This window comes from Urtica dioica, chromosome 6 (assembly GCF_054948205.1).
Source record: "Urtica dioica subsp. dioica isolate 48M chromosome 6, U.dioica_male_clone48M_v1_H2, whole genome shotgun sequence".
NCBI classification, from domain to species: domain Eukaryota; kingdom Viridiplantae; phylum Streptophyta; class Magnoliopsida; order Rosales; family Urticaceae; genus Urtica; species Urtica dioica.
Genome location: NC_142761.1, coordinates 9,531,477 through 9,603,351, shown reverse-complemented (window position 1 = coordinate 9,603,351; position 71,875 = coordinate 9,531,477). Strand labels below are relative to the sequence as shown.

At 38.8% G+C, this 71,875-nt stretch overlaps 5 protein-coding genes and 3 non-coding genes across 8 annotated transcripts in view; 5 read left to right on the top strand and 3 right to left on the bottom strand.

Annotated features, from left to right (window-relative positions):
* Positions 1–1,394: 1,394 nt before the first annotated feature.
* LOC149393320 (uncharacterized) lies at positions 1,395–2,597 on the top strand. Its single transcript, XM_089617977.1, has one exon. It carries the CDS (start codon positions 1,395–1,397, stop codon positions 2,595–2,597), a length of 1,203 nt encoding a protein of 400 aa, XP_089474103.1.
* Positions 2,598–22,267: 19,670 nt separating this feature from the next.
* Positions 22,268–24,034, bottom strand: LOC149393319 (thioredoxin H-type 2-like). The gene is made up of 4 exons (XM_089617976.1): positions 23,905–24,034; positions 23,298–23,314; positions 22,550–22,672; positions 22,268–22,414 (listed from the first exon to the last, which is right to left on the bottom strand). Exons 1-4 carry the CDS (start codon positions 24,032–24,034, stop codon positions 22,268–22,270), a joined length of 417 nt encoding a protein of 138 aa, XP_089474102.1.
* A 13,963-nt stretch (positions 24,035–37,997) lies between these two features.
* CFM3A (CRM family member 3A) lies at positions 37,998–43,016 on the bottom strand. Its single transcript, XM_089616656.1, has 9 exons — positions 41,855–43,016; positions 41,226–41,700; positions 40,987–41,117; positions 40,279–40,629; positions 39,914–40,070; positions 39,527–39,822; positions 38,624–38,683; positions 38,461–38,550; positions 37,998–38,355 (listed from the first exon to the last, which is right to left on the bottom strand). The coding sequence occupies exons 1-9, from the start codon at positions 42,773–42,775 to the stop codon at positions 38,173–38,175; spliced, it is 2,664 nt and encodes an 887-aa protein (XP_089472782.1). The 5' UTR covers positions 42,776–43,016; the 3' UTR covers positions 37,998–38,172.
* A 968-nt stretch (positions 43,017–43,984) lies between these two features.
* On the bottom strand, positions 43,985–50,989 carry LOC149393317 (protein SIEVE ELEMENT OCCLUSION B-like). The gene is made up of 5 exons (XM_089617654.1): positions 50,550–50,989; positions 49,011–49,111; positions 48,785–48,909; positions 45,873–46,343; positions 43,985–44,694 (listed from the first exon to the last, which is right to left on the bottom strand). The coding sequence occupies exons 1-5, from the start codon at positions 50,969–50,971 to the stop codon at positions 44,218–44,220; spliced, it is 1,596 nt and encodes a 531-aa protein (XP_089473780.1). The 5' UTR covers positions 50,972–50,989; the 3' UTR covers positions 43,985–44,217.
* A 10,275-nt stretch (positions 50,990–61,264) lies between these two features.
* On the top strand, positions 61,265–61,335 carry TRNAG-GCC (transfer RNA glycine (anticodon GCC)). Its single transcript has one exon. It is a non-coding gene; the product is annotated as a tRNA-Gly (tRNA).
* A 4-nt stretch (positions 61,336–61,339) lies between these two features.
* Positions 61,340–61,425, top strand: LOC149393315 (small nucleolar RNA snoR114). The gene has a single exon (XR_016299993.1). It is a non-coding gene; the product is annotated as a small nucleolar RNA snoR114 (small nucleolar RNA).
* A 9,138-nt stretch (positions 61,426–70,563) lies between these two features.
* On the top strand, positions 70,564–70,649 carry LOC149393314 (small nucleolar RNA snoR114). Its single transcript, XR_016299992.1, has one exon. It is a non-coding gene; the product is annotated as a small nucleolar RNA snoR114 (small nucleolar RNA).
* Positions 70,650–70,685: 36 nt separating this feature from the next.
* LOC149393313 (DNA-directed RNA polymerase V subunit 7-like) overlaps positions 70,686–71,875 on the top strand; it is a 1,525-nt gene continuing 335 nt past the window's right edge. Inside the window, exons 1-2 of the mRNA XM_089617519.1 lie at positions 70,686–70,834; positions 71,336–71,875. The exon at positions 71,336–71,875 is cut by the window's right edge and continues 335 nt beyond it. Coding sequence (XP_089473645.1) covers positions 71,370–71,875 — 506 coding nt within the window. The 5' untranslated portion in view covers positions 70,686–70,834; positions 71,336–71,369. The remainder of the gene's footprint in view (positions 70,835–71,335) is intronic.

Sequence of the window (71,875 nt, the reverse complement as noted above, 5' to 3'; positions counted from 1 at the left end):
CTCCTCGACTATGTGTTACCCACCACTCAAGGGTATCGCCCGACCATTGTCAATCTGGCCATCGGAGGGAACTAAAGCTTCGAGATCAAGATGGGGACGATCAACATGATCCAGCAAAATCAATTCTCCGTAGCCCCGAACGAAGATCCGAATGAGCACATCTCTAATTTCAATGAGCTGTGCGGGACGTTCCAAATCCAAAACATCAACACGGACGCCATCTGACTCCGATTGTTCCCATTTTCTCTCCATGACCGGGCAAAAGCATGGCTCAACTCGCTTCCCCCTCCCCCCCCCCCCCCCCCCGATTCCATCGCCACATGGGAGGGGCTGTGCAATACCTTTCTCGCCAACTTCTTCCCGTTCGAGAAGACGGCCCGCCTAAGAAACGCCATTCACATCTTCGCGGAAATGGACAGCGAGTCCCTCCACGAAGCATGGGCACGCTTCAAGGAGATGCTCCGAAAATATCCTAACCACGGGGTCACGTTGCCGGTCCAACTTCAAACCTTCTACTACGGACTCCTCAACTCGACGAAGACCTTAGTTAACACCGCCGCGGGAGGCACGGTGCTAACTAAGACGCCATCAGAGTTTCAAGCTCTCCTTGAAGAATTAGCGCGCTCCAACGATCAATGCCCGATAGAGAGGAGAATCATGAAGGTCGGCCCCACCACTGCTCAAGCCACGATGACCACGATTGATCAAGAGACAATGCAGCAGATGAAGATAGAGATGGCAAACCTCCGAAAGGAGATGCGGGAGATTAAAGAGATGAAAGCCGCGGTGAACTCCACGCAAACGACTTAGGAGCCGTGCTTCTAGTGTCAAGGGAGTCATTTCACCGACAACTGCCCGCACGCGAATGATGGCCATGCAGAAAATACGAATTATGTGGGGAATTACAACCGGCCCACATTCCAAAACTCCAACAACTATAACACCGGAGCAAGGAACAACCACCCCAACTTCGCATGGAGGGCACAACAACAACAAGGCTTCCTGTATAATCGACCACCTGGGGTTCCGCACCAACATCAATAACAAGTGGGAGGCCAGAATCGTCCGCAACGAGTCCAGCCCGCACCAAAGTCAAACATAGAGGAGCTCTTGGCCTCCTTCATCACCAAGTCTCGAACGAGAATGACGAATCAAGAGGCACAAATCCAGAATCTCAAGACGACGGTGGAGCAACTACCACGGGACTTCCATGCACGATCTCAGGGCGCTCTACCAAGCAACACCGAAGTCAACCCGAGAGATCAATGCAACTCCATCACACTGAGAAGTGAGCTTGAACTCAAAAGCGCCGACAAGGGGAAAGAGAAAGAAGAGGACAAACCATCTGCTCAACAGTCGCAACTCCAACGATCACGCCTCCCCCGCCTTCTGCCATGATCAAGACGGTGTCGGTGTCATTCCCACAAAGATTGAAGAATGTGAAGCTCGACAAGCAATATAGCAAGTTCATGGAGCTCTTCAAGCAACTTTGCATCAATATCGCCTTCGCCGATGTCATCGAGCAAATACCTTCCTACGCGAAATTCCTAAAGGACATCGTCACGCACAAGCGCAAGATCGAAGATTGTAGCACCATCACACTTTCGGAGGAGTGTAGTGCTATAATACAACGAAAGCTCCCACCAAAGCTCAAAGATCCGAGAAGCTTCTCCGTTCCGTGCGCAACTGGCGAGTTCTCCTTCGACAAGGCACTCTACGACTTGGGGACAAGCATCAATCTCATGCCCTACTCCATTTTCCAAAGGCTAGGAATCGGCGAAGTGAAGCCCACGCGAGTGACACTTCAAATGGCGGACATGTCGATCAAGCACCCCCGAGGCATCATCGAGGACATACTCGTGAAGGTCGATAAGTTCATCTTCCCCGCCGACTTCGTGGTGCTTGACATGGAGGAAGACCGCAACATTCCCATCATCCTTGGAAGACCGTTCCTAGCCACCGGAGGAGCCCTGATCGATGTGCAAAAAGGCGAGCTGAAATTGAGGGTCAATGACGAAGAAGTCACCTTCAACGTCTTCAAAGCAACGAAGTACCCAAAGGCGAGCGACGACATATTTCGGGTAGATGTATGCGAGACAGCCATCCACGATCACTCCTTCCGCTCGGAGGAGCCCCTTGAGGTATGCCTTTTAAACGACTCCGATTTCACTAATGCATTTGTCACATGTGCAGCCCTAGAATATGCAAATCACATGAATGGCTTTGAGGCAAACACGAGAAGATATTTTGAGGAGCTCAGGGAAAGAAAAAGACGAGCCAAACCATCGATAGAGGAGCCACCGGATATCGAACTCAAGGAATTGCTCGTACATCTCCGCTACGCGTTCCTGGGCGAAAAGAAGACACTGCCTGTCATCATCTCCGCACAACTAAACGCCGAGAAAGAAGACAAGTTGTTGCGAGTGTTGCGGAGTCATATGCCTGCAATAGGATGGACCCTTTCCGACATCAAGGGAATAAATCAATCCTATTGCGAGCATCGCATCCTCATGGAAGACAACTCTCAGCCGTCCGTGGAGCACCAAAGGCGACTGAATCCAGCCATGAAGGAGGTGGTGCGCAAGAAGATCTTGTAGTGGCTTGACGCGGGGGTGATCTACCCAATCTCCGATAGTGCTTGGGTGAGCCCGGTTCAATGTGTCCCGAAAAAAGAGGCATCACGGTGATCAAGAACGACAACAATGAGCTTATCTCAACACGTACCGTCACAGGGTATCGGATTTGCATGGACTACCGCAAGCTCAACAACGCAACCCGAAAGGATCATTTCCCCCTCTCATTCATCGACCAAATGCTCGATCAGCTCACCGGCCACGAGTATTACTGTTTCCTTGACGGCTACTTGGGGTACAATCAAATAGCCATCGCCCCGGAAGATCAAGAGAAGATCACGTTTAGTGTCCGTACCTTCGCTTTCCGATGAATGCCCTTCGGCCTGTGCAATGCCCCGGCCACTTTTCAGCGATGCATGATGGCAATCTTCTCCGACATGATCGAGAAAACCATTGAGGGATGACTTCTCTGTTTTTGGTTCCACTTACGATGTTTGTCTCGAGAATTTGTCTAAGGCATTAGGGCGGTGCGTGGAGACAAATCTGGTGCTTTATTGGGAGAAGTGCCACTTCATGGTCAAGGAAGGGATCGTTTTGGGACATCGAGTGTCACCGCAAGGGCTGGAGGTGGATCGGGCAAAGATAGCAAAGATCGAGAAATTGCCACCCCCGATCTCGGTCAAAGGCGTGAGAAGCTTCCTCGGACACGCAGGTTTTTATCGGCGATTCATCAAGGACTTCTCGAAGATCACGAAGCCCCTCTGCGGCTTGCTCGAGAAGGACACAACGTTTGTCTTCACCGAAGAGTGCATGAAGGCATTCAACACTCTAAAAGAGAATCTAAGCACAGCTTCTGTAATCACCGCTCCCGATTGGACTTTACCATTCGAGATCATGACGGACGCGAGTGATTACGCCATGGATGCGGTCCTTAGACAACGTCGAGACAAGTCATTCTACATGATATACTATGCGAGCCGCACTTTCAACGATGCCCAAGTCAACTACACCACCACCGAAAAGGAGCTCATTGCCGTGGTTTTCGCCTTTGACAAATTCTGGCCCTATGTCATTGGCAACAAAACCATCATCTACACCGACCACGCCGCAATCCAGTATTTGATGGCCAAGAAGGATGCAAAACCTCGACTTATCCGGTGAGTGCTCCTCCTCCAAGAGTTTGACGTGGAAATCAAAGACAAGAAGGGATCGGAGAACCTCGTCGCTGACCATCTATCACGCCTAGAAGACTACTCCCACGTCTCCGACCATTGCATGCTCATCAACGACGACTTTAGGGACGAGAAGGTGCTAGCCTCGGAGGGAATCGCACCGCCATGGTACACCAACTTTGTCAACTACTTGGTGTGCAACAAAATCCCTCTGGATTTCAATCATCAACGCCGAAAGAATTTCCTCTTTGACGTGCGCCGCTACTATTAGGAAGAGCCTATTTTGTACCGCCATTGTGCGGACTCGGTGATCTGTCGATGTGTGCCTGATGAAGAAATACTCTATGTGCTCTACCACTTCCACACTTTGGAATGTGGATGACATTATGGGCCCGATCGCACGGCAGCAAAGGTACTTCAATGCGGTTTCTTTTGGCCTAATCTAATCCGTGATAGCCGGAAATTTGTCGAATCATGCGATAGGTGCCAAAGAACGGGGAACATCACGAAGCGAGATGAGATGCCGTTGAAGAATGTCGTGGAGATAGAGCCATTTGACGTATGGTGGATCGACTTCATGGGACCCTTCCCATCCTTGTAGGCAACAAATACATTCTTCTTGTAGTCGACTACATGACACGGTGGGTCGAAGGAAAGGCGTCTCCAACGAACGATGGCAAAGTGGTGCTCAACTTACTCAAGCACAACATCTTCACGGGTCATGGCACTCCCCGAGCAATCATAAGTGATGGAGGCTCGCATTTCTGCAATCTCCAATTCACCGCACTCCTCGCAAAGTATAGTGTCACACACCGGAAAGCCCTCGTTTACCACCCGCAATCCAATGGACAAGCCGGGGTCTCAAACCGTGAAATCAAGAAAATCATGGAAAAGACAGTGGGAAGCTCTCTCAAAGATTGGGCCCGAAAGCTCGACGATGCATTATGGGCGTACCGAACGGCCTTCAAATCGCCGCTTGGAATGTCCCCGTATCGGCTCGTCTACGGCAACGCTTGTCATCTCCCGGTGGAACTCGAGCACAAGGCACTATGGGCGATGAAGACCCTAAATTTCGACCACAAAGCCGTGGGAAAGCAAAGGCTCTTTCAACTCAACGAGCTCGATGAACTCCGACTTGAAGCGTACGAGAACGCGATGATCTACAAAGAGAAGACAAAGGTGTGGCACGACAATCACATCAAGCCCAAAGAGATCCAACCGGGACAACAAGTTCTACTCTACAACTCCCGGTTGAGACTCTTCCCCGGGAAGCTCAAGTCGCGATGGTCTGGGCCATTTAAAGTTACGCAAGCCTTCCCGTCGGGAACGTTCGAGATTGAGAGTGCGAGCGGAGAAAGATTCAAGGTGAACGGGTAGCGCGTGAAACCATACTTCGGAGCGGTTTTTGAGAGCAAGAAAGTGGTGGTCTATCTCGACCTCGTCTAGCAATAAAAAGTGGTAACCCGTCAAGATATTGACGTTAACTAAAGCGCTTCGCGGGAGGCAACCCGTGCTTTCTTTCGTTGCAATTTTTTTAGTTTTGTGTTGTCTTTATTTTATTCGTTATGTGTGATTTTTGTTCGTTACGTGTGATTTTTGAATTTTTTTAGTTTATTTTGTTTTAGGTTAAAAAAAAGAGTTGAAATTTGCGCTACTGCGCGCCGCGAGATGCTTAGTGCGCGGCGCGCGGTCGCGATGTTTTTGAAAGTTTCATCTCCGAGCAACATGCGCGGAACGCGCAGTTTTTAACCTTCTACCTCGTGGCGCGACCCAGGTACCGTGCGCCGCGAGGTCCCGTAAAGTTTGAATTTAAAACGGCAGATTTTCTTATTTTTTCCCTTCCCCCATTCTCTTCTCAAACTCTCTCCGACTTTCTCAAGAACCAAACCCAAAATTTCGACATTTGTGGCAACATAACACTCAAAATAACACGTCCAATTCTTTGTTCATCATATTTGTGAATTTCCTCTTTACTTTTTGTCTTAGCATTGTGTGCTCTTCACCATCATCTCAAGACAACAAAGGTAAAAATTCGGGAACCTCATTTTCTTTGATGAATTGATGTTAGAATTGTGATTGCATGTCGTTAGGAGTATTGTGATGCTTTGACTCGAGCCAATTTGTGCCCGATTTGTTCATATTAGTGTTAGTTTGGCTCGCCCGCCACGTGTTCGATGAAATGTCTAAAAGAAATTGAACTTGAAATTATGATCGTTGGGATTTAAATTCATGAGTAACAATAAAAGAGAGGGATTAAGATTCATGTTTGGGGGAGTGGGTCATTAAAAATATATGCTATTAGTGAAATTCGGTTTTCAGGTATATTTGTCTTGTAGATGCATCGAGCCGCCTCATCGTCACGACCCAAGCGTGCTCGGCGCTCACTTCCGGCATTGCCACGCCCCATCACGCTCATCGACGGAGCCAGTGAAATATGGGACAAGATTTGTCAAGTGAATATGCTACCCGAGAAGGCACTCCGACCCGACTATCGGTTTGGGAACATGGAGCACCAAATCGCAAGCCGACTATGGAAGAAACTCGCCGACATCGAAGTGAGAGCGGCACCAAAGCTCGTTCGGGAGTTCTACTCGAACCTCCCGTCACCGTAGACAACTTCGTTCGTGTGAGGAACGTGGTTGTCAACATCTCATCGGTCACGATCAACGCCTATCTCGACATCCCAGAGCCCGACCATGACGAGTACACACCACTACTCTTGCCCCCACAATGGAAGGAGTGGATTCACTTGCTTGCACACCCCGGAGTCCAATACCAAACAAAGAGGGTGCATGGCCAAGTCTACCCAATTTTTTTGCCATCTCCGATCTCAACCGGTATGCCAAGGCATGGCAACACTTCATATGCTCGACGCTCCTCCTGTGTAAGAAAGAGCACGTCGTAGACCTCCCTCGCATCGCTCTCCTCGCGTGCATCGTATCTGGCAAAACGATCAACATAGGGGAGGTGATAAAGGAGCGATTCATCTTCTGCACAAATTGTGACACCGAAGTGACGCTCGGGCATGGTGGCATCATCACCGGAATGTGCATAGAAGCAGGGCTTAAAATCATCCACAATGAAGCTCGACTCGGTCTTGGGGACCCTATTGATGTCGAGAAGATAATGAAGCTCCGGCAAAAGAAGCATGGGGACGCACATCCAGACGGGGCAGGATTCATCAATGTCCCGAAGCAACATCAAGGTGATCCAAATGCCCCCATTCTCGGACCACCTGATGAACCGGAGCATGCCCCGACCCGCCAAGATCAAGAGCACAACTTCAATGACGTTATGACCATAATGAATCGGCTTGACTCCCGTTTGAGTGACACCCACAACGCCCTAGGGAGCTTCCTCAACGACTTCGGAGAGCGACAATGGGAGCGAGACGTGTTTCAACAAAATATCTATGACATGTGTACGGCACATCAACAGACCATTTACCCGGACGCCCCGAGCTACCCGGCCTATCCTCAGCATCTCATGACGCCGTATCTCGCGTTCCCTTCATGGGATTCATGCAGCTACAACCCACAACAACCCGAGGATGAGGGCGACCATGACAAGGACGAGTAGGGGGTAATTGTTTGTCTTGCGGGGGATTTTTGTACATTAATAGCTAATTCTCTAGGTTGTTTTTGTTTCATTTTATGATAATTGGTAGAAATTGGTGTTTTGTGTGCTCTAGCTGACTCAATAAATGTTTGCAGATGATATGGATAGTCTTAAGCCGTAGACATGTGAAAAAAATCCGTGAATTACCAAGTGAAAAAGAATCTTGTCGAGTATTGTGTTATCACTTAAAGCCCGAATAATGTTTGTCTCGATGTTTAGAAGACCTTGAGTAGTAGTCTAACTAAGTTCTGAAAAGCGACCACCGAACACACTAAGAACCTTTTCGGATCCCAAGTCGAAGCAAAATTGAGCGCACATTGATCTAGTAAGAATGATATAGGCATTAGGAATAACCCGTCGAACCTCATTGACTTTAGCGACTCTTGAGTGACATGGTTGAGTGAAATTTTCTCTATTTTATGACATGTTCTTCTAATCGTCTCTACATATTACACTGTCCACTAGACACACCACGCCGGTGATTATTTATATTGTTATGTACCGAAAAAAAAAAACATGCAAAAAAAATCTGAAAAAAAAATTATGAAAAAATAGAAAAAGAAAAAAAAAAGTGTTTATTTATGTCATATATTTTTATTTTGGCGTGGTGTTCTATGTTTTAGAGACTTGTCGCTTATTGTTGTTGAGTCGAAGTTTGGGGGGAAAACACGGGAAATAAAAGACTAAGTAAAATGTTCTCCTTAGGCAAAATTTGATGTCAAGAACGTGGGGATGAGTGAGTGAATGAGCTTTGTATGAGGGTTGTGATTTTGGTGAGAGATTTGAGTCGCTAAGGTTGATGTTTAAGCTACTAAAAATTCCATTTCATACCTTTGACCCGAGCCTAAAACATTACAAGCCTTTAAGACCTATTGATGAGCTAGGAATGACATGTGCGCATTAGGGGAGATCAAGGGTGAAGAGAAGGCTTATGGTGTGTCGAATCGAATAACTGATCATTCAACGGAACCGATTCTTGTGGTCGCATATTAGGATTGGAAAGGCTACGAGACTTGGGAATCGAAAGGTAATCGAGACAAAAAGGACATTGCAAACAGTTTGAGCTAACACGAACTTGTATGGATTCTTTTACATTTGGTAGTTGACGTAGAGTTTAAAACCATGGATTTCCGTGTCGATGTAAGTCTAGAGGTTTGAAATTGAGGCAAAAATGAGTCAGTTATTTTACGTAAAGCATTGAGATTTACCAGTTTGGTGTAGGTAACTTCTTTTGTTTGTTTTTATTTTGTGTCCATTGTTTTGTCGCTTGAGGACAAGCAACGGTTTAAGTTTGGGGGGTATTTGATAGGTGTGTGTCGTATGTAGAAAACTCATATCATCCTGACTAAATCCGAGCTTGTTCTTGAGTAGTTTTGATGTTTTTCGTGTGTTTTGAAGGTTTTCAGGTCAATATTGGATTTCTATGATACTCTAGGCAAATATGTACAAATTGAGGCATTCAGGATCGAAAACGAGTCAAAAACGAAGTAGGGGGCAAGAAAACATTGAAACCTCGCGCCGCGACCCTCCTACCGCGCACCGCGAGGTCTAGAGATTCATCATGAGTCAAATCTTAGCACCTTGCGCGTTCCGCGAGGTTGTGGAAGTGTCTACCTGGCGCCGCGACCCTCCTATCGCGCGCCGCGAGGTCAATGAATTGAAGCGCCGAAAATCTCCGAGCATCAGGCGCAGAATGTTAACCTCGTGGCGCGGCCCTCGTACTATGCGCCGCGAGGTGCGCCGAAACTAAAAGAGGAAACGCGGTTTTTGAGTCAATCTGAGCCGTTGGATCAAGTTTAATTACCCAGTCTGCTTCAAAAATTAAGAGAAACCCAATGATTTCAACCTAGGCCTATAAATACACCTTTTAACCTCTTGTTTAGGGAGCTTAGCATTTTTTTATTGTTTTCACTTAGTGTTTGGGAGAGATAGAGAAAAAGAGGAGAGCCGTTCTTCATCAATTTGCGCCAATTACAGTTTTATTCTTCTCATTTACTCTTGAACTCTCGTATTTTAATGGGAGATTTCCTTATCTAAGAGTAAATTAAGGGAGATTTCCAATTTCCTATTTTTTTCAAATATTTACCAAACTAAGAGTAGTCAAAAAAACCATACCCTAAGTCAAATGAGAGATAATAAACTTTTACCTATTATACCCTTAGCAACCTATCTCTTTTCTCTTTGTTTATCCCGTTCACTCAGCCTATCTCACCCTAATTTTTTTCCCAGCTCACATCTCAGTCCAGCATAGCTTCCCTTCTTTCTCGGAATCACGTCTCGCTGGTGGATCTCTTTCTCTCGTAGTCCAGCCCAGCTTCCCTTCTCGCTCCGAGTGTTCGATTTTTCTGTCAGTCCACGTAATCATCTCTCTTCCTCTCGGAATCATCGCTGTTGTGGATCTCTCTCTCTCTCACTCCAGGTTCCCTTCTCGACCGGAGTCATCGCTGCCATAACAGGTCCGTCGTCGTATCCTCTGAATCTGCAAACCTCTGTTCCCCTAGGTCGAGGATCTGCAAACTTCGAGTCGTGGCGTATAATTGATCAGGTCCGTCGAGGGTGCAGTCCAGTGATGAGGTCTGTAGCAGATTTATGGTGAACGACACGTATAATTGATTTTGTGTGTTTCTTTATTAGTGACATGTTAGTGTGTCGGGGTAGGTGATTAGTGAAATCATAGTATATTAGTGACATGTACATGTAGTTACTTGTTTTTAGTTTATTGACATGTTTCTTGATTAGTGACATTGTCATGTACCAGTAGTTAATTGTTTTAGGTTTAGTGACATGTTTATTGATTAGTGACATCAGTATATATTAGTAACATGTACAAGAGAGAATTATTTGAAGATGTAATGACATGTAAGTTTATTAGTGACATGTACAAGAAACTATTTGAAGATGCAGTGGCATTGTTATTTGATTAGTGATATATACTTGAGTCAATGATTTGAAGACTTAGGGACATGTTACCTAATTAGTGAAATCTGCATGTATTCGTTTAGTGACATGTCGTGTTTCAGATTTTTGATGTGCAGTTATGAAAGGAGATATTTTTACGTTTGTCAAGCATAGCGGTGTATGGCTCAGAGACGACTATTACCACGCCGGTGTTACACATGCATTGCTCATACCGCCGACGATAAACTACGAAGATTTTATGAAATTATTGTTTGTGGTTCAGAGGGGAAGTTAAATCCAGAAATACATAGGTTGAATGTTAAATACGAAACTGAAGGAGCGGTAAAACCTGTAACGATTGACTCTGACATGAGTTTGGCTTGTTATTTGCACATTCGGAAACAGAAATCGGATACAAGGAAATTCTCCCTGGTTTTGGATATTTTACCTATGGGCGAAGAAAATGACACTACGCGTGTGGGTTCAACTCCGAACACAGTCGAGAGTGGTTGTGCAAAAGCTGAACCTGCAGAACTCCCAACTCCACAAGACAGAGAAGCAGATGTCCCACCTCCACAAGAACGAGTTGCAGTCCAACCACCTCGAGAAGACCAACTCCTAGAAAACTCCACTCGAGCCTTACATGAGATGGGTAATGAGCGCGGCAGCGAAGAAGGTGATGAATCGGGTGAGAGCATTTATTCTGGTGAATCCGGTGCGTCTTCTGAAGCGCATGGGTTGACAACGAGTATGGATGAAGGATCCGTCGAAGTGGTTGATATCGATTCCCCGACAACTGTTTATAAAGGAGGAATGTACGCGAACAAAAAAGCATTGCAAATGCATTTGAGCTTGTTTGCGATTCAAAATCATTTCAGTTACAAGACCAGAGGCTCTACTAGAACGTATATCCATGTGGTTTGCCGCGATCCTACGTGCACTTGGGCTGTTCGGGCAGTTAGGATGAGGAACACGAGAATATTTCAGATTCGGAGGTGATTAATTCTGCCACTTACAAACTTGGTTTTTTATGATTATTTTTATTTATCTGTATGTATAAAGTATGTAGTCAGTAGGGACAAGTTTAGTTATATGCAAAATGGCTTAAGAAGTAAGTAGTGACGTATTTATCGATTTAGCTGTTGACATATGTCATAACATCTGATCTTTTCAGATTCGACTCTGTTCATACATGTTCGACGGAGTTCAGAAATGGAACGCACCCTCAGGCCACCTGTACTTTGATAGGGAGTTTTATGAAGGACAAATACAGAGATCCCACATTATCTCCGTATAGGCCGAGTGACATCATGCACTACTACAAAATTGATTTTCTGATGCGCAAGACTATCAGATGCGACTAGTCGCATCTAAAAGTCGCATCTAAATAACTTATCAGGTGCGACTAGTCGCACCTGAAGAATAATCAGGTGCGATTCTGTCGCACCTGATTATTAGGGTTTTGTTTAAAAACCCAGGTCGCGATCCTTTCTTCTCCAGCCGCTCAAACCTCTCTGTTAAAAAAAACGCCCTGCACTTCAAAAAAAAACCCTCTCTCTCTCTCTGACCTCCGCCGCGCTCCGCCCTTTCCACCACCTCCGCCGCGTCTCTCTCTCTCTGCCTCATCTGCGACACCAGCCACGCTCCGCCGGCAGCAGCTCCTCCGCCAAGCCGCGCGCGCTGCCACCACGTCTCTTCTCCTTCTTGCTTCCGCTCGGCCAGCAGCTCCTCCACCAAGCCGCGCGCGCCACCAGCCACGCTTCGTGAAAAGGTGGCCGGACAAGTCTCGAACGCCACGCTCTGACTCTCCACACCAGACTCGCCGCCCGCAGCCACGAGCTCACTCTCTCCGACCGCTCACTCTCCGGCTCACTCCCACTCTCCGGCTCTCTCTCTGCCTCACTCTCTCTCTCCGGCTCTCTCTCTGCCTCACTCTCTCCGGCTCTCTCTCTGCCTCAGTCTCACTCTCTCCGACCTCTCACTCCCCGGCTCTCTCTCTGCCTCACCTCTCACTCTCCGGCTCACTCTCTCCGACCTCGACAGCCTCGGCGTCTCTGCCCCGACAGCCCCGCTGCCTCGACGCGTGCTCAGCCTCGGTGTCACTGCAATCCTGGTAAGCTATCTCTCACTGCCTCTCTCTCTCTCTCTCTCTCTCTCTCTCTCTCTCTCTCTCTCTCTCTCTCTCTCTCTCTCTCTCTCTCTTATTTGCCCTTTGACTGAACTGATGCGTTGTCCCGTGCTCAGCCTCGTCAAGCTGCTGTCCCGAGCTGCCTCGCGCGTCCCTGCAGTTTCGACGAGTCCCTGTCCTCGACGAGTCTCTCTCCCCGCTGCACCGAACCGTCGCTGCCTCGATCCCTCCTCCGTCGTTTCACCGAGCCGTCCCCTGTTGTCCCGAGCTGTCCAAGTAAGTCTAGCCTTTTTTTAAAAAAAAATTGTTTGTGTTGTTAGTTTAGTTAGTTTAGTTAATTAGGTTAGTTGATATAAAATGTTAGTTAGTTAGTTAATTAGTATGTAAATGTTAGTTAATTAAATAGATATGTTAGTAAGTAATTATTTAGAATGTTAAGTGTTAGTATGTAAATGTAAATGTTAGTTAATATAATTGTAGTTAATCATTGTAAATTTTAATTACATAGTTAGTAATATGTTTAGGTTCTTTAATTTAATTTTGATTAGTATGTTAATTGTAATTGTAAAGAAATTGTAATTAATTACAATGTTTTGTGACATGTTTTGATGTTTTGTGACATGTTTAATATAAAATGAAGTTTAGTTTAAAATTAAGTTAATGAATTTGTGATTAGTTTTAGTTTATTTAACATGAAATGAAATTGTAAGTTTAAATAAGAAATTAGTATGTAAATGTTAGTTAATTAAATAGATATGTTAGTAAGTAATTATTTAGAATGTTAAGTGTTAGTATGTAAATGTAAATGTTAGTTAATATAATTGTAGTTAATCATTGTAAATTTTAATTACATAGTTAGTAATATGTTTAGGTTCTTTAATTTAATTTTGATTAGTATGTTAATTGTAATTGTAAAGAAATTGTAATTAATTACAATGTTTTGTGACATGTTTTGATGTTTTGTGACATGTTTAATATAAAATGAAGTTTAGGTTAAAATTAAGTTAATGAATTTGTGATTAGTTTTAGTTTATTTAACATGAAATGAAATTGTAAGTTTAAATAAGAAAAATAGTTTGTGACATGTTTTGCTAGTTTGTGATATTTTGTTTATTTCGATTTTTCATTTATAAATGTTGTGATCGAACCAGGGAGGTTCGGTTTAGGGCTGAGCTAATTTATAGGATAGTTCAGGATGGTTTGTGTATGTTTTTAAATAATTTTGCAGGTTTTTGGTTTGTCAGTATAATAGGGGAAACTCTGCCGAAATTTCGGTAGAGTTTCGAATTAAGTAGTTTAAAAACTCCCAACTTATTCAATCCGAGCTCAAAATAACATAGAATTCATAATCTCTCTTTCATGTGTTCTCCGTCGTCCTTTATCAATAACTCTTCCAAACTTTCATTTCTCGCTCTCATTCAGCGAAATGTCCAATCCAAGTAGAGATTGGATTACGGAGAATAATCGGGTGACATTGCAGTACAAAACCGGTGTTAACGAGTTTATTCGCGCTGCAAGAAGATTCCCTAACGAAATTGGCAAATATCGGTGTCCTTGCAAACCTTGCAACAACGTGAGATGGCACGACATCGGGGTTGTCAGGAATCATTTGCTGAACAAGGGGTTTACCCCAGGCTACACAAAATGGTATCATCACGGCGAGCTCGAGCGTGTCGTCCTTCCTCATGAAGAATATTCCATCGGAGGAACAGATCAGAGAGGAATAGGAGGATTGCACGGTGCTGTGGAGGATATCAGGGATCACGAGGATTTCGACGATGCTACGGAGCCGACCCAGAGCGAGGTGCGTGCAGAGGAGCAAGTGGAAGACCTCTTCGCCGAGTTGGAAGCAGAATTGTACCCTGGATGCAAAGAGTTTTCTTCTTTGTCGTTCTTGGTTTCGTTGATGCACCTCAAAGTCACGAACCATTGGACGAACAAGTCTTTTACAGAACTCTTGCAGCTCTTGAAAAAGTCTCATCCAGCTGGTAATCGAATTCCGGAGAAGCATTACGAGGCAAAGGCGAAGCTGAAGCGTTTTGGCATGGGATACGAGATGATCGATGCGTGTATTAACGATTGTGTCCTATTTCGAAAAGATCTCGCGGAAGTCGACGTGTGCCCTATATGCAACGAGAGCAGATGGAAGCCAACTGGGAAAATGATACCGCAAAAGATTTTGCGATATTTTCCCCTGAAAAATCGATTGAAGCGGTTGTACGCGTCTCGACACACGTCGCTTTTGATGCAGTGGCACGAAAGAGATCGCGTCAGGGAAATTGGTATTCTACGACATCCTGCGGATGGTACGACGTGGAAAAACCTGGACGAGAGATACCCAGGCTTTGCTGCAGAGCCTCGAAACGTGCGGCTTAGACTAGCTGCGGATGGATTCAATCCGTTCGGAGAAATGAGTTTATCGTACAGCATGTGGCATGTGGTACTAACTGCGTACAACTTGCCGCCTTGGTTATGCATGAAGAAAGAGTACTTGATGCTGACGCTTTTGATCCCGGGGCCTCACTCACCAGGAAAGGACATGGACGTGTTTTTGCAGCCAATTGTCGAAGAGCTGAAAGAACTGTGGGAGACCGGATTCCGCGTTCGAGATGGCGCCAACGATGAAGTGTTTCGATTGCGTGCCGCGCTACTTTGGACGATTAACGATTTTCCAGCTCGATCCTATTTGTCGGGATGGAGTGGCCAAGGGTATCTCGCTTGCCCGACGTGCAACCTTGACACGCCGTCTTTGAAAGTCAGAAACAGGATCGTCTACTACGACCATCGTCGATTCTTGCGTATGCGTCACCGATTGAGAAAAAGCACCGATCACTACAAGGATCGCCACGATAAACGCAGTAAACCCGAGAAGTTGACTCCGCAAGACATACTCGCTCAGTTGGCTAGTGTCTCTTGCACGACAACTGGCAAACATGCTGGCTCCGTGGGCAGAAAACGAAAGCGAGCCGAGTGCGAACTAAATTGGGCCAAGAAAAGCATCTTTTACGAGTTGCCGTACTGGTCAGATTTGGAGTTGAAGCATAACATGGACTTCATGCACATAGAGAAGAACGTCTGCGAGAATCTTCTCGGAACCTTGCTCAGCTTAGAAAAGAAGAACTACGACACAGATAAGGCGAGGTTTGATTTGATGGACTTGGGCATCAAGACCTCTCTCCACTTGAAAAAACAAGGGGATTCGTGGTACAAACTGCGAGCATCGTACACCTTAACCCTTGTTCAGAGGCAGCGATTTACCGAGTTCCTCCAATCTGTCAAATTTCCAGATGGGGTCGCTTGGAATTTGAAGAAAAATGTGACTGCTGATGGAAAGCTCACAGGTTCGAAGTCGCATGATTGCCACGTGATCTTGCAGAGGTTGTTGGCTGTTGGTATTCGTCCTTTTGTGCCAAAAGAAATACATCAGACGATCTCCGAGCTTTGCAACTTTTTCAAGCTGATAAGTTCGAGAACCTTGAGAGTAGAAGATCTTGAAAATGCGCAAGACTCTATCATCGAGATCTTGTGTAAGCTTGAGATCTTTTTAATAACAGCGAGCATTTGGATCTCTTGAGCGAATCTGGAGTTCGCGATATTGAAGCGGAGCATAGAAAGAGATTCAAAATTTGGTTTGAGAAGAAGGTAATAACACAATATCAATGCAATTTTTTGATAAACGCACAAGTGCTAATCAATGCTTTCTTTCGTAATCAGATTTTTGATATGAAAGCTAGTGGTTCTGACGTGTCTGACGAGCTCTATTCGCTTTCTATCGGTTCCCTTCAAGTCGCCTATCAATATCCGAGCTGCTTTGTAAATGGCGTGAAGTTCATCACTCGTCGTCGCGATAATCAACGAGTCACTCAAAATAGCGGTGTATGTGTACTTGTGGATTATTTCACTTACTATGGTCGAATGGAAGACGTCATCGTCGTGAACTATAGGCATAACTGTAGTGTTGTATTGTTCAAATGCATTTGGTACGATGACAAGTATCATGCAAACCGACTAGTGCACACCGATAAGACTACTGGAGAAACGAGTGCTTATACTGCGAAACAGTGGTTTAAAGAGGAGCCGTACGTACTCGCGACTCAAGTGAAACAAGTTTTTTACATCGAAGATCTTATTAAAGGCGGCGACTGGGAAATCGTCCAGGAATGCAATCATCGAGGGATTTGAGACATTCCTGAAGTTGACCCCTCCAACTCAGCCTCGATCTCATTGACTATAGAGTTGTCAAACAACGAGCGTTTGAATCATCGACACGAAATCGATGAAGCTGAGTTAGTGACTGTCGTTGACGATGATGAAGAAGACGATGATGAAAATGAGAGACATGTCGTTTTTTAGGGAGAAGATGTTGATGTCGATATAGAAGATGATATTAACATTATAGGCATAGATGATGATGAATGATTAATATCTTTTTTGTATGTTTATTTACTATATAATGTAACCACGGTTTTCCTCCGCCATATGTGAGGTTTGTTAATAATAAAATCTGTGGTGCCGTCCACGTTTTTTTTAAACAGAAAACTAATATTTATTTACTAATATTGTTCACATCTTACAGGATGTCAGATGCAGGTGGAGCAGGTGGAGATGAGTCTCCGCTACACCGTTCAGGAGCAGGTGGAGATGATTCTCCGCTAGAGACACCGGGTTCCCAAGGTCCTAAGAAAACAAGGGGACCAACAACCGGGTCTACTTCGGCAAAAGCAGCGCATGGGGTACCCGGTGCGAAAGTTGTTAGGTACGACCCAATCAACCAAACTTTCTACCAAGACGTAAGAAAAACAATAAAAAAGGTAGGAGTATTCAACAACCGCGTCGGCGCTTTGGTGAAAGTCCATATCCCGGTCACACTTCGTGATTGGAACGAAGTGACGCCCCAAATGTTGGGCAATATTCTGAGCGCACTTCATTCCGAGTACACTTTCGTGTACAAGGATGATGAGACCGAGGAGCTGCTTCCGGCGGATTGCTATCGTCATCAGATTGACCAGACTATCATTCGCGATGCAAAGCGTATGAGGCGCAACCAAAAGTCTAGATTATCAGGGACTTTCTTAAGAAAATGTTGTGGGCAAATGAATGTCGCCAAGAAAGAAATCCCAAAAGGATATCAAAAAGACGATTGGGAGAAGGTGATAGAGGAGTTCGCAACTGACGATTGGAAGGTAATGTATAATTCAAAAAATTATGTTATCTTCTATGAAATCGAATTATAACGCAATTTAATATGTGCAGAAAAAGTGTACTCGCAACAGAGACAATTCAAAGAACAAGAAAACGAAGTCCACACAAGGGTCGATTTCTTTTTTGGCTCATCGACATTTGAACGTAAGTTTATTCTAATTTTGTAATTTTTTTTTGCAATAAATACATTACTCATATTTTCATAAGAACTGCAGAGTAGGGAAGATGGGACTTTGGCCTCGGCGTTAAACACGTGGGAGAAAAAACATCAAGATGATCAAGGCAATTGGACGACAGCTTGGGCGCAACAAGCATTTGTAAGTTACTTGTGTTAATTACTTAATAATCAAGTTTCAATAATCTTAATAATTTTTTTAACATATGTTTGAAGGCGCGAATTATGACTCAAGTCGAGGATATGCAGCGACAAGCAGCGGAGTCAGGCCAAATGTTTGACATAGACCAGGCGGAGCAGTACGCGATGGATACTGTTCTCGGGCAACGTCGAGATTGGTATGTCGGGATAGGTCCCTCGATCCCGAGATCCTCGTATCTCTTGGCTCAGGCTCAGGACGACAGCTCGTCCTCAGGTTCTTCATCGACGCGCGTTCCAGATCCAGTGATTAGCGAGCTACAAGCAGCGTTGGCCGCACAACAAGCTCAGATGGAGGCGTTTCAGCGACAGTTCTTTGCCTACACACAGCAGCATCCGTCTCCCATGCAGACATCCCCCGCGATGATGAACCCTGGGACGACGCCGCCATCAGCTTCAATGCCGAATGTTCAGACGCCGGCATCCGCTTCAATGCCGAATGTTCAGACGCCGCCATCCGCTTCAATGCCAAATACTGATCAGACGCCAGGTTAGGTAGAATTTCAGCGACATCGTTCGAGCGGCAGCGCATCAGGCCGCCAAGGCGCACGAGCAAGATCTGGCGGAAGAGGAGGCCGTGCATTCCAGAATTGGCAGACTTCGAATGAAAAAGGGAAACAAAAAGAATAAATTGTAATTTTTTAATTTATTGAATGTAAATTATCAAATTTTATGAATTTAATATTAGAATTTCTATTAAATTATTTATATAATTATTCTAATTAATATTATTCAAATTATTTATTTAATTTAACAAAAAAATTATTTAATTAATTTTTTTAATTATAATTTTATATATTTAATAGGCTGATTCTATTAGAATCAGCATTTTAAAAAAAATAACCCTAAACTATCAGATGCAACTAGTCGCATCTGATACTCTTCCCGCGAAAGTATCAGATGCGACTAGTCGCATCTGATACTATAATTCACGCTTTAATTTCTTATTTTGAGGGATATTTAGGTGCGACGTTTGGTGCGACTTGTCGCACCTAAAATGTCGCACCTGATAGTGATGACTTTCAGGTGCGACAAGTCGCACCTAAAATCATCAGGTGCGCACTAAGTCGCACTTGATGATACTTTCAGGTGCGACACTGATGCTTTCAGGTGCGACTTTTGTCGCACCTGATGCTATTAATTGTACTAGTGATGGCTCACATGCAGAAGAATTATGGGGTGGACGTGAAGTATAAAAAAGCTTGGAGAAGCAAAGAGAAGGCGTTGGAGTTGCGACAACGAATCTCTCGCTAATTTACCTTCTTTGAAGTTCATGATAGAGCAAACTAATCCAGGTTCTTCCCTCGACATTGTGACCACTGTACGAGCCCGGTATTTCAAAAAAAATTTCATGTCTCTTAGCGCATGGAAACGAGGATGGAAGTGGTGTCGTCCTGTCATTATCGTTGACGGTACGTTTTTGAAGAATTATTTTAAAGGTACTCTCTTTTCGGCCTGCGCGATGGACGCAAACGAGCAGATCTTCCCCCTAGCATTCGGTGTTGGAGATTCAGAGACCACATCTGGGTGGGTTTACTTCTTGACGAAGTTAAGAGAGGCGATCGGGGAGAGGGAACATCAAGTCATCGTGTCCGACAGGAACAAAAGAATAAAACGCGCCGTCGAAAAGGTATTTACTCACTCGGAGCACGGATACTGCATGTTCCATCTACTGCAAAATGTGAGAAATAAGTTTACAGAATTGACGAAACAAGCGAAGTGGAAATTTTTCGGTGCTGCAAATGCGTACACGGTCGTTGAGTGGGAAAATTTTATGGTTATGCTCGATGAGGAGAACCCAGCAATCCGAGCCTATCTTCTGGATGTCGGTCGGGCCAAGTGGGCGCGCTCTCATTTCAGCGAGAAAAGGTTCTCTATTATGACATCGAACAATGCCGAGTCTCTTAACGCAGTACACTAGTACAAAACAGACCTTTGGGTGCGACTTTTTTCGCACCCAAAAGTCAATTTTCGCACCCAAAGATATCTTTAGGTGCGACATTTCCGCACCCGAAAGTTCGCACATAAAAGTCTTGGGTGCGAAAAGTCGCACCCAAAAGTCTTGACTTTCGGGTGCGACATTTCGGTGCGACTTTCCGCACCTAAAGTCGCACCTAAAATGTCACCAAAATCCGTGGAAAAGGCGGGTAAAAGAGCAAAGTCGCACCCGATAGTCAAAAGTCGCACCCGATAGTCAGTTTTGGGGAAAAAAAATAGTACTTTAGACGTCGCTCTATTATAAAGTGACTTTAAATCTTTGAAAAATGTAATTGTTAACTGTGATTTAGTTGTCATCTGATTTGAAAGTGACTTTGATTCTTAATTTATTTATAAAATAAATTGCAATTAAATGACATTACTTGATTTAATTTATTGAAACCTGTTATAAGCAATTAAGCAATTAAAAATAAAAGGCTGAATGAAACTTGTTATATTGAATTGCTTAATTGAAAAATAAAAATTATACCTAAATGGTCCATAATACACAGAATAAAAAAATTGTTATAGCAATTCACAAGTCAAGCGATTGGTCTCGTTAATATGACATTTAAATCCATAAAGCTAAAGCCTTCACTACCAAAGTGTTTCGAAACTCCTTCGCGTTGCATATCACCGTGTGGAAATAGCCCTCCGGCGAGGAGAGGAAGTTCGCGTAGTACATTAGGACGATTCTCGGGAGGTTGTCCCAACCCCATATGCAGTACTCTATGAACGGCCGAGATAGCATCATCCACGCCGACCCTGCGAAGAAAAAAAAATTATATCAGGGTAAATTTGTCACCAAATCGTTCGTTAGTTGTGAAAGGAAACACGTGTGGGTTTATTTTTCCACATTATTCTTAAAGGAAAATAAAATCATTTATACATTTTTCAAACAAATTTTACGTATAAATTTTAACGTCTCAAAATGCACATCACTCCAAATAAGACATGGAAAATACTAGGGATTTTCGTGTTTTTCTTTTTTTCGTGTTCCAAACATAGGGAGAAAAGAAGGTTATTGCTATATAGTACACCGAGTACATAAGATTTAAGTACAGAACCAAGTGTTGGTGATCTAATCCAAATTTAGACACTTCTGCTACAAAGTTTTAAAATGAACTCAAGTGTTCATAAAAAGAGTTCAACGAATCTATTCTTTTAGGTGAGGAGTTTGTTTTCAGGGGAGAGTAGTTTTTGTTTTTGTTTTTATTTTGGTTGTTCTTTAATGGGAGTTAGCTCAGACTCGCGAATAAAATGTGGAGTACCAAATTGAGGCAAGCTTCCTTAATTAAAAAGAGTAGCTACCAATAATATGACAGATTTCTTCCAATGAACTGAGTTCTACCAATGAACATATTAAACAAATAAGGCCGTCCTAAAATCAAACAATAAACAAACAAACCAATTGATAATAAAAAAAACAGTATAAAACTAATCCTAAAACTTCAAAGCAATAGATCGTTCGAAAAAAAATTAATCACCTGAGAGAAGTATAAACACATTCACACATACACACAAGTCATTTCAAAGTCCAAACATACTCAGCAAGTTCAAACACTCAGCAATAAAACACACACACACTCAGCAATAAAACACACACATTTAGCAAAAATTCTTGAGAACAAATTCTTTCTTTAAATATAAAATCAGAACCTGAATGGAGGAGCAGATCGCGGCGACGAGGCATAGGAGCTGAGGGCGGTGACGAGGCAGAGGAGATGTAGGAGCAGAAGGCTTGTTCCACGCCAGCCGTAGATTATCGTCCGGTCGAGGGCTCTGCCGTAATGACACGATTCACAAACACACACTCAGCAATAACTCAAACAGCGGTAAACAAAAAAGCAACAAAGTGTTAGGAGATCTAGCTGGCAGAGAGCGGCGGAGAGGTGAGTCGAGGAGGCGGCAGAGAGCGGCCTCGGCGTGGCGGTCCAGCTGGTGTACGGCCGGACTCACTCCCATGCCGCGGAACAGCCTCTCCACGGCGTGGCACATGCAACACCCTCCCACTCCGAACACCGCCACCGCGCTCTCCGCCGCCAACGCCGCCACCTGTGGGAGTACCTGTGGCATGAGCATACATAAAGAATTGTCTCTAACAGTTCCAAACAGCAGAGATGAGCCTCAGCTATGATGTGAAAGGGAACAACATAGGTTTTTATTTTATTTGATTTATTTATTGAAATTGGCATCAAGATGAACACAAAAATCAGTCTCAAGAAGGGGCTGTAACTGTGAATCAAAAAGGTGTACCTAGAAAAAGTATGGGAAAAATCCCATTCATAACTATGATCAACACTCAATTAATCACTCAATCAATCAATCAAGCAGAAGCAGAACCAGAAATGTGCTTGGCGATGATCTCTTGAATCTCGTCTTTCCTCGCTCCGACCACCTTGCCCACGATGCTTCCTTCTTTCAGGAACATGAATGTCGGCATTGCCTCCACAGCCCAATCTTGGGCTACAGACTACACAAACACAAAAAAAAAATAATAAAAAATAAAAACTATCTCAGAAATATTGTGCTTAAAAGCCCCTTTGTTTCGAACGTAATTTTTATCGAGGAAAATAAACACGACATGGAAAGTGAATTTTATGGTTACCTTCAATTCATCGACATCGACCTTGAGGAAGGTGACGCCGGGCAATTTCCTCGCAAGCTCGACCAAGAACGGAGTGATGAATCGGCACGGCCCGCACCATGAAGCAGAGAAATCAACCACCAGCTGATCATATAGATCATTCAGGGTCATACTCATACTCATACATAGATAGACTCGAATTTTATTTTCATAAACAAAATCTTGTTTGTAAATTATAAAGAGATTACCACTTGTTTAGAATATACTATGTTAGAATATAATATCTCAAATAACGATTCAATAAATAATAAATAGAAGAAATGATACTAAAATTATCTTACACAACAAACATATAGTAAGGATTCTATATACTAAATTACTAATGAGTGAAAAAAAAAACATACAACACAGTCTTCACATAGCATATTTATGTACGAAATTTTCACTACTGTATATATAACGTTTACGTATTATAGAAATTTTCACACCAAAAGACGAGAGTCAAACAGAAATTCCCAAATCACCACCACTTCAAATTTTGAGAAAATAAAACTAGTGTCGCATCCAAAACCAAATCTTAAAGAACTAGCTGTCAATCTTAAAGAAATCTGAAATCAAAGGGCAAATTCAAGTCATAACCATCAAAATCGAGCTCAATGAACATCACAACCAAGCCAAAACCTCAGATTTCACTCCGAAATCAAAACCCCCAAATCAAACTCTCAACCCTAACTTTCGAAATTCTTGGCTGAGAATGAAATCTCATTACCTTGCTCGCGAAATCAACTCCCGGACGTTACTTATCTCGCTCTCCGGTGTCTCCTCGTGGGCGGCGCGCTCAGCGGCTCGCGGCGGCGCTCGCTTCTTCTCAGCCCGCGCGCGCGTCCAGTGGCCCGGTCTCGGTGGCTGTCGGCCTTGCTCTTCCTCCGCGGGCTCACTCCCTCGCTCTCTTCCTCTCTCTCGGTCTCTCGGTCTCCATCGGCCGATACTCTTCTCTCGGCTCTCTCTCTCTCATTCTCTCGGTCTCTCTCTTTCCCTTTCTCTCTTCTTTTCTTTTCTTCTTTCTTTTTTCCTTTCCCGATTCTTTGGTGAAAACAAATAAGAGGGAATCCCTAAAAAAAGAAAACAAATAAGAGGGAACAAAATCCCGCTAAATTTTTAGACAAATGTTTAGGACTTTTGGGTGCGACTTTGTCGCACCCAATGGTATGATAAAATTTTGGGTGCGACTTTTCGCACCCAAATTTAAAAAAATCAGCGAAATTTTTTGTGCGACTTTAGTGACATTTGGGTGCGAAAAGTCGCACCCGAAAGTAATTTTGGTGCGACTTTTAGGTGCGAAAAGTCGCACCCAAAAGTCATCCGCACCGAAAAACTGTATTTGTTGTAGTGGTACTTCTTAAAGCTAGGGAGTTCCCGATATCGAAGATCGTCGATTTCTTGAGGGAGAGAATGACAAAATGGTTTTTTGAACGGAGGCAACGTGCCACCGAAACTGTAACGCATCTTTCTGTTAAGGCACACCTCAAATTAGTCGGTTACATCGCGGAAGCTTCTGGAATGCAGGTACTAATTCAGTAAACCACATGTCGTTAGTCTTTGATATAAGTATTTATTTAGTTACATGATCGACTTTAATAGCATGTTACCTTTGTAGTGACGTGTTACCTTATTAGTGACATGTTAACTTATACGTGACATGCGACCTTTTTAGTGACATGTTACATTTTGTAGTGACATGCTGCCTACTGCACTATTGACAAGGTTAGTGACAGGTTATCAAATTCGTTGTTTGTACAGGTAAATCCATCCTCTGTGTACGAATTTGAGGTCATTGACAAATTTGGAAAAGCTTGGGCTGTCAACTTATACCACAAGACATGCACATTATTGGTTGTGGTGGTTGACAAATTTGGAAAAGCATGGGTTGTCAGCATGGGCTGTCCACCAACCAACCTACCAGCCAACCAACCAATTCCCTCAATTAATTTTTTTGGGTAGTTGTGGTGGTTGTATTGTATTTATCACATTAGAGGACATTTAAGTGGTCATAATTTCGGTAGATAGCAATTAATAAATTCCCATGAAATATTGTTTATGTTTAAAATGACGTGCAGGGATTGTGTAAACGCTTTCACACATCAATGGATATCAACAAGGGAAGCGATTCGAAGGTCGACAACGAGAAACACATCGACGAGGAACTCCCTGAGGCAAAACTCACCGACTATCAAATCAGCGAGGCTGAATACAAATGGTATTTGGATACTTATGATGACAGTGGAACAGGTCCAATTCACTGTGTCGAATCCGTGTTGAAAGAAGTTTATGGAGATGACTGGGAGGACGTCTTGAAGCAAAAAGGAGATTTTATGGAAGTCGTGCCCAGTGGAAAAATAGTGTTTATGTTGAAAAGGCAGAGAGCGGATATCCTCTACAACAGGAGGATTAACAAGAAATGATCTTTTCTGTTAATTTATGTGTACTACGTACTTTTGTTTTCCTTTCCTTTCCTTCCATGCAAGTTTTTATGTATTCATTAGTGATTTGTAAGTTATTGTAGTGACATGTTTTTAGCCATAGTGACGTGTTCGTGACAGTAGTAGTGACATGAAAAACATTTAGTGAGAAGTTGTCCCGCTGCCTACATTTAAGTTGGTAGGTGGAATTAATCAAGTGAAATTTAAGTATATTGTTGACATTTTATCCAAGTACTTGGAGATGATAGAATTTAATATCTCGGATTTTGTGGTTGGTACAAAATTTAATGCAATTTAGGAACGTATGTTGACACTTACTGACATACAAAATAACTAATGATAGACAAATGAAATAGTGACACAAAAAATTAAATATTGTCTAATACATAAAATAAAACGTAAACACAAAATATTGTACGAAAATAGAAAATACAAAATATAACAGTCCCAACACTAGCGACAAGTACAGACGAACAGATATTACTAAGGATATCAACTTAACGTGTTGACATGTTTTTAGTGACATGATTCTATCCATAGTGACGTGTTTGTAACATGCGTAGTGACATGAAAACATTTAGTGACAAGTCAGTAGGTGGAATAAATTAAGTGAAATTTAAGTATGTTGTTGGCATTTAATCCAAGTACTTGTAGTTGGTGAAATTTTATCTGAGAGCTTTAAATTCTAACAACTCATGTTTACGGGGGAATTAAATAGTCACTAAATGAGGGAATTAAATAGTCACTAAATGGGGGAATTAAATAGTCACTAAAATTAGTGCCTATGTAAATAAATACCAGTAAGAATCAGTATTAATCCACAATACGCACTACCTAAAGATGGAACGTCCAATGGATGCTAATGAAGAGAAAAAGAAGGGTAACCCCGAAGAGGCTGCTTCTAGCTCGGACCTCCAGTCCCCTAGTAATGAACTCTCTCACCCCGTTTGATTGTGGAATCCTACTTGAAAGAGACTTTCGGCGAAAACTGGTACGCGTATTTGAAAGCAAGTGGAGCTATTGTGTCCGAGCCTAAGAGTGAGGAGAGTGTGGTTCTCCCAAAGAAGGAGCCATGAAATAACTGGACGTAGTTATTTGTACTGTTCGTTTGTAGCGTGTACTATGTAATCAATTAATTATTCTCGTTTAAATGTCACTATTTCTATAATCAAGTCAATATAGATGCTAAAATGTGTCACTAATGATAACACCTGATGTCTATAATATTATATATTAGGATATTTTGGTACAATTTTAGATATTTAAATGTTGCATTTTTTTCGTGGTTACTTTTTTTTGTAGTGACATGTTTCTAGTCATAGTGATGTGTTTGTAACACGAGTAGTGACATGAAAAATATTTAGTTACAAGTTGTCCCGCTTTTTACATTTAAGGTGGTATGTAGAATAAATTAAGTGAAATTTAAGTCTATTGTTGGCATTTAATCCAAGTAGTTGGAGTTGGTGGAATTTAATATCTCGGATTTGGTGGTTCGGTACTAACTTCAAAAATGAAAGAAGAAGAAGAAGAAAACCCAATAAAAGAAAACAAACAAAAAAAAATATCTTACTCCAAAAATGGAACCTAAAGAAAAAGCTCTCATTCCACCATTAACTTCCCCCAAAAATCTCGACCACAACAACGAAGGCTTAACAGATTTAGTGGTTAACCATTCGAGTGGGAAGCCAATTTTAATTGGGGAAATCGTGCTTCGAGAATTGCTAGGCCATAACTGGGAGACTAATTTGAAAGCCACCGGAGCTCTTCTGAAAGTACCAACTACGGGAGAGATAATTTTTGTTCAAAACTCTGCCATTTCGCGAGAATTATTTGGCGATAAGCCCGATATTCTCAATATCTCATGAATATGTACGTAACTATTTTTCACTACTTATCTGTAATGAATGCTTTTTTATCATCTGTATTTATGTGTTATTAGTGACATCATGATGTCACTACGTCTCTGTCTAATTACTGACATGTTCAAGTTGGAGATGTCATTACTGACATGTTAATGTCAACACTTCCCTGTAATTAGTGACATGTTACACTCAATCCAGATGTAACTAGTTAGTAATTATAATAAACTCCGATGTAACTAGAGACATGTTACAGTCAACCGTTGTAACTAGTGACATGATTGAATCAATCCAGATGTAACTACTGACGTTTTCTGGTAAGTACTGATAACAACATGTTCTAAAAACCGATATAAGAAAACCAATACAATTCCATATGAAAGAAGAAAACCAATACAATTCCATATGAAAGAAGAAAACAAAAACAATTCCAACTCCATCTTACTAGTCACCGGTAGTCATTCATCGACCTCGGACTCGCAATTGTTCGCGGCTTTGATTGCACCATGCCTGAAAAGTTCCATACACAGCTTTTTCCTGTACATTGTCATATCTTCTTGATGCAATTCAGTCAGAGGCAAGCCGTGTGCAAGAAATTCTGCTGTTTTAAAGGCAAACATGTCACAATCACCACTGCAAACAAACACACATGTTACTATTTAAGTCAAATTTTGAATTGTTCCAAAAATTACCCGTTCAATTGTTGTGTCATGTAACCTGCGTGAACGACCTGGAATGGTGTGGATCTGGGATACACTTTAGAACGACCATCATACACTCGTTTGCACATGATGACGGGGATCAGTTCAGCCATTTTAGCGATCACCGAATGCACGTACTCTGTGTCACACCGTAGAGAGTCATAAACGGTGAGGGTTCTTCCGGGGACGGAAACTACGACTAGGAGCCAGTGGTTGTTGTTCACGTTCATCGGAATGTAAACCGTCTGAGCCTTGACCCAGGGCAGCAATGCATCTTTTTTGCGTTTCGGTGAAACAATTGTAGTTACGACACCGCATTTCCTGGTCCAGTCATAAGTTTCTTTGTCCTCGTGTTTACTCCATTCTGCATGAACCATACCAAGTTGGACGCTAAAAAACGAGTTCATGGTCGTGTATGGATGCGTGATACCCCTGACAAAACCTTTCTTTCGGAGGTAATAGAAGGCCACATCCAAGTGCTGAAACAACATATTTACATATCACTAATTTTTACATATACATGTGACTTCCCTAATATTTACGTTAAAATAACATGCACTTACATCTCCAGACAACCACTTAACCGGGGTCCAGAGTTGGTAGAACCAAGTCTTCGAACGTGTATCAAACACCCGGTAATTGAACCTCCTGTGCAGCTTCTCGTGGATGGCGGCGTACCCAACATCATGTTTGGACCTTTTTTTTACATACTCAGTTATTGTAGCAGCAATCCAGTACTTAAATTATGCAAAAATTATGATGTATATGTTACCTCTTCAACCTTTTTTTCAACCACGTTGCCATGTCCTCCACATCAACATCCGACGGCGCTGCCTTAGGCTCCGAGAGCGGATGCTTTGCTGGCTTCCTTACTCCGATGGTGAATTTAGCGTAGACCTTCGGCACTGTGGGAGTGTATGCTTGTGGACTTCTCCTAACCCTCTTCTTCTCCTGTAAGATTAAAATTTCCATTCAGCGAATGTCACAAACGCATAAACATGTCAATAACTGAAGTACATTTCAATAAACAAGAAAGATGTCACTAATGTTCTAACATGTCCCTAACGTAGATTCGGGTCACTAACGTCAGAACATGTCACTAAGGCAGACTTAGATCACTAGATTCAGAAAATGTCACTAAAGCCGAATTATGTCACTACATAATAAACATGTCAATGGACTTCTCCTAACCCTTTTCTTCTCCTGTAAGATTAAAATTTCCATTCAGCGAATGTCACAAACGCATAAACATGTCAATAACTGAAGTACATTTCAATAAACAAGAAAGATGTCACTAATGTTCTACCATGTCCCTAACGTAGATTCGGGTCACTAACTGCAGAACATGTCACTAAGGCAGACTTAGATCACTAGATTCAGAAACGGTCACTAAAACCGAATTATGTCACTACATACTAAACATGTCAGTAAACCTCTTAGACGTCACTATAGGCATGCGATGTAAATCTCTATATATTATTCCCTATATTATTGCCGGAATTAAGTAGTTTACCGGAGATTCTGGAATGTTTATTATCTCCGACGCTCCTTCACTCCGAGATGTCTTCGACGAATCATACGCATTGGACATGTAACTCTCAAAGCGCCGCTGCTCTTAGGAGTAAGAAGTCTGGCTAGGGGTGACTTGTGTGCAAGAATCTGAATTCTCAGCATCCGCGTCAATGCCTGAAGACGCAGACGAATCTGAATCCACTTGGATTGAATATGACGATGAGGCTGGTTCGGCTGGAGATGCGGCATCAGTACATCCGCCGACAGCTGCTGGGACGGGATGCGCTTCTTCTTCTTCTGCATCACCTTCAAGCGCATTATCTCTGTCATCGTCTCCGTCAGCAGAGTCTACACTTCTTTGCTTTGCCTGCTTAGCCTCATCTCCGTCATCGTCATCATCATCAGCATCGTCATCCTTTTTTTTGTCTTCTTCTTTGCAATCCTGGTCTTCTTTTTTCTTTTTCTTCCCATCTCCATCTTTCTCCTTTCCTGTATCTTCTTCTTTATCGGTAGTGACATCGGTTGGGTCACTACTGACAGCATTTTTCTCACCGATGACAGCCTCTTGGTCACCAGTGACAACCTGTTTTTCACCGGTGAGAGAGTCTTTGTCACCGGCGAGGGTCTCGTTCTCCTCATTCTTTTCTTCTTCTTCTTCGTCTTCTTCTTCTTCTTCTTCGTCAACTTTCTTTCCCTCTTCTTCTTCTTCTTCTTCTTCTTCTTCTTCTTCTTCTTCTTCTTCTTCTTCTTTGTCTTTCTCTTTTTCCTTCTCACAGGCTTCACTTTCACCTGCTTGTCGCCCTCCGTCACCATGGTCGATATTTTCTCTCTCAGTCCGTTCTCTGCTCCTCCTCTCCTCAGACTCTTTCTCTGCTACCTCCTCCAAAATCTTGTCCTTCGCCGCCTTCTTTGCCGACCGCATGTCAAGATCCTCCAACACGTGCTTTAGGTCATGCGCAAGCGAACCTATGTGTTTTCGGATCTCCTCCAGGTCTACTCGTAGATGACCGACCTCATTCTCTAGGTTGGTCAATCGCTCCTGAAAAATCAGTCGCAAAATCTTTCACTCAACATGTCACTACCGTCTGAACATGTCACTAAAAGTTAATTTCGAATTACGTACCTTGGTTTTTGTGTCACCCGACTTGGTCTTCTTCGAGGCAGGCGGCAAAACAAAGTCTCGCGAAGGTTTGGAGGACTCGGGCTCCTTGTCACCAGCCTTCTCGCTGCCAAGATCTCTGAATTCGACATCGTCGAACCCAATTCTTTGGATACCCCCCTCGGTCACTTTGGAGTTCGAGGACCACTTCAACAACAAGGGATCCGCAGAAGCATTGAAGACCGTGCAGAAACCTCGCTCTTGAAGTCTCGGGATGCATTCGTACGCTCAGACCTGCAGAGGATGTAAGAACCCAGGGAGATGCGGCTTCGACTTCGTCCCTCGCTTCGTCTTCGCCTTCGTCACGAATGACCTCACCCCTGACATGAAGTAGTCCCATGCTACGTTGCCCCACGGAAAGTTGTTGAATGCGTCGGGGTCATCTACCATCTTTATGTATGACGAAGTCGACAATGGACTGACCGGTTGGCCAGAGAGAAGCACGTTGTATAAGAAATGGAGAAGTAGGAAGCGAGTCCGCTTTACGTCGCCTCATTCCTTGCTCGGCTCAATGAAAGCGGAGATATTTCCTCTAGAGGCAAGTGCCCCTTTTTGGAAAGTCTCGTCGAAGAGGCCTTTTTCAATTACGTCAGTGTACTCCATCTCCTTGAAGTTGTAATCCTCGGCCAACTTCAACCCCATTATATCTGCGTAATGCTGCTTCGTGAACTCCCTAGGAGTTCCGCCAAGCTCGATAAGTAGCTTGTCCGCCGATTGGGGTTGTCCTTCGTAGTACCCGGTTCTCAACATCAGATTGCTAATTAGTTTTGAAGACCGGGTGATTGTTGGCAATGACAGAAAGCGTCCAAAACAAGATTCCTTGAACAAATCTATTTGATTCTGTGTCATTGCACAGTTCTCGGCAAAGTTATCCACATTCCCGTGGAAGTTGAAGTTGTATTCGCCCATCTGGTCCTCACTGACATAACGTCGCCATGACTGAACACAAATCAAAAGATCAGACGATTTAGTTACAATTCATCATGAAACACAAAACTGAAGCAATAATTTATTTTCGACTACTTAAACCATGTAACTACTGACATAAATGTAACTAAAACAGAGATGTGATATAACTACAACTTGGTACTACAATATCTGAAACTGAAGCAAATTTTTTTTTTCCTTTCCAACTTCTTAAAACAACTTATCCACAATCAAGAAATTGTCACTACTTACATCTTTCTCACTACTACTTTGGTAACTAACTACTGAATGACAATAAATATTAAACTCAACTACAATCTGAAATAAACTGAACAGAAGCAGTAATTTATTTTCAACTTCTTAAAGAATGTAACTACAGACATAAGTGTCACTAAACAAGGGTGTGATTAGACTAAGACTTGTCACTAAATTCGTCACTGTAATTACACATCTCACTAAAACCTGTAAAATGTAACTACAGCAAACCACTCTATCCAGATTTAGTTACATCTTTCTCACTACTACTTTGGTAACTAACTACTGAATGACAATAAATATTAAACATGCAACTACAATCTGAAATAAACTGAACTGAAGCAGTATTTTATTTTCAACTTCTGTAACTACAGATATAAGTGTCACTAAAGAAGGGTGTGATTAGACTAAGACTTGTCACTAAATTCGTCACTGTAACTACACGTCTCACTAAAGCCTGTAAAATGTAACTACAGCAAACCACTCTATCCAGATTTAGTTACATCTTCGTCACTACTATTTTGGTAACAAACTAATACTTGACAATAAATATTAAACATGCAACTACAATCTGAAATAAACTGAACTGAAGCAGTAATTTATTTTCAACTTCTTCAACAATGTAACTACAGACATAAGTCTCACTAAACAAGGGTGTGATTAGACTAAGACTTGTCACTAAATTCGTCACTGTAACTACACGTCTCACTAAATCCTGTAAAATGTAACTACAGCAAACCATTCTATCCAGATTTAGTTACATCTTCGTCACTACTACTTTGGTAACTAACTAATACTTGACATTATATATAAAACATGCAACTACAATCTGAAATCTTTCGACATTTAGTTACACCTTTGTAACTAAATCTCTGTCATGTAATGCAAACATCTGCTTACCATTTCAACGGCATCTTCATCGATTTTCTCACTTCGCTTCACCCGTTTGGCAGGTGATTTCTTTGGCGATGGGGCAGATTTCCTCTTCTTTGACAGCGACAATTTCCCTGACACATTCCCGCCCTTCTTTGGTAAAGGTTGTGTCTTGTTGGGGGACGATCGACTTGAACGACGGAGTGATGAATTTAGGTTCTTGGTATCGGTCTTCCCCGACGAAGACATTTAGAAATATGGGTTGCGATGTTGCGATGAAAAAGGGGTTTTTGGGTATGGGTTCTGGGTAGTGTTTTAGGCAAATGGGTTTTTGGGTATCGCCCTTAGCACGTTCTGGGTAGCGATTTAAGAGGGGCGTGGAACAGTTACTAATGTTAGAGGGTCGTCGGGGCCTAGGACGGTTACTATTGTTGGAGGGGCGTGGGGGGCGGTATAGGTTGTTGGAGGGAAAGAAGTGGGACGGTTAGGGTGGACGTGGGAGAGAAAGAGGGGAATGGAGAGAGAGAGAGGGAATGGCCGAACAAAGCAAAGCAAATGAAAAAAAAAAAGAAACAGGGAACGGCCAAAAAGAGAAATAGGGAATGGACGAGAGAGGGAGATGGGGAGAGGGAGATGAAAAAAACTAAAACTTAATATATGGATTTTATAAAAAATGGTATAATAGTATTAGCACATTTAGAGAACTATAGAGCACTCCTAGTTTGGTAAATTTTTTAAAAAAATAGGAAATTGGAAATCACCCTTAATTTAGTCCTAGTCTTGTCAAATCTTCTATTTTAATTCACAATTGAGTTTTTAATTATTGTTTCTTATTCCTATTCTCTCATTCTCTTTTTTTTTCTCGCTACACCATGAACTAATTCCATTAAGGACTATGGCGTAGCGGGTTTAGGATTCGGTTATTGATATGATTTAATAAATTGAAGTTCAATTTTCATTCTCTACTACTTTGCTCAATTCAAATTCGTTTTAATGCTTGATCGAGAGTAGCTACCTTGTTCATGATTTTATACTTCAACCTGATGCTTGAGAAAGATTAGGTTGTTAGTGTTTTGGTTTGAATTACTATGATGCATGCCCAGGCTAGAGATAGTTAGGTTGCCATAGAATCGTGTGAATACTCTTGATATGAATGCATGCGATTGTTAGGGATTGAGATCGAGATAAGATTTTCCTAATTTTGACATAGGCTGTTAGATGCTCGAGAGAGATTAAGCAATATTATTCTGTGAGTATGATTAGCAAAGAGTAGTGAGTTGAGTATTGATTGTGCGTGAAATTCGTGTATCCAAACCGTTGAATAAACCCGTGAAGCCTTGGTCCTTAGCCTCTCTTTCTGCTTACAAATGTTATTTGAGTGTTTTGCTATTTATTTGCGTTAGAACTTGTCAATAATTTGTGACATCTTTCCATCTCCTCTTTAGTTCAATTCGTGCTAGTTGATTTTTTTGCTAATTAAGCTTTTTCCTCGTGGGATCGACACTCGTACTTAATTCACTATATTACTTGAGCGACACGTGCACTTGCGCGCATAAAAATCGCAACAGGCGGGAAGTAGCTCTCTTTCTGTGCCTCGCCATTCTAAGTCTTCTAAGAGGCCTCTTTTGTTTCTTCTGCCATTCCCCGAGCCAAAGCACCTGTGAGGGCTCGGCCCAAGTCCCGTGAAGACTGAGGTTGTGGCCTTGAAAGAGCAATGCACCAGGGGCTCCATGCGTTGAGGTAGTCTATTTTCTCTGAGGTCACTACTTCCCTTGATGGTAGTAGTTTGTCTTCGTGGGAACTCTTCCAGGTGCGTGAAGAAATCGCAAAGCTTTAGACCGAGCTTGAGTTCAATTTGGCCAAGTCAACTTGCGTTAGAGGGATGCTTGAGATAGAGAAGGGGACGACGCGCATGGCTCTTGAAGATGTGGAGAAATTTCGTGTGGAGGCTCGGGTAGCCGAAGAAAAATTCTATGTATCCGCCGCGGAGTTGGGTTCGGTGCGTCGATTGCTCGAGACTTGCGATGTGGCTCGTCTTAGAGCTTTCCAGGCATGGAACCGCACGGTAGGAGAGCTTGAGTCAACGCATGAGTTGTTAGTCGCTTCTACACAGAAGGTGGCGGATCTCAACGCGGAGGGTCAATCTACTCTTGGCGAGGCATGTATTGACACCACCATCACTGTGAGGGATGCCGCGATGAAGGAGAACGTGTCTTGACCTCCATCTTTTGAGTTAACGTTCCCTCATGTTGTAGGGGTTGATGCTCCAGTTGATCCTCCGGCAAGTGACAGTGAGCAGATGGATTACAACTCTGATGGAGTTTAGGAGTTTCTTGTCTCTTTAGTTTCTTTTCGTGTCGAGGGTGCCATTGTTTAGCGCTTCTTTCCTTTCTTTCTCTTATCGTTGAACTCCTTTATTTTATGAACTCCTTGTATTTTTGTTGATGCGTTCCTTGCTTTCCATTTATGGTTTCTCTCATGTGTTGAGTTAATTTCTTCTAAGGTCTTCGCTGAATCTCCTAGTCGCTTGTGAGGATTGTCTCATTTGAGTCTCCAGATCCCTTTTGCGGACCTTTGCCCTTTGTGGGTCTTAATTGATGCAATATTCTAACTACTGAACTGGTCTCCAGAATACTTACCAATGTTATCCTTCATGAATATGATTAACTAGATTGAATTTACAAATTATTGTTTTACCTCTATTGTTATTATTTTCTTTAACTCATTTGTTGTTTGCATACGATGTGAAATGTAGCTAATATGTCACTTTGTTTAAATCAAATGAAGTCATTGATTACCATCTCCGATTGTTTATTTATTCACATTCTCAAGAACAAAGTATGATTTGATATATGTTTCAATCGAGCAATCTTAAACACGAGAAGTCCAACGTGACAGACTTATATCACTAATCGTTAAGGTATTGAACCACCAATAAAGATTCATTCATTAAAAAGTTAAAAACTAAAATGAATATTATATTTGTGACATTAAAGCTTCGAGAATTTAAATAGTTTTTGCTTCGAACCTTAAATGGTCTCCTTCAATATACATATATATATATATATATATATATATTTGTGTATATATATATGTATATTTAATATATATATATATGTATATTCAATGTATATATATATATGTATATATTCAATGTATATATATATATATATATATTATATTTTCTCAAGATATTTAGTAAAAAAGTTTGGAGTTACAACTCTCTATCTCAAGGTCAGACGCCAATCTTGATTATCTAGTGTAGTGCAAAGTAACGTGATCCATAAAAATTTAGTCCTATGGATGCTAATCTCACTCTATAAAAAAAATATCCATTAGCCTCTCTTAAGTGTTCTAGAAAACCTATGTAGTTGACAGATTGTTATGCTCTCGGCCTCTAATCCTATTAAAATAACTACACGCAATACGACAAGAGATCAATCGATTACACAAATTGCCTATAATTTTCTACTTATTTAGGTCAACATTGAAGACATAAATAAAAGCACGGTTCTCTACTCTTTCTCAAGCAGTAAACAATCCAATATAATACTTCTAATGGTGATAAAATACTAGAAAGCATTAAGCATATTTCATACAAAGAAATCCATAATAATGAAGCAAATAAGTAACCCCCCAACCATTTTCAATCCCGGCTACATCGTAACCCCATAAGAAACCTAGCCTCTAATAGTGTTCATGATCATCAACAAACAAAGAACAATAATAAAAAAAACATTAAGATGAGCAAGAAAAGCCAAAGGGAATTCATATTTAACTAAGTTGATGTTCAACAATAATTTTAAAAGCAATTAACAATGAAAAGAAAGGATGAAGGAAGAATAATCGAATTAGAGTTAAAGAGATTTGTCGGAGGCGTCGATTCCAATGATGAACACTTTTCAATCTTCAAAAATCCCTCCAAAGTAGCCAAAAACAATATGAGAAATTAATTAAACAAAATCTAAGATCTGTTATTAGTACAAATTTCAAATATATATGCTTAAAGATTATTTTCGCAGCAATTTTTAGGCCCTTGAATGGGTTCCAATGGCCCAAAACCTTCAAAAGCGAAAATTGGAAATGTCGTAAATCGAAGAACACACGACGTATGAAGGATAATGCCCGGCGCGCCAATGGTTCCTCGCGGCGCGGGATGCAAGAAACACACTAAACACCCCTAAAATTGAACCTCTGCTTGTCCTCAAGCAACACACTAAACTACACAGTAAACATAAACATATCAAAGAAATTACACTAAAATGAATGATGATAAAAAAAAAATGTTACTTGCCTCAACCTATCAAAAATTTCCGAAAACGAGTCAACTCACACTTGAAACCTAAAAAAGTTATAGTGACTATATGGTCTTTGCAACACAGTCCGGATCAAGATCTCATGTGTGTGAAATATGGCACGAAACAGAGAGCGGTCAACTCAATAAGCTTGTCCATGCCTTCTAATGTCAAATGCTCAAATAAAGAAGAAGTATTAATCGAACACCATAATGCTTTTCGCTACTCACTCTCAACTAATGCAAGAAACTTACCGAAAAATAAATAAGGCTTTCTCGGTTTGTAACATTAGGCTATGGTGAATGGTAGGATAAGGAAGAATTATGGTTAAAACGTTAACCTTAGCGACTTCATTCTCACATAAAACTTTCAACCCTCACAAGATTTTCATTCACTCGAACGTTTCCTCTCTCAAGTCATGTTTCTCCCAATTTTTCCCAAACCTCAACTCAAAAAATCTCAAATTTAATCATCGAACTAGTCTCTATAAGGAGTTTCAAACAACACCACGTGAAAACTAAAATAAACAATTAAATAAAAACATAAATAATTCTTTTTTGTTGTTGTGCTTTTTTTTTCTTTTCTAAACAAGACAATAAACGTAAACAATGTACAAACATATCACTGGCGTAGTCTAATATGAACTCATAAACATATACAAACTATTTGATCAATACAGCAAAAAGCCGAAATAAAATTCACTCAAATTATCACTCGAGAGTTGCTAAGTCAATGTGGTTCTTTGTGATATTTCAAACATATTCGGCTGGCTTTTTTTTTCTTTTTCTTTTTTTACTTAGTATCAAGAATGGAAAATAATTCGGGTTTTTCTAAAAAAAAAAGTGCTCCAAGATAGTAGTATGGGTTGGCTTTTTGGCTCTGATCGATCCAAATGAAAGCCTTAATCATTTTTCCTATGTCTGTGTCAGGTCATTTCCCCTCGAAGTGGACTAGAGCGGTTCTTAGTGTTCGTGAACTAAAATACATTTAAAAATGTGATCGAACCCCTAAGAGACTACTCAAAACTTCGGGACGGACTTGTGTGGATAAATAGGAAAAAAAAAACCAACCAAAATTGTGCCACTCAAACCACTACTAATTTTTTAGCCTTGTTTCAGGATAGCGGGACTTTTTTTGGGCATGTTCAGTGCTTGAATTATGGTGAAAAAAAGGTTGAAAATTGTTTTTTTAAAAAACAAAAACATTTTTGTTTTATTAAAATTTAAAGAAGTTACGAATACAACAACCCCATTAAAAAAATCTTTATAGTTAAACGCGTGGAACCATGGTAACATCTTATTAATGCAATTTCTAAGATAACATATTTACAAGCCTTCGCGTCAAAGGTGTGGTGATTAAATTTATTTCGAAGGTAAAAAGTCAAATTTTAATTGGGAGCAAACTAAAATATTAAATTGCAGCATAGTTTAATTCTAGGCCAACTTTTATATCAAGGGGGAGAAAATATATAAAAATGTACAAATGGCTAACCAAGTGATTATACAATGAGTGTGACATGCAAGAAAATTCTTGCTTTTTGTCACAAATTTGAACTAATCAATCTCTATTTGCAACGACCACAATCAGTAGTGTAAATCGAGATCCTCTTCCTCTTTCCCATCACCGACGAGCAGATCTCTCTCTCCGTTCTCAGTATCCGAGCTTGAATCTTCTTCGTCGTACAAGTTGCGAATCATATCATTCTCTTCGTCTTCTTCGCCGTCCTCGTTCTTGTACGTCCCGAGATAAGCCTCGTCATCTTCTTCCTAGAGGAATAAATCATAGTAATAATAATAAAAGCGCGAGTGAGAGAGGGTTTTCGTAATGGGGCAGAGAAATAAATCATAATTGTAGTTGGTGTTAGATCGGACCTCCGATTCATCATCGGATGTGGGGTACGCATAATCTAATGTATTGTAGAGCGATTCATCTCCTCGGTCCTTGATATCTTCCATTTGCTCCTGCAATGAAACATAAGCAACCAAATTATAATAGAAAAAAGAAAAAGAAAGAAAGAGAAAGAAAAGTCCGTACGAGTTCCAATCTGAGTTTATCCACTTTGCTCTGCACAGCCGAAATGTGCTTAAGAAGAGCCTGTTTTTTACAAACGACATAAGAAGGCAACAATGTCAGCGTTTAACCAAGCAAAATAATAATATTAAGGTCATGCGGCTATATAGCAACTTAAGCTTTTGCAAAATAACCATAGTTTGTCAACTATAAGCAAACTAGCCCAAGTAAGATTAATCTAGGCTGGATTAAATTTAATCCCAACGAACTATAAAGACAGAATGTAAGCTTTATGAAAACTGAATTAAAATTAATCGAGGCAAGATTAAATTTAATGAAAACCTGAACTCTCAATTGGCTATTTTGCTATACCTAATGAAACTATGGATATTTTGCAAAAGTCATAGTTTGAATTGGCTATTTCATACCATTTTTCCTAATATTAATAGCGAGAGAGAGAGAGGTACTCTTTTTTAGCCCAAATAGTCTCTGAATTATTCTCTCACTGAATTAACTGGTAAAAATGCACTTACATTATTGATTTGGTAGCTGTTTTAGTGCTTGGTAGTTGTTACAACACTATTACACTTTTTTATAACTTTAATTTTAACCTACGATATTAAATTTTTTAACAGAATCTAACGCCTAATGCACGTAAAACATATTTTTATAACCTTAAATAACTTGTTTCTAATAAATTAATAAAAAATAATAATAGCTATTTAAACAAAAATTTAGCCTAAAACCTCAAAGTTGTAACTTTCTCTAACATCATTACACACAGGACTTAATCGGCAACAAAATCAGATCAATAACTCATAATATAATGTTCTATTAAATTAGTATATGAACCAAAACGCAAACTTGCGGAAAAAAAAAAAAAAAAAAAAAAAAAAAAGGCACTAGAATATGGATACAAATAAGTACCTGCTGTCTCTGAATCTCGATGGAGCGCGCCAAAGCCTTCCTCTTCGTTAAGAGATTCTTCGGCCTCAAAATCGAAGGTCTCTGGTATTCCCTTCCACGGTACACAATCACCGCAAACTTCTTTTTGGACATCCGATCAACCGAAACCAAAACGCCTCCGCTCTCGGCTTCGAGCGCCAATGCGACGCCTTTGACCTGTTCGAAAGTCTTTGCGCAGATGACTATCTTAACCAATTCACGGTACTTCCAATGAAGATGCATGTTCTCAACCGTACCGTCAAACACTCCTCGTCTCCCTGATCCACAAAATAATCAAAAGTTTTGAAAAATAAATAAATAAATAAATAACAAAAACAGATTTATTTTTTTCATTTTTTTTTTTTTTACCGAGAAGTAAGAACGCTCTCATTCTCATTCCGAGTTTCCGGAACATAAACCGCTCCTCTTCAGATATGCTATCGGGGTTCGCTTGCCGATCGGCCGGTTGCAAAAACGCCTCTACTTTACACAAGGCATGCTCGGCTTTACTTAACTTTCGTTCAGCCTAATTGAAGAAGGAAAAAAAAAATGTCATGCTAATATCTTTTCTACTAAAGAAAATAACAATGATGGAATTACAAAGGTAGATATCAAACATTCGAGAGGTCAAATTTTCATGATCCACTTTCTCTAATAATCCCATCTTATCTATGGGATATATTTAACTTCCAAGTGTTATATATTAAACTCATAATTAGAGACGACGAACTTACAAAAGCGAGCTTCTTCTCGAGCTTCCTGACCAGCTCAGCGTGCCTATCGAGCTCGGCTTGTTCCATAACCTTTTTCTTGTGACTGTCGTCCAATTTCTTTCCCCATTTAGCTTTGGCGTCCAAGGTCTCTCCGAGCGTCCCGGTCGTCCGAGATCGCTCTGCTGTTTCCATTTGCGGAGTTATAAAGGCGGAGGCTCTGAGACGGGCTTGCTCTTCCTCGTCTTGCATGGCAGCCACCGATCTCTGTTGTTCGACCAACGCGTCGGTCACTTCCGGGGACAAGAAATCTTTTCCTCTGTAGAATACCAAGAAGTCCTTGTTTCGGCTCAGAAGAATACCTCCTGTCAATCTCTGAGAAGCAAGACATCACCGAGTTGCCACGATAAGAACACCTTTGAATTCCATTCAACCCTTACACAGAAGTAATTAAGTCATCTCCTCAATTTATAGACAAATTTTTTTTTAATTTTTTTTTATCTAGAGACCGATTAGAATGTCTGAAATTCATTGATAAAACAATACAACGTAGATTCATAATCGGGTACGTAACTCTCTCAAAAGGAGTCTCTTCCTCTACTTTCTAAGATATTTTCAACTATTCTAGAAATAATTACCATTACCACAGCCTCTAATATCTTATCAGCGACCCAACAAGGCCACATAAAAAATACAAAATTAAATAATAAAAAGTTGCGAGTCTCCGGGTACCTTGAGTTCTTCGGCCATTCTTTCGCTAGTCGTCAACTGCACGCCGCGTTTGAGGGAAATCTTCGCTATCGAACTCTTCTCCCATAATTTAATCATAGCCATAGACAGACCTTGTAACTGTCTGCTTCTACCTGAGCCAATACATTTAATACGGTTAAACAGCCAAACAGATCACATAACCGAAACGAGATTGAAAAAAAAAAAAAAAAAAAAAAAACCAATGCTTTATACATATATACCTATGATGAAATGTGGGGGAAGAAACCTAGCAAGGCGTTTCAACGAGGTAGACTCCCTCGGGCCGAGAGTTTTTCTCACCCCATAAGGAAGTATTCTAAAAGGAGGTTGGTAATTCGGTACCAATCCCGGAAGTTGATCCGCATCAACAGGTAACGGGCCCGGGCCAGGCCAATCGGGAAATCTGGGTCCCAGGGTGTCCAAAATCTTGTCCATTTCGACGTCGTACTGAACTTCGGGTGGCTTTTCTTTCTCGACTTTTTCCACCTCGGAAGAAGCAGGCTCGATCGCCGTGTCTGAAGAAACCTTGGTTAAGGCTCGTTGAGGAGGTAAGGGATTAACGGTCTGGATCGAAGACGTGCCACTCCGATTGTATAGTCTTCTGTTCAATTTCGGTATGGGAACCTCGTAGCTCACGCCTCTGTATAACGAGAGAGACGTCCCCGATCGCCATACAACCATACCACCAGTCTTTCGCTGAAGAAAACCAAACCAATCTTTAATCCGTTAGAAATCGATGACACTAAAGCTATTAAATACGAAAAAAAAAAAAAACAATAACACAAAGATATCCGAGAAAAACTCGATTAAGCCCATTCGAGTCACCAAAACTGTGCAAAAAAAGACCGACCTCTAATATCTCGTGCATTCTTCTCATGTTGAGAGCGGGCGGTCCTTCGATTTTGAGCCTCACGATCTCGGAGACCTTCCACTTCTCGTGGATCATGTTGACGATTTCCCTGGTCACGCCCGAGGCCGGGATCCGAGTCTTGTGTGTCTTCTCCATGGTGAGAGCTCTGAGCCGCCGGAGCTCTTGGTCCGGGAGAGTCAGCTCCGCCAGAGAGGACCGCCCGTGCTGGTTCCTATTCACTTTGGGCAGCTCTTTCCCGTGCTCTTTCTTTGGCTTCTCCCACGGGAATCTCACCCCTTCGCCGGGGACACCGAGAGGAGACTCCTTCGAAAACCCGCCTCTCGGATTCGGAAGCAAACCCTCTTCCACGTAGAACATGTCCTGAAGCGAGCCTCTCTCGATCCTCTTCTCCTCCGGTGGCTGCGGTTTTTTGTAGCCGACCTCGCCTTTCATGTACCCGAATTGCTTCAGCTTTTCGACAATCTTCACCATCGTGCTATCGTTACCATCCACGTCTCCATCGCCAGAGCCGGAGACAGAACGAGACTCGTACTCGTTCTCGCTCTCGCTGCTCGGATAGTCCAACACCGCCACGGGCTGTTTAGGCGGGTTTGGCGGCTGGGTATTGTTCCACTTCTCTATCCATTTTCCACCGGACAAGCTTCTATCTTCCCTGGGTTGGTCTTCTTTCTGGGTCGTTCTCACGAATTTGGTGTATTTCCTTGATGGGTTCTGGTTGGGGTTTTGACTGAAGTGATTGTTCTGTTCTTGTCTCGCCGCATAGAACGTGCGTTTCTTAAAAGTGATTGACGAGCCGTACCTGAAGAGCCGGACTTGCGTGCCGTGGAACTTGGAGAACGAGCTCTGGATTGAGTCGAAGAAGCTCGTTGGGTAGAACTGGCGAGTGGGTACGAGAGCCATCAATCCACGGTGAAGCGACGGTTCATGAAACTTGACCACGAAATCGGGTGAAACCCAGTTGAGAAACCTGGAGTGGTTTCTTTGTCTGGGTCTCGGTGGTTTAAACGGTTATGATGGTGAGGAAATGAGAAATCTTTCTCTCTCGCATTTGCTTCTTTTTCAATGGCTCTGGTGTTTATCCATGGCGGGTTGGGGAGTGGGAAAAATACGAGAATTTGGATCTTTTGGATGCGTGGACTGTTGTGTTCCAAGGTTGGATTAAGATAATTCCTTCTAAAGAAAATAAGATATATAATTTGTGTTTTTAATGAAATATCGAGTTTAATTTTTAATTTTTAATTTTTTAAAAAGTCGAGTTCATAGGATCTGTTTAAGTAAAATGATAAAATTATACTTTGAAATAGACAATAGTGCTATAAATATTTTTTGCTTTATTAAATTTTAATTCATTTTTCATTGACGTTGATTATAATATTTATATGTAATCATCAATTATCTTTATTCATTCGCATCATATATATATAACTTATTTAAAAACTAAAAAATAGACAACAGTATATTAATCGTGAAGAACACAAAAAAATGCAAAATGGTAAAAATCGACAGTTGATAGTCATCAAAATCACAGATTCGAACAGAGAATTCAGGATTTAAAGTTGTAATTTGAACACGGAATGAAGTCATCTCTTGGGAGATATGAATTGTATTATTTAATTTTAATTTAAAGCTATTTTATTTCAAAATTAGGAATTTGAAAGCTAGGGTACTGGTTTAAATTTGATTCGATTTTTCTTATATAATAGTTAATATCAATGAAAATGAAATTCGTGACATTGTTATCCTTTTCAAAGTATAATTTCGTTATTTTAGTTAATTTATTGCGGGTCTCGTGGACGATTTTCATAATAAAATAAAATTTTGGCTAAAATCTTAAAAAAAAAAAAAAAAAAAAAGTAGGGGATTGGATAGTTGCAACAAATTCTTCTACGAGGTCCGAAAGTATAAATTTTGTAGGGTAAAAGTTACAATTTAAAGATAGTTAAAAATTAAATTTAAAAAGAGTTTGATTATGTTTTTATATTTTTTTTAATGTCACTTTTATATTTTATAAGAGTAATAGGATTTTTGATTTCATTACGGAACATAGTAATTAGGAGTTACTAAAGTCAATAAATAAATAAATAAAAGACAAGTATGACTGTTGTTCTTTTCAGAAACCAAACTAAAAGGACTAAAACATTAAAAGTGGAAAAGTTAGGGGGGGGGCAAGCCCCCTGCTTCACTGAACCTACATCCGCCCCTGCTTTCGAACATCAAATTTAGTAACATTTCTTCTGAATTTTATAGCAAAATAGCTAGCATTCCATTACTTGTCAAATAATAGCCAGCACATACCAAAAAAAAAACAAAAAAAAGTTTTACATAATTCTAAATAAGCACTATCAGTCTTCGGGGTTGAAACTTTTCCATACAACAATGTCCGCGTAACACTCTCTGAAAACAACTTCAAAGGAAGCACTATTCTCAATCTTGACTTGATTATTGTCCCATTTGGCGATGAACAATCGCAAGGCTCTTAGGAACGTGTCTCCATCGCCATACATCGCCGGGTAAGGTCCTTGGCACATCAAAACCCAGCTCACCTTATTACTCAAGGACAGCACGGCTCGCATTTCTTCCGCAACGGTCGGGACATCCTTGTATCTTTCAGAGTGGCATAGCATTTCAATGGATTTCAAGAAGGAAGGTTTGCTAATTTTGTCCTTGCCGTTTCTTCTCATGACGCACAAAGAGTCCAATTTAATGTTGCTTTTGCTTTTAAGGCAATTACCAGCCCATTTTATGGTCTCTTCGAACTTCGAAGACCACTTCGGATCTGTACCACCAAAGAAGAACATGTACCTATTTCTGTTTTTCATCTGTCCACCACGTTATAAAAAAGAGAAGGTAGACATATGGAACTTTGTTATTATATTAATTATATCCCACAAAATGTCGCAAATGATGCTGATATTATTATTATTACTATGTCCGGTTCATCCCTAGGTCCTACGACTTTTGCTTTAGGCCCCCTTTGTGAGGAAGACCCATAAAAAAAAAAGTATGATTCATAATTAGACAGAAACATATTGAAAAAAATAATAATAATAATAATACAATTTTTTTTTTAAGGCAACTTTGTTGCAGTGGAATTGAACTCACGACTTTCACACAAGAAGTGGTGTGGAGTGGAATTAACACTAGATAGCGGTACCACAATAATAATAATAATACAACTAAACATTAAATTTTTCAATTTAAAAGGCCCAATTGGTCAGCTTAAAAGCTCACGAAAAGGGTAATAATAACAAGCGCATGCTTCTAACTTTAATAAATTTTCTGTAACTCATAAAAACCAATGCACTTTTTTTTTTTTTTTTTTTTTTACAGAAGAGCAACATTTCACGTCCAAGCAAAAATTAACGACATTTTTTTTATACATTGGAAAGAGAGAAAAAAACTCCCATGCACATCTTCATATCCTCATTTATAATTTCCGGGTTCCATTTTTCTTCACTTTCCGCCTCTTTATTATGCGTGTTGCATACTTTCTAGATTTAAATTAATTGTGTTGAGGATTTTTTTTTTTTTTTTTTTTTTTTTTTGTAATTGTGGTGCATTGTCAATATGTATTTTTTTTTTGTCTTAGATTGAATATTATGACATGTAAGAAATATTAATCGGGATAGGATAAAACTAAGAACAGACATACCTATATATAATTTAAATTCAATATATAATTTAAATTCAAAGATTTTTTTGTATTTTTGCTTTAGGCCTCGAAATGTCTGAAGCCGGCCCTGACTATGTACAGGGGTTTGAATGTGAATGCCATCCTTTCTTTTCAATTCCATTTAAAATTGTAATCATTTATACTCACTTTTGTTTAATAAATTGTCTAAATCGTTATATAATCGTTTTAGTCATGGGCAATGATAATTTTTCATATAGATATATATATTTTTTTAAATAGCTAAAGCATGGTAAAATTTTGAACTAGTTCTAAAAAGATGTACGTATGGAAACAAGCTACGAGAAAAGTGGAGATTATAATTACCCAAAAATTTATTTCGGGCTCGCCAATTTGTGTCGCAACAATCTTCGGCCACTGGACTTTATCTAGAATCCTCTTTTCTGATATCCTGTCGAAAGGAGACGCAGCAGAGCTGAAACGGCGGATGAGATCCATGGCGTCTGAGTTTTCGACAACGAAATCTTTGTTCATCACCACCAAATTGATCGTCTTCTTGCCCTTGGAATATTTCCACTCCTCACTCAAAAATCTAAGGGCTAATTTCTTCGGCGCCCCACAAAAAACATGCAGATCACTACAGTCAAGTACCTTAGCGATGCATAGTATCGTGTCCATTTTTCCCTTCCAATCTTCGACGATAGGAATCCAGACTAACAGTCCAGCATTGCAAACAGCTCGTCTTATGAGATCTAGATCGTTCACTTCCACATTCACACCCGATGTAATTACCAAAAAGAAACGTTCTTGCTTCTTCATAGTTTTTTTATAGTCAACCTGGTTCAAGAGATTATATATAACTTTAGTTCTCTAAGCGCTTCTTACTATTCAAATTTATAGTGTCGAAGTGTTGTGATATATACATTGAACAAAGCACGCGAATAATTTACTCGCACAATTTAACGAGTTTTTCCTCACTAAGTACACGCTCAAACAAATACACTTAGCTCTTGGACAGTTTACACTTTTTAGTCACTCATTATAGATTCTCCAACCAACTGAAGCTCATATTTAAAGTTGTTGATAGATAGCTAAGGATCAACTAACGACTGCTAGAAAAATCTAGAAAGTTAGGCTCTTAACCATGATCTTAAAATTATATATAGATGTCTATTTTTTCCAATCTCTAGCATTACTATAAATTCTAAAAATTTCATCTTGTAAAAATTCTTAGAAATTCTAGATCTAGCATTACTAAAACACAGAAATGGGTTATATCAAAATATTGTCATCAAGTAGCTGAGTTTGACTACGTGGATAGTGGCAGTCGGAAATTGAAGTCAAGGGAGGCAAATCTGAAAACATACAAAATAATTCAGGGGGGATAAATATAAAAAAAAAAAATCATATAAATTTGAGTTAAAAAATATAAAAATGAAAAAAAAAAGTTAGGGTAAAAAAAATACAGTTTTGAAAAGTTGAGGGCAATTTCAAAAGTTTGAAATGATGCTGAGTTTTATATGGTTTCAAACAAACTCCACGATCCCGGTTTGATAAAATTCATACAACATCTCCTTGCACAAGCGGCTTTGCCTCGACAAGTATGACTACTAATATATTATTCTTCACACATCAATACTCACATTATTCATTCTTGTATATGTATCCGACATGTTAATCACAAGGGATTAATGACTCGCTATCAGATTTCATTATTTGCAAGTTTGATGATCAATTTCTCCCAAAGACCTTGGCGTGTAGAAGTGAAGAAAAAAAAAATGTACTACCGAAAAGCGACCCCAATAGATGCTAACAGATGCGAGAACTCGCATAAATATTTTATATGAATTTAGGCGGATTTCCCGCATCTTATTACATGTCCAAATTAAAAAAAAAAAAAAAAAAAAAAAAAAAAATTCTTTATGCGGGTTAAGATCCCCTCTTTTCTATTTTGAAAATTAATGGATGCAAGACCTCGCGCAGGATGGTTTTAAAACTTTTAGAGGCCACTTCTCGCATGTACTATTATAAGTTCAAAATTAGGCCACTTTAGTTGTTGCCAATGTCTCTCCCTCTCTTTCTCTTATTCTCCCGACCGAATTCACTCTCTCTCTCTCTCTCTCTCTCTCTCTCTCTCACTCGGTTTCTGTCTCCGAACTTCGCTCCTATTTTCGGACTACGCTAGTCAATCGCTGCCCTTTATAGCACTTGCCCAAGACCCTGTAAGTCTCTATTTATCTTTCTATCCCTCCCACACTCCTACCCTCTTCCACTATGCCCCACCACCCAATTGGACACCCACTCCGCCACTACAACAAATATGAATTTTAGACATGAAAGGTATTATTGGGACTACAACAAAAACCGGAAACAGCCTAGTATATGTTGTAGTGCAGTGCGACTCACCGCTAAAGCAGTTGGACTTTTTTTTTTGGTAAAATTAGTACTCGCCGCTAAATATATTGAAATTTCAACTAAAAAAAATTGCCAAAACTTAGTGGTTTAAGTTGGTCCCTTTGGTATTAATGGCAACTAGTCGTCATAACTCAAAATTGATATAAGATATCTTTCCTCACAAATAGATTCAAAATCTCTCTCTCTCTCTCTCTCTCTCTCTCTCTCTCTCTCTCTCTCTCTCTCTCTGACCACTACTAGTTATCCCAGCTCTGAGCCATTGCTCCCCAACTCCAATGACCACCTCCGACAACCACCACAACACGGATCCCCAACGTCCACATCCTTAACTTCTGAACTACCATTTACTAAAAAAAAACATTTCCTTTTGAAAGGTGTTTGGCATACTGGTCACTAGCTAATCTGATCTTTATCGTTGTCTAGAATTTCAATTATCTAAGGTTAGGATTTTAGTAGGTTAGTGTTTAAATTAATCTTTGTTGAATTACTTATTTAGTTCTTGTTCAATTGATTTATCATATTATTAGTTAAGTTCATTAGATAATATATGTGATATAGTTTGTTTATTGGTTACGTTAATTAGTTAACTTAGTTTGTTTTTATATTGTTTTATATAATTAAGTGTCTTTTATAGTAATCAAATAGGATTGCTTGGAAGGTATATATGTAAAAAAATAATTAACATTTATTTATTTACTTCTCTTTTCTTCCAAAAATTTGGACGGATTAGAGATGGTGGACTGATGGATTCACAATCCCTCAAAATTCTCTCTATTTTCTCTCTCTCTCTTCCCAACCAAATAACTACACATGCCACATAAAAAAAAATGATTTACCTAAATAGCCAATTATAAACCACTAACCTTGTCCAATGTCTTCTTTTTGCGGTTATAACTCAATAATCTAAAAATGTAAGACTCGAAAATTTCTGTGAATTGAATAGTTCTCCTGAGCTTGTCTAGTAGCAGCCAGTAAATTTTAGCTTCTCCTGCAACAAGTTTCCCAAAATTGTTGATTATATTATATATAATTATAATTATATATATATATATATGTATTTGTGTGCATAAGAAAGTACTTAATTAATACCGTTCTTTAGATAGAATTCGTTTAGTTTCTTGTCCAGTTCTTCCCTGATATTGATCAGTTTAGCAGTGTATGGATCCAAACAATCATATAGGAGATCCCCCCTTCAGTGTGGCCATACGAAATTTAAAGAAGAAATATGAGTGAAATAATGTAGTAAGTACACTATAACGATATGCTTTTAGACACTATTTAGATGGAAAATGAAGCAGACACGAGTACTCGAGTCTATTTAGAAAACATAGATTTTGATGCGAGTTTTCTCGTATAAATATCAAAATATCCAATCTGTTATGACGTGAGATTAGCCCGAATTTTTTTAATTTTGATTTATGTTAGATGCAAGAACTCACGCTTTGATTAATTACGTAACGATAAATATTTTCCATTTTTTTCCCTGAAACAAACACATTTCTGGAATTCCCTAACAAACACATTTCTAAGAGAGGAAGTAAGTATTGCCACTAAGGTAAGCGTTTGAAGACCTTAATCAAATAGCATATAAATTAAAGTAGTCATCAATTTTTTTTTAAAAAAGATAGTACTCATGATATATGAAATCCTATATTATAGATGGTCAAACTTCAACATATGAAATCTTAAAAATAAATAAATAAATAAATTAAGAGACAATTAAGTCAGTAGCCCAATAACCCACACTTTTTTAAAAAATAATCAAAGTTTTATTTTATTATAAAAATAATCCACCAGGTCGAAGTAAATTCAATTAACTATTTTAGTATATTTTATGGTGGGTTATTTTCTTAATAAAATAAAAAAATTTACTAAAATATTAAAAGAAGCTATGAGATTGTCTACTTGCAACAAATTCTTCAAAAAAAAAAAATAAAGTCATCACCAGCTCTATATAAATTTAATTTTACAAGTACTAGGTGCCACAAATACTTTGCTTTACAAGTTTATATACATAGGTAAATATGTTGTATAAATTTGCAATATTCGCACTCTCTACATATATAGCTATATAAACATTCAAGTTTTTTTTTTCATATAATCAATTTTTGATAAATTTTAAGTAAATAAACATGAGATTTTATTAACAAAGCCAAAAAATGTTAATAGTTGTAAATAATCGTTATTAATTGTAAATAAACCATCAAACTCTACGACCATAAATGAAATTCTAAAAACGGCAAAAAAAAAACGTTGCATCACTATAATGGTTATTTATTTAAAATTTACAGAAAAAAAAAAAAAAAAAAAAAAAAAAAAAAAAAGTTGACTATTTAGCAAATCTCCAAATTTTGAGGGTTTAATTATTTATAAATTTGAAATTTTTACTGATAGTAATGGCTAAATTGACAACAAAATCTAAAATTTTGGCTATTTTGTTGAATGTCTAAAAAAATTTAACTATTTTTTAAATCAGTTTGTTTTGAACGACTATTTTGTATTACTTTATACACTCAATGGGCCTATTCTACATTGATTGTAGTAGAAAAAATAGTTGATGTCATGATTGTATGACTGTGTGAACGAAGAATGAGAACGAGATTAATCATCTGAGATTTTTGTACTTACTCATCGTATGCAAGACAATTAACCTTTGCCGCGGAAACCACGAGAGAAATAATAATCCAATAAGTAAATCCTGCCAATTCTGTTTCGATCAACTCTGCAGATTTATCCCCGTAGATTGGTGCAAGCTTTTGCAATTTAATGATAATGTCTGTGACGTTCAGCATGTTGATGGTGCAAGTGACGACTGACTTGACGTTTGTAAGTAGTTTTGGTTCGATTTTCTTTGTCAAAGAGGGATTGCGTGTCATAAAGATCGAAGATTTCTTCAGTATTGTCAATGGGTCAACCGTCTTTTTGTCGTGTTTGACGCGTGAAAGTAAAGTCCAGAGTGCAAAATCCCCGAATTCTAAACCCCAGGCCGATAGCACCAACACAAACTTAGCCTCCCAAGAGTAGTCTATAAGTTTATCGAGAATCGCCATTGTGGTTTTGTGTGCCAACTTGTGTAATGCTTCGGGCTCGGTTTCATTGTCCAAGGACAAGGCACATATCTAAAAGCCAGATCTTCAAATGAATTAAATAAAACAACATATAATTTTACTTATTTGAATGATGATGTAATTCAGTTATATGTAAATATCATAATGCCCATTTCATTAAAATATTTTTAATTTAAAAAAACGACTGATTGTTTAGTAGTCAATAAACATAGCGACATAGCCAGCAATTTGAAAAAAATGAAGAAGATATATATCTTTACTTATATTTGTTAGCAATCAGCGGCCGTTGACGCACTTATAAAGATGGGGCTCATTCACATCTTCTTACTCATTTTTTAGATAAATAAAAATTGGTGCAAATATGATATTTATTTAAGAATATATATATATATATATATATATATATATATATATATATATATATATATATATGAAAAGCAAAGGGAAGCCTAGACTCACCGACTAAATTACAACATTGTCCTTTGAAATTTTCATAATTACATTTTTGCCATTGGATCTGAAAACTCTAAAATGTTAATAATTACAAAAACGCCACTCAAATATCATATAAGAAAAAAAAAGATTAAAAAATAAAATAAAATGAAGTTGGATCCCTAGACTCGTATAATTGTTCATTCTATAGTGATGTTTTTTTAATTAAAAAAATACGTCATCAGAAAATTTTAAATTTATTTTTTCAAACTTTGACATTTTTAGATATGTCTTCATATATTTTTGGGTTATTAAGTTATATAGCCACACGGATATAGTGGATTGAGATATAGCCCACATTTGGTTAATTTCTTGTAAATAGCCAAGTAAATTTATTAACAGATTAATAAAAGCCTTATTTAATACAACCAAACATATATTTTAGGTAGTTAATAGGCTGCCACGTATGCAAGTTGGCTATTTACAAAGTATTTACAAAAGGTTGGCTAATTTACAATTCATATAGTTTAGGTGGCTTACGTAGCCAATTTTTTGTATATTTTTTCCTACGAATTAAAATATGTTAATTATTAACCTACAACGCACGAGACATACTGTTACTGTAATTGTAATTGTAATAAAGAGAGAGAGAGAGAGAGAGTAAACGACCTGGGGGACAATCTCCTTGAGCAAACGCATTGGCAATGTGAAATTCGAGTAAAATAGCGGGTTGTACGGGAAGTCTGATGGAATGATATCTTTATTCTGTATCTCGATAATCGCAAATATCATCAATAAGATCACTAGGAATTTAACACTCCAGAAATTATGACATTTGTTAAGCAATATCACCATCATATAGAAAAATGTCAAAAATTTACTTTTTTTGACGATTACCTCAACTACCAGCATTTGATAATTTTTTTCAACTTCTCACCAAAAGCTTAATTTAGTCAAAAATACTACTAAGCCACTTGTAAAATACAATTTATCCTCAACAATTGATGTCAATTGTTGACATCTATGTCAACAAACAGAGAACCCAAAATTCACAGATGTCAATTGTTGACATCATGTTGAGGGTAAAGTTGTACTTGTACAAGTGGTGTACTAGTATTTTTTGTCAAATTAAGTTTTTTGTGGAAAATTGGAAAAAACTTATCAAATGATGGTAGTTTGGGCAATTTCTCTCCCTTTTATGGTGCACACCGTTGTTAACATCAATAATAAGTTTTTAATCTAATAACTCAATCATATCTCATGTTCTTTAACCTCTGTCATATAAAACAAAATAAATAAATATAAAACAAAAAAAGGACGGGCTAGGTATATAGCCCAAACAACTCCCTCTATTTTAAAATTATAGCCCAACTATTAACATATTTAGGAAAATAATCAATTTGTTATAATAACATTCCAATATTACAATAGTACCCGTAAGGGTTTTTATTATTAACCGTCAAAGTAAATAATATTAACTGTCATCTCCGTCGTCTCCGCCGCCGGAATCAGAGTTTTCATCAAAGTTTCAAATAGTGAAATCTCAACCCTAACTTCAGATCCGAACGCCTTCGTTAACTGTATCACCTCCAACGTTGCGACCTTCAAACAGTCAGATCGGTGCAGCCGCGAGACTCGCTGATGTTCAAGATCGTTTCCGGAGGAGGATCGCTACGGTTAATTGAATTAACATTCACAATTAATCCGATTAACTATCACAGTTAATATGCAGAACTGGACTTGCGACTTTCGAACGATTAGATCGGCACAATCATGTGATTCGCCGATGTTCGAAATCGTTTCGAAAGAGGTCTGTCACAGTTAATCAGATTAATCGTGACAATTAATCGAGATTAACCGTGAAAGTTAATTGGGATTAACTGTGATAGTTGATCGGGATTAACCATGACAGTTAATCTGATTAATTGTCGAATGAAAAACACTTAAATTTGAAATCGATCGCACCTCCACCGTCACGTGCGCCGGCCCCCGCCTCCGTCGCCTTCGAGTTCAACACGCGATTCAACCCGGAATTCGGTGACCCGAACGATAATCACGTCGGAATCAACCTCGGAACCACCGGTGAGGAGAACCGGCGCAAGCTTCTCCGGAAGGGACACGAGGAGGTGGCGAGTCCGAAGCTCCTTCTTTGGCGCCGGCAACAGAGAGTCTCCGGCAAAAATCCGGTGGATCACAGAGGAAGATTGTGGTGTGGTGTTTGAGTGTGGTTGTGGTGTTTGGGTGTTTAGGTTTGAGTGTGTTGTTTGGGTGTTTGGGTGGGGGTGTGGTGAGAGAATGATATTTTTGAGACTTTAATCAATGTTGGTTATCTTTTAAAATAAATTAATAATTTGGTTACGATATTAATCTCTCCTCTTAATAGAGGGTAGATACTAATAAATCTAAAAAAAATAAACGTTTTATGTTTACATTTTCTTAAACAGAAATTCCTAGTCCTGAGTTTTATTGGTTTTTATGCATAATTTATATATATATATATATATAAAGAAACTTGTAATGTGTTTGACTAAGGTGTGTGATTATTCAGGACGAAGAGTACAATATGCTTTTATCTAACTTATAAGGCTTTAACTTTTTTTTTTTGGGGATTTTAGGAGTATATATCCATAAAAATACGAAGTTAGTGGTTGATATATATATATATATATATATATATATATATATATATATATATATATATATATATATAACTGACCAAGCCACTCTAAAGGTTAGAATTGATATAGTCAACATTTCAACAATGTAACACATATAACGACATATATAACCACTGAATATGATGTAATTTGCTGTCCAATTACTTAATTAGTCTTTAAAAAATAAAAACCATGTCGTAGCCAATATTTTGTAGCTATTGTTTTAGTTAACAAATGCCAACATGAATAAATTCAGTTTCAATCTCACATATTAAGCGATCAGTTATTATATCTAACGGCTTAGATTCAATTATGTTTATTGAGACATTTAATTTTTTCACATGCATTTTAAATTTATAATATTTATTCAGTGTCAATTAATATATTTATTTGGGGTTCTGTTAAGTTTTTGAATCTTCAGTTTCCATTTGAATATTTGAACTCATTAATTTTTTCAATCTCACATCTTTCTAAATTCTTGTACGCTCTAGTGAATTTTCGTTTAAACTCGTTTATTTCTTATACGTTCTGGCAGTCATTGTTCTTATGATCCTTTTCCCTTTGTTGTTGTTATTTGACAAATTCTAGTTATCTTTATAAGTAATCAATCTAAAATTTTCATTTGAATTTACGTTTACGTCTCTTTTTTATTATATCTTCTTATTTCCCCTCATATTTTTCATAACTTCCCAATACAATTTTTCTTGTACACTTGAATAATAGTCAAACATCTTCACATCTGCTTAAACGTTATATATGTCTAAATAATAGTCAAACATCTTCACATCCTAGTATATACGCATCTTTTTCTTAATAGAACCTTTGTAATGTTTAATTAATTATTTTTTCGAATTGAGAGAAATCCTGGACAACATACCTCAGCAAGATGGCCGAACATAACAACGCATCCAAGAATAACGTGGCGAGAGGCGAAATACGCAATAAAGTGCTCGAATGGTTCAAAGTCATCCTCATGAGCTGTGTAGATTATGTCGATGATCTCTTTGGTTTCTTCTGCACCAAATGGATTAAACTCACGGCTTACAACAGCCTGACTATATGACGATGATGCTAGATTCTCGTTCATGATAAATTGCTGAGAGAGAGAGATGGAGATGAGTTGGTTGTGTAATATGCAATATATTTATTTTCTATTTCCCAAACTCTGAAGCTCTCATGATCCTGCAAAAGATAGTTGCAAGATAATTGGGAGTATATGTAATTTTGAAAAGTCAAAAGCTGTAGTTACGTGGTTTTAAGAAACAACCTGTTAGATTCGTTTTGTTCGTATACAAGGGCATGAACAGCGTTTGATAATAATTATAAACTACAATAGCAAATAAACAAGTAAATAAATTTACAAAAAGAGTTGCAAGCTTGGGAGGACAAATAATGTTCAAAAGTCAAAAGCTATGCCGACGTATGCTTTCGGAAACAACCTATTAGATTCGTTGTGCTCATATGAATACCGTACTGAGTCAAGAACTTAGTTAAATTATATTAATATCCGGTGAACAAGAGATTGTGTCTGGTTAGCCAATCGTTGTCTAAAATAATATAATCTGCTAAGGATACCACGTCAAATTATATTATTCCCCCCTCACCCGAACTTTTAAAAATTGCAATTTTTACTTTAAAATTTTTAGTATTTTTTATATTTATTACCCAAATTTATATGATTTTTTCTAATTTACTGCAATTTTTACTTTAAAATTTTTAGTATTTTTTATATTTATTACCCAAATTTATATGATTTTTTCTAATTTACTTACCCGATTTGAATTTTTGACTCCGCCACTTATTATTTTAATATGTTAACAGAAGTTTTGTGACAATATATTCCAGAAAATAAACAATAAATAATCAACCATACGTAAAATAAACAATACACATTATTGATAATCCATTTCATGTAAATATCACCTACGTGTGATGAAGGGTAATTTATCTAGTGAAAAAAAAAACTCACTATCAAGATTCTCGATCTTATTTTTTATTACTATCTATGAAACAAGGTTCACTTTGATTTTGACTATTTTTTAAATTTAGAATTAATAACCGACCTGATTTACTCCAAAACCAAAATCTGGCTATTAGAATAATCCTACGTGGCCTGAAAAAATGGAGTCCGGAAACCGTCCTCGAGATCCAATATCCAGTTTAACAATTAATTTTCAAAATTCCATGATCCAAATCTTTAAAATTCGAATCCCATTTTATTATATTTTTTTTATATATCTCTAAGAATATCTTATTAATATTAATTACATTTTATATAAAGAACTATTAATTATAAATACTAATACATATTTTACCAAACACTAATTTGCTTCCGCTAACAGCTACAACAATTTTATCAAACAACTATCTGCTTTTGACAACAACAGCATTTTATAATAACATAATCTAAAACACTTTTTCTAAAAGCACATCAATGTTAAACGGGGCCATCATCCCTCCGTATGCATAGAGGATAAATAACAAATAAATAACTATTGAAATCATAGAGCATTATGGACATAATGTCATGACTATCACATTAATAGTCGGCGATCGTAGAGAAAAAGAAATTATTCTGAATCAGGCTAGTTGTGAATTTGAGATCTTTTTTAATTCAACTAATAACTCTCTGTCCATATCTCTTCCGTGGACCATATGCGAGTCTGTCCGAAGCCCCGGCAAGCGCCCGATTTTCTTAGTCAAGACCTCTCTGTGGCTAATCCATAGATGACATATGGCCCGTTAGGGTGACTTATCTGTGGAACATCTCCAGGTCGTTCGCGATGTGTCAAAGATACGCACCCAAAAGTCTCAGCCACAACCTGTTTGTGGCTCGGACTGGCCCCATTCGTGGCCCGTCCATGGACCATATGAAACTCGGTCTATGGCTTAGAAGGGATCATTTGGATGGATCGGACAAGGGCACAATATGAGAGGGTTGTAGGCATATCCCCGCCACCATGTACCAAACCCGATTTTGAGTTGTCTGCCGCGAAGCCCTAACCTGATGCCATTATGTCCCCGACAGAGAGCTTAGCTGCCACTTTTTTAAGACTCGATGAAACTCTGTAGTTGCTCGCGAGTCATGTTCATGAAAAATACCAAGAGGCCAAGGTTCATGATTTGCTTAAACATTTCTATGGACTAAGAGCAGCGTCTATATCATAGAATGTAAGATTCACTGAAACTGTGAAATTCTCAAGTTCTGAACAGTATTCAGTTGAGCCTTTTGTTTATAGTATATTATACAATGGCTAAGTGGTTTTACTAAATCTTAAATGTTGATGACATGGTGACTCGTGTTGAAAGATATAAGAAAGCAATTAGAGGTTAGTATTTAGCCGACAAAGGATCTCAAGAAATTCATATATATTTCAAATATATTGGAGAACTAGACTTTACCGCCCTCCTATAAATCTTATATTGATAAGGCCATAAATCACTCTAACATACACTTAAAAAATGAATAAGCATCAGAGCAAAAAAAAAAAAAAAAAAAATGAATAAGCACCCTGCTACAATGGAGATCAATTTATAGAGTAGTCTCCTAAAACCACTCTAGAAAGTTGACAATGTTCATTACACTTTGGTTATAAGAAGTCAACAAATATGATATTGTTAAATTTTGTGTCCACAAATAGATCTAATATTTACTTAAGTGTAATAAGTCCCCTTTAAAGGTAAGTTTATGTAAAGTTGAATTCAAATCAATAAAAGGAAACATTCATTCTTATATATTTAAGTTTGTGTTATGATTAAATAATGGTATTTGTCTTGAATGACTCACAACACATGAAGAGTGTTAATGCGGTTTTTTAGATCAGTATTCACGGGACACGTGTCGAGGTGCGAGCTTGAGACGTGTCTCGATCTTGGGTTGCGAAGCGTCGAATATCATATGATTCCGAATGGATTGTGACTGGTTGGGGATGGTGTTACGACCGTGGTGGAGACCTTCGCGAACTCGATGTAGGTGGTGTGTTTCATTGTGTCTTTCATTTCCCTTAGCTGAAAGAGAACATACAAATGGGGATATATTTTGGAGTGTTCCTCTTATTAAGTGAAAAACAAGATAATTAGATTTCTCAAGTTCTTGGACACCTTTTGAGAGGGAATGTAATTTGACGTAATTCTAACATTTGTTTGTGAAAGAAATATTAGAGAGAGAGAGAGAGAGAGAGAATATTTCTTCTTCAATCCTAGAGATAAATGAAGTAGATCATTCCTCTTTGTGTTTTGAGGTGAGATAGTTTATCTCTCGATTATGAGAGAGAGAGAGTGTGTGTGTGTGTGTGTGTTCTCTTTTAATTCTAGAGAGAATTTTAGAGAGAGAAGTTGTAGTCTCTTTTTCTTGGTAGAAAATTACCCTCTTCAAATTGTGAAAAATGATGGATATTTATAGATATTGAGTGTGCATAATCATGGGCATCTGGGGCCGACTTGGTCGGAAGGATTCCTCGATTTTGAAGATTCTGGCGGAGGGGTCCTTTGATTTTGTGGATTTTGGATGAATGGTCCTCCGGTTTTGAGAGTCTTGGTAGAAGGATCCTCTGGTTTAGGACTTTTGGCGAAGGGATCCTCTGATTTTGGGAGTCAAGGCGGATGGGTCCTATGGTTTTGTGGGTTCTAGCAAAGGAATCCTCTAGTTTTATGAGTCATGGTGGAGAGATCTTATGGTTTTGTACAAGCCAGCAAAGGGATCCTCTAGTTTCGGGGCCTTTGGCAGAGAGATCCTCCGGTTTTTGGAGTCTTGGCAGAGGGATCCTTTAGTCTAGACGTTTTGACGGAAGGATCTTTTGGTTTTATGTCTTTTTTGCTCTCGGGGTGTTGTTTTTACTTCATGAAAAAGACGGCATAACAAAGAGTCAGAAGCGAGCTGCATAGTATATTTTCTGACGGTTGTTTAAAAATAATATTCACAAACTTAGGAGTAAATGGATTATTGATTCCAATAGATGATTGTTAAGAGAACCCATTATCTTAGTTATAAAACATAAAGAGCTGGAAGTCTATAGTATTTCTCATATCTTTTATGACACCATTTTGTAAGACTTCAATCTAAAATCATTTAACAGTTAAAGTCTTAAAATAACTATGAATAAATACACTCAAGTTAACATAAATCTCACATCTTCATTTGATGAGTCAATGATCAAGGCTCCTCTTTAAAATTATTTTGATTATGCAGTTAGTAAAATGACTTTGTCACATTGGTAGGTGAAATTTAAGAACAAGATTGCTTGAATGTAATATACACCATATCATGCTTAGTTATTTCATGGTGTTAATAAGGTCTAATATATAACTAAGAGAACTCATTGAATCAAGTATTGTGACATATTAAATACATCTCACTAAATATGATTGTGATTATTCACAAATAAAGGAGCTGAATGAGATAAAAACTAGATAGGTAAAATGGTATATTTGTAACTCTCATCTAGATAATGATGTTCATAAATGGTAATCTTAATAGTATATGGCTGAAACCCGGTTAGGTATGTTTTTAGAACCGCAGTCGAATTTTTATTTTCAAAATTGACTTGATATTTTTAGGAGGATAACAATTTATTTGAATCAATGATAAGGAAGTTAATAAATTTTATATTCATCCATGAGTGATCCTGTGACATGAATGCCAAATGCGGATTCATGACACTGGACCAAAAAGGCAAAGAGTTACAAAGCAATGCAAATCACATATTAATTTTGAATTTGAATTTTTTTTTTAACATTGATATGCAGTGACATTGTATAATATGAATATATATATATATATATATATATATATATATATATATATATATATATATATATATGAGGTTTTAAAACGTGCAGTAGCGACTTTAATACGCATTTTTGTTGCCCTATTTTAAGACAAACCTCTTGCACTATGACATAAATTTTTACAATGGATCGCAAATGCTTGCATGATTAAAAATCATCGCACAAATTATTTACACGTGCAGTTAAACTTTGTATAACGAAAAAAAATCTGTGGAGACTATTTTTTTTTTTTGTTCTGAAGTTTTGGAGGACCACTAACGAACAAAAGCATGTTTTGTTTTCCTCTTTTTTTCACAATTTTTTGTGAAATTAGATTGAAATTGGGATGAAATTTTAAGGGATAACTGTACTATATTGAAATGGAATTGAAATTTGAAGTCCTATTTAATTATTCAAACCGAATTATTTAAAAATTAAGAAAATAGGTGAAACTAGAACAAAATGTTTCTGCTATACGTATGATGCGAACCAAGCCAACAATGTGACTATGACCCTTCTCAATTTGTTGGATTGGATCAGACCCAAGGATCCTTCGAGATCAGATTCGGTGAATCCACGACCCGTAGCTTATGTTGAAGCTCGAACTTTGGAATGATGAAGACGCCACAAACGAGAGTGGAAATTCGCTTGATAAGTTCAGTATAGTTTCTTCAAGAAACAAAGAGAAATCTCTCACAAATTCATTCAAAGTGTTCTGAAAACTATTCAGACTATTACAAACATTATAAAACGTTTTTCAAAGCTAACAAAGCAAAAAGAAACTGAAATGAAATAAACACACTTAAAGACAATTAAAACTAGACATTAAATGCCATAAAACATGAATTTGATGACATTCCTTGTGAAATTCGGAATCCCCTTTGTTGCTGCTGTAAACGGTGTCATAAATGGCTAATTATGCCTCTCATTAGATGCCATAAGCCTTCTCTAATCAGATGTTGTTTGGAGAACTAGGTACAACTCTTTATTAGGCTTAAAATAGTGTATATGGGCTGCTTTTTTTGGGCCTCATGGATAAAGTTCTCCATCTCCTCCTTGAGCTGTTTAGCTCTTGATCTTGTCATTGGTCCTGGTTGATCTTGGATTGAGTCCTTCTTTACTTGTTTATGAGTTGAATAAATCTTGACTTGATCTTCATGCGAATCCATCTTGATGTCCACATCAACGTAGATATGGTTTGGACTATTTCTTTAATATTTGAATAATTAAGTTAAAATTTTAATTTTAATTACAGGTTACTGTTTGACTATTTAAATCTTTTTAAAAAACTGCTGCTAGTATTTAAAAAAAAAATATTAGTTTCATTTTTTTCATAATTTTCCCCATTCGCATAGAAAATGCATAATCAATGATCTGACGCAATTTTATGTTTTGTAGATGACAAATCAAATAACAAGTTGCACCAGTGGTCTAGTGGTAGAATAGTACCCTGCCACGGTACAGACCCGGGTTCGATTCCCGGCTGGTGCAATCTTTGCTGTGAAGACACATGCGCTTAGGAAATGATTGGGTTCATTTCGACCGTCTGATCTTCAGACGAAATTTGGCGCCTCCGAGCATTTGTTTTTGTTTTTATATTATTCGCCAAAACACAAATAGACATTATAAGGGATACGATAAAGCGTGTGTCCAAACAGAGGTTGTAGCGCGCAATGCGCACAGTCGTCTTGGATATCCGTACATCTCCCTCTCCGCTTTCAAATTCCGACCAATATCTGTAGAGAACCTAGCTCAAATCGCAACCACAATAGGTTCGATTTCAATCCACAACTCTCATATATTATTGAGAATTAATCATATGTATATTTATTTCATGTACCGAGTATAAATGAATTTCAATTTTTTTTTTTTTTTTTCAATAAAGAGTTTGGAGCAATGTGTACCGAATAATCTTGCAGACGCAGAATATAATTTTGGGTTTATTATCACAAACTATACTGTAGTGTTTGAATAAAATCAAGGTCACATGATGATTATCGCACTTCAAACTTTTTGCAATAGAGCTGTCTTGGTTTTAACAAGAAGTAGATTTGAGCTTTTGTGATCTAGAATTTGTTCATACATGTTGAAATACACATTCTCTCGAAACCTGAAACTATTTCTAAGTTACATTTGAAACCCAATCTTGCTTCAGGGGATGTATAAATGGTTGACTCCAAACATGAAAACTTTTTATTTATTTATTTTGTAATTTCCTCCTCTATGATGTCTTTATGAGATTACAATCACACCGCTTGTTTGATTGATCAGTTTGCTTTATCTTAGCTTTTCTAGTAAAACTAAGCTCACTCGAAGAAGATCGGAACAAGATTTCAGGTATGATTTCGAAGGTGGACCAGACAAAAGTCGTGACTATCCGGGCCGAGAGCTTGAAAGGAGAGACATTCGCGTCTCCACTATTTCGAAGCTTGATCATAACAAGGCTCTTAAAGATGTTGGCGAGCTAGAGGGTGTCCAAATTCTATGGCTACTACCTCGGAGTCACAGATATATTGCATATCTGTGAAGTGAAGGTCACCGCCGGAGAAAGAAATTATATTTGTGGTCACTTTCATGTGTCGGACTTTCAAGCCTCTGAAAGGAGAGACCTTGAATGGGACTGTCTACCTCGTCCGCGACAGTGGGGTCATTCTTCGCCGCGGGTCCGTCGAACTGGTCTTCATTTCGAACCGAAAGATGCCCGGTTATGCCCTCGAAAACCATCAAGCAATAAACCTCCGTTTCATGGCAGAAGATCGGGCGGCGATTGAGACCGGGGTCGTGCTGTGCTTCAAGGTCATTGATATGCATTGGAACGAGAACAACTTTGATGTGCTCTGTAACTTGGATGGTGAGAACCTCGGCCCCATTTTGTTCCCGGCCGCCGCCTAACTAGATTTGTAAATCCGCCGAGCTACGATATATATATATATATATATATATATATATATATATATATATATATATATATATATATATATATATATATATATATATATATATATATATTTCTTTCCTTACATAGTATGTCTATGTCAGGTCTAGTGATCAAGCCATTGTTTTATTTCTAAGAGGTCTTGAGTTCGATTCACACTTAACAATTAGGTATCCACTTAGCAATTGCTATCCTTTCATGTTATCCAAATATTGTGGAGTTAGACAGGAACAGTAAATAATAAAATAAATTACTACGTCTATGTTAATGAGCTCATTGATGTTAGTCTTTTGATGAATTATGACGACAATATGTTCATGAAAAATACCAGGAGGACAAGGTTTATGATTTTCTTAACCATTTTCATGTATTAAGAGCAAACGTCTATATCATAGAATGTAAGATTTAATGAAATTGTGAAGAGTATTTAGGTGAGCAAATTTCTATAATGTATTATACAATGGCCAAGTGGTTTTACTAAATCTTAAATGTTGATGAGATGATGACTCATCGTGAATGATGTAAGAAAGCTATCACAGGTTAGTATCTCGCCGACAAAGGATTTCTGGAAATTCAAATCTTTTGAATATTGGAAGAACTAGATTATGGTGCCCTCCGATAAAAATATTACATTGATAAGGTCATAGATTGCTTTAACATAAAAGACTTAAAAAAGGAATAAGCACCCTTCTACAATGGATTGGAGATCACTTCTCTATAGAGTAGTCTCCCAAGACCACTCAAGAAAAGAATGAGTCGAATGTTCCTTACACTTTAATTATAGAAAATCACAAATATGATACTGTTAAGTTAAGTGTCCACTAGAAGATCTAACAATGTATTTTCTAAGTGTAATAAGTCCTTTTTAAAGGCTACAAGTTTATATAAAGATGAATTCAATTCAAGAAAACGAAGCATTCATTCTTATTCATTTAAGTTTGTGCTATGATTGAATAGTCTTTGTCTTGAAATAACTCACAAAACATATGAAAGTCAAATACAAATTGCATAGTATCTCTTCCAACTGTTGTTTAAAAATAATATTCAAAATCTTAATAACAAATGGATTATTGATTTCAATAGGTAAATGTTAGGAGAATCCATTATATTTTGTTATGAAACATAGAGAGTTCTAAATTTAGAGTTTTTCCTAGTTCTTTTATGATGACATTGAATATGATCATTGCACTTTTTAAGATTTAAATATAAAACCATTTAACACTTAAGTCTTAAAGTCAGTATGAATAAATACACTCAAATTAACATAAATCTTAAAATGATAGATAATCACTGGTGGATATTCATTTTCATTTGATGAGTCAATGATCAAAGCTTCTCTTTAAAAATATTTTGATCATATGATTAGTGAAATGACTTAGTCATGTTCGTCAATGAAATTTATTAACAAGATTGTTAAAGTATAATGTACACCACATCATGCTTAGTCATTTCATGGTATTAAAAAATTAACTAGGCCTAATATTCAACTAAGAGATGCCATTGAATCAATCATTGTGACATTATAATAAATACAACTCACTAAATATGATTGTGCTTATTCATAGACAACAAAATGAGATGAATCAAACTAATACTAGAAGAGTAAATAGGTAATTTTGTAATTCTCATGATATTCATGAAGGGTGACTTAAAAAGTAGGGTTGAAACCGGTTCAGTTCGATTTTTCCCATTTTACGAACTAGAGTCGAATTTTCGTTTTTGAAAATTGACTTGAAGATATTTTGTGGAAGGTGATAATTTATTTGAATCAATGACATCGAATTTAGTAAATTTTATACTGATCCATCAGTGATCCCGTGAGATTTTTCTAAACCCATACACATCTATGTACTCACTGAAGTAACTTAGAGGAACATCTATGTATGCGTTGAAGTAACTTAGGTTGGGCAATATTTCATGAAAGCTGCAAATGCGGATTCATAAGGCTGGACCAAAAAGGTAAAGAGTTACAAAGCACTGTAAATCCCATGTTACTTTCGAATTCAAATTAATTTTTTAAAATATTGAAATGTTTGTTAATGACATTGGATAATATGAAGAAAAAAAATGAAGTTTTTAAAAAAAGGGCAGCAACGTCTTTGATACGAATTGTTGTTTCCCTATTTTTTAAGACAAACCTCTTGCACTATGATATTAATAACAACTGCTCAAAGGTTCGTCATGGTGAGAGAGGAGTTCGGCGCATCGAGGCCCAAGTTTTACAATAAAAGAAATTATGAAGGTTACTGTCGGAGAAGAAATTATGTTTGTGGTCGTGTTCACGTGCCGGATTTTCAAGCCGCTGAAAGGAGAGACCTTGAAAAGGACCGTCTGCTTCGTCTGCGGCAGTGGGGTCTTTCTCCGGTGCGGGCCCATCAAAATGGTCTTCATTTTCTTACAAATTCCTTGATGAAAAACAATTTCAACGAAAAAATCGGTAATGGTAGAGAGACATCTACTGCCTGGGCAAAGGTAGTGCATAAGAGACAGGGTTTTATTAAGGAGATTGCAAGATTCACTTTACTGCTTTACAAGAAAGAGATTCTTGTCTTGTTTAGAGAAAGTCCTCTTTGTTTTTATGCATTTTGAATTTTTTGGGTGTTGAGTTTGGTGGTGAGTGGTGACTAACGAGATGTTGAGGATTACAAAAAAAAAAAACTTATGTGGTGTTTAGATTTTTACGTCTTAGCTTCAGAGAATTTGAGAAGAAGACGAGATTGAAAAGAAAACCAGAAGAAAAAATTAATTGAATTAATTGTATGGATTACAATGGAACAATATTTAACTAATACCGGTCATTAGCAAAAGACAAGACTAGCCTTACTTATAAAACAAAAGCAAGGACAAAAAGGTAAAACAATAAAGAAAAATAAGCTGAGTAAATAACACCCGCTTATACAAAGATTAAGAAATTACTTAAGCACTAAGTAACACTAAAACCACCTAAAAACTTCAATCTCAATACTCCCCCTCAAGGTGGATGAAAAATATCCTTGAGGAACAGCTTGGACATGATAGAATTCAGGCTTGGTGCTGGTAGAGGCTTAGTAAACACGTCTTACAACTGGTGATGAGTCCGGACTGGAAGCAATTTCAGATCACCGCGCTGCAAATGCTCACGAACAAAATAGAGGACAATCTCAATGTGTTTTGTTCGTTCATGGAAGGCAGGATTTGAGGCGATGTGTGAAGCAGTTTGGTTGTCGCAGAACAACACAGTCGGACTCGTCGATGTAAAAGCTGCTTGAGCCATAAGAGTTCACTTGTGGTCGTAGCAAGAGCTCTGTACTCTGACTCTACTGAAGACCGGGAAACTGTAGTCTGCTTCTTTGACTTCCAGGAGATGAGTGCATCGCCTAAAAACACACAAAAGCCCGTCATAGACCGTCTTGTATCACTGCACGTAGCCCAATCCGCGTCAGAGAATCCCTTGAGCTGAGTTGTGGATGAAGATGAGTAGAAAAGTCCCAATCCAGGAGATCCTTTTATATACCGGAGTAGGTGATGTACATCCTCTAAATGAAGATCACGTGGAGCCTGTAAGAATTGGCTTAAAGCATTTATAGAATAGGTAATATCTGGACGAGATATGGTCAGGTACAACAGTCTGCCAATAAAGCTTCTATAGTGTGTGTCTTGGAATTAAGATTATGTATTGGATTCATGCGAGTAGACACAAGTTTAGAATCCAAAAAACCATAATCCTCAAGTAATTGTAAGGTATATTGTCTTTGATTAAGAACAATACCCTTAGCTGACCTAGCAATCTCAAGACCAAGGAAGTATTTCAAAGGACCTAGGTCTTTCAACTTAAACTGAGATTGTAAAAAAGTTTTGACACTGGTAATTAAAGAAGCAGTAGGACTAGCGAGGATGATATCATCCACATAAAGAAGAACTGCAATAAAAGAGGTTCCATGCCCACGAGTGAACAAGGAATAATCACACTTTGATTGTGTAAAACCTGCAGACACGATAGCATTAGTAAAAGTGATATTCCATTGTCTTGATGCCTGTTTGAGGCCATAAATGGACTTGTGCAGTTTGCATACACGCTTGATCCCATCAGATGATTGCTTCCCCTGAATCAAATAACCTGGAGGCAGATCCATATAAACTTCTTCAAAAAGATCACCATTAAGAAAGGCATTATTTATATCAAGCTGATTGAGAAACCAAGATTGAGAAGCTGCTAAAGCAAGAAGGGTCTTAACAATGACCAGTTTTGCCACAGGGGAAAAAGTGTCAATGTAATCTATCCCTTCTTTCTGATTATAGCCCTTGGCCACTAAACGTGCCTTGTGTCTGGCAAGAGTACCATCAGACAGAAATTTATTTGTGTATATCCACCTACAATCAATAGCCTTTTTGTCTGATGGTAAAGGCACAACATACCAAGTCTTGTTATCATCCATGGCTTTCAGTTCCTCATGCATTGCTTGCACCTAGTTAGGTGTTTGCAAGCTTGATGATAGTATTGAGGCTCATAATGATCAGTCACAGACAAGACATAAGACTGAAACTTATTGGACAAGTTATCATAAGATAGAACATGAGACAATAAATGTGGAGATGGAAGGTGTACACCTGGACACATGTGAAGAAGATTGCAGTGATAATCTTTGAGACGAGTTGGTGGCATTCTTGTCCTTGTTGATCGTCTAGATGATGCAGTAGGTAAGATTGCGGTTTGATGTAAAGGATCATCATTGACATGTGCCTGTGATGGTGTATCAACACTGTCCTGAGAGGAGGTTATATCCACAAGTTGTTGTGCTTCCGGAGGAATATCATCACATTGATCTATAGGAACAATGTTAGGACGTGGCAAACTGTATCAGGGAAAGGATCAACAAAGGTTTGACTTGCAACAATATCTTGAAAAGGGAAAAGTTGTTCATGAAAAATAACATCACGGGAGATGAAAATCTCTCTAGTGATCAGGTCTAATAATTTGTATCCTTTCACTCCTGGAGGGTAACCAACAAAGGCACATTTACGTGCACGACGTTGGAACTTGTTTATGTGAGCCTGTAAGGTAGATGCAAAGGTCACGCATGAAATTGTAATCAACCTCCTTATTATAAAGGATTTCATAAGGGCACTTATGATATAGAAGAGGACTAGGAGTACGGTTGATCAAATAAACAGCTATCAAGACACATTCAGTCCAGTAAGCAATAGGAATTTGTGACTGAAAGTAAAGAGAGTGTGCAACATTGAGATGGTGTTGATGTTTCCTCTCCACAACATAATTTTGTTGTGGAGTCTCAACACTAGGGTATTGGTGCACGATCCCATGTTTTGAAAAAAAATCAGCGAAGACAAGTTCCTTGGCATTATCAGATCTGAATTGTTTTATAGTAGTAGAAAATTGGTTAGAGACATAAGCACAAAACCGAGGTATTATGGAATGAACATCAGACTTATTTCTCATTAGGTAAATCCAACAAAAACGACTATGGTCGTCCACAAGAGTCAAGAAGAATCTATAACCAGAATGAGATATTACAGAGTAAGGTCCCCATATGTCACAGTGAACTAAGTCAAAGACATTAGGAGAAACATGGTTATTAGAGACAAAGGGCAACCTATGTTGCTTAACTAGTAGACATATAGAACTAGGCAGAGATTTATTGTAAGAAATATATGCTAACTTGGTTTTAAGAGACTCTAATCTCTTAAAGGATAAGTAGCCTAATCTGTTGTGCCAAACTTGAGCTGTTATGGTGTTGACAGTGTAGTTGGACTCTTCATTCAACACGTACAGATCTTGCCCCTTATCACCCTTGCCAATCGTCTTCAAGACTTTGGTATCCTGTATTAGAAAGCCATCATTTGAGAAAGTGATAACAATAGATGGATTTAAGGTCAAATAATGGACAAATATAAGGTTAAATTTGAAATCAGGAACCAAGAGAACATCCTTGAGAACTAAACCATTGCCAAGATTGATATCACCACAATTATGAACAGGTATTACCGTGTGATTTGGCAAAGTGACAGTGGAATTGAGCAAGGGTCTAAGGCTTTGAAAAAGACATTTATGAGCACATATATGTCTGGTAGCACCCGAGTCTAGAATCCAAGTAAAAGTTGACCAAGATAAAGAACCTGTACTGTTATTATAACAGCAAGAACCTGTGTTGAACGTGGTCATATTGATGTCGCTTGATTTGCTGGAATTGGCAGATGAGGTGGGTTGATTGGAGAGCATATTGATCAGCTGATGAATCTGATCTGAAGAGAGGTTGGCTTGATTGAAGCTGCTAGGATCTTGATTGCCATCTGGATGAGTTGTTGATCCTTTAGCAGTGTTAGCTTTGCCGGTGAACCTCCCCTTGTATCTTGGTGGATAGCCATGAAGATTATAGCATTTATCCACTGTATGACCGACAATCTTGCAATGAGAGCAAACAGGACGGTCCTTCTTGTTGTTCTTCTTTTGATCATCTTTGACAGTCATTGCTAGAGTGCCTGAGGAATCTTGGCCTGCAATTGACTCCGAGCTGAGAGATCTTTGCTTTTCCTCTTGTGTCACCATGGCAAAGACTTTATTGATGGAAGGTAAAGGATCCATCAAGAGGACCTGACCATGGAATGTGGTGTAGCTGTCATTGAGTCCCATGAGGAACTTCATGGTGTACTCACTCTGGATGAAGTCAATCAGATTCTTTGATCCTCCACATGTACAGGTGCATTGAGGTTGAAAATTCTGTAACTCTTCCCAAAGAGTCTTCAGCTTCGTGTAGTAGATGCCAACAGAAGATGAATCTTGAACCAGATTCATGATTTCACGCTTGATCTGAAAGATTCTTGGCGCGTTGCTCTGCGCAAACCCCTCTTCCAGGTCTTTCCAAATCTCCCTGGCAGTTTGAGTGTAGATGACGCTAGAGGCAATCTCTTTCGTGCATGAATTGAGAATCCATGCCATCACAATGTTGTTGTTCCTTTTCCAAGATGCAAGGCGATTAAGATCTTCTCCAGTTGGCTTTTCGATTGATCCGTCAACGAAACCCATTTTGTTCTTGACTCGAGGGAAATCCTCATTGAATGGCTCCAGGTCGGATAATTGTCGCCATTCATGAGCTGTGTGACAAGAATCATACAAGTGGAGTCTGAATGATGAAGATAGAACAGATCTAGGGTTTCGTCAGTGGTTGATTTTCGTTGAGCAATCACTGTGGCTGTTTCATCTTCTCTTGGATTTCCCTAGCTCGCCATTGACAGAGGATTGGCGAGGAAACAAGGAAGAGATCGAGGAGAGAAGGATTCGCCGGAGATAGGCTAAGATCAGACGAGAAGCGAAATTTGCTCTGATACCATTTTACGTCTTTGCTTCAGAGAATTTGAGAAGAAGACGAGATTGAAAAGAAAACCAGAAGAAAAAATGAATTGAATTAATTGTATCGATTACAATGGAACATTATTTAACTAATACCGGTCATTAGCAAATGACCAGTCTAGCCTTACTTATAAAACAAAAGCAAGGACAAAAAGGTAAAACAATAAAGAAAAATAAGCTGAGTAAATAACACCCGCTTATACAAAGATTAAGCAATTACTTAAGCATTAAGTAACATTAAAACCACCTAAAAACTTCAATCTCAATAAGATTTGAAGTAAATTCTAGGAAGTGGAAAATCAATTTGAAATAACTCTACATATTGTATCCGATTAAAGACTAAATGAGAGATAAATTTCAAGAAGCACCAGTGGTCTAGTGGTAGAATTGTACCCTGACACGTTACAGACCCAGGTTCGATTCCCGGCTGGTGTAATCTTTGCTGTGAAGACAAATGCGCTGAGGAGATGATTGGGTTCATTTCGACCGTCCGATCTTCAGACGAAATTTGGCGCTTCCGAGCATTTATTTTTGTTCGCCAAAACAAAAAGAAACATTATAAGGAATACGATAAAGCGTGTGTCCAAACAGAGGTAGTAGCGCGCAATGCGCACAGTCATTTTGGATGACCGTAGATCTCCCTCTCCGCTTTCAAATTCCGACCAATATCCGTAGAGATCTAACCTAGCTCAAATCGCAACCATAATCAGGTTCGATTTCAATCCACAACTCTCATATCTGTTACAGAGAGTTCAATCATATACTTGTTTTTCGAATACTGAGTTCTAAATGAATTTTCAAATATTTTGTTTTTTCAATAAAGGGCAAGGTTTACCCTATAATCAGGTATACTAAGAATGTAATTTTGGGTTTATTATCACAAACTATACTGTAGTGCTTGAATAAAACCAAGGTCACATGATGATTATCACACTTCAAACTTTTTGCACCATAGTTGTTTTGGTTTTAACAAGAAGTGGGTTTGAGCTATATGATCTAGAATTTGTTCTTACATGTCGAAATATACAATTTCTCGAATCCTCAAACCATTTATAAGTTCCATTTAAAACCCAGTGTTGCTTCAGTAGATGCATAAATTGCTGACTCCAAAGTGATAAGCTTTTTATTTTTTACTGTCCCTGTTTGAAGTATTGATGGGATTAGCTTGTTTGATTGATCTGTTTGCTTCATTCTCTGCTACTAAAATTCAGCTAACACGAAGAAGATCCGAACAAGACTTCGGGTATGATTTCTGAGGTGATCCTGTTAAGAAAAGTGACGTTCCGGACCGAGAGCTTGAAAGGAGAGGGATTCGTTTCTCCGCTACCTCGGAGCTTGATTATGACAAGGCTGTTAAAGATGTTGGCGAGCGAGAGGGTATCGGAGGTCCACGGCTACTTCCTCGGAGTCACGGGTCTATTGCATATCTGCAAAGGAGTGGTCGACGCCGGAGGAGATATCACGTTTTCCGTTGTGTTCAAGTGTCGAACTTTCAGGCTGCTGAAAGGAGAGACCTTGAACGGGGTCGTCCACGTCGTCTTCAACAATGGGGTTTTTCTTCGGTGCGGGCCAATCAGACGGGTCTACATTGGGAACCTCAAGATGCCCGGTTATGCCCTCGAAAATCCTAACGCGAAAAACCGGCGCTTCGTGGCAGAAGATCGGGGAGCGATTGAGACCGGGGTCGTGCTCTGCTTCACTGTGATGGCGACACGTTGGCGCGAGAATAATATTGAAGTGCTCGGTAGCTT

Excerpts from the sequence above, each read along its gene's own strand:
- LOC149393320 (XM_089617977.1), top strand. The coding sequence starts at position 1,395 with ATGATCAAGACGGTGTCGGTGTCATTCCCACAAAGATTGAAGAATGTG.
- LOC149393319 (XM_089617976.1), bottom strand. The coding sequence starts at position 24,034 with ATGCGTTACAGTTTCGGTGGCACGTTGCCTCCGTTCAAAAAACCATTT. Across the intron at positions 22,415-22,549 it reads TCGATGTCGATGAATTGAAG|TCTGTAGCCCAAGATTGGGC; the intron begins GTAACCATAAAA and ends GTGTTTGTGTAG.
- CFM3A (XM_089616656.1), bottom strand. The coding sequence starts at position 42,775 with ATGGCTCTCGTACCCACTCGCCAGTTCTACCCAACGAGCTTCTTCGAC. Across the intron at positions 40,071-40,278 it reads TCGAGAAGAAGCTCGCTTTT|GCTGAACGAAAGTTAAGTAA; the intron begins GTAAGTTCGTCG and ends TTCTTCAATTAG. Across the intron at positions 38,684-39,526 it reads TCGAGATTCAGAGACAGCAG|GCTCTTCTTAAGCACATTTC; the intron begins GTACTTATTTGT and ends TGTAAAAAACAG.
- LOC149393317 (XM_089617654.1), bottom strand. The coding sequence starts at position 50,971 with ATGGCGATTCTCGATAAACTTATAGACTACTCTTGGGAGGCTAAGTTT. Across the intron at positions 48,910-49,010 it reads CGAATTCTATCTAAAGAACG|GAGAAGCTAAAATTTACTGG; the intron begins GTATTAATTAAG and ends AACTTGTTGCAG. Across the intron at positions 44,695-45,872 it reads AGCCCGAAATAAATTTTTGG|ATGAAAAACAGAAATAGGTA; the intron begins GTAATTATAATC and ends CGTGGTGGACAG.